General features: G+C 50.4%; 2 protein-coding genes across 8 annotated transcripts; one reads left to right on the forward strand and one right to left on the reverse strand.

Moving 5' to 3' along the window:
- Positions 1-213: 213 nt before the first annotated feature.
- Positions 214-15,452, forward strand: CUNH2orf42 (chromosome unknown C2orf42 homolog). Of its 7 annotated transcripts, XM_088151914.1 has the most exons (10): positions 1,175-2,220; positions 3,084-3,174; positions 3,684-4,518; positions 4,838-4,954; positions 6,735-6,836; positions 7,887-7,991; positions 9,928-10,035; positions 11,620-11,720; positions 12,033-12,195; positions 12,295-15,452. In XM_088151914.1, the coding sequence occupies exons 3-10, from the start codon at positions 3,696-3,698 to the stop codon at positions 12,501-12,503; spliced, it is 1,728 nt and encodes a 575-aa protein (XP_088008040.1). In that variant the 5' UTR covers positions 1,175-2,220; positions 3,084-3,174; positions 3,684-3,695; the 3' UTR covers positions 12,504-15,452. The 7 variants fall into 7 exon arrangements, with proteins under 7 accessions (XP_088008041.1, XP_088008040.1, XP_025024872.1 ...); XM_088151915.1 differs by lacking the exons at positions 1,175-2,220; positions 3,084-3,174 and adding an exon at positions 214-363; XM_025169104.2 differs by having other exon boundaries at positions 1,175-3,174.
- An 8,274-nt stretch (positions 15,453-23,726) lies between these two features.
- On the reverse strand, positions 23,727-38,313 carry LOC103056004 (low molecular weight neuronal intermediate filament-like). Its single transcript, XM_088151971.1, has 4 exons — positions 37,514-38,313; positions 31,137-31,454; positions 29,047-29,171; positions 23,727-28,387 (listed from the first exon to the last, which is right to left on the reverse strand). Exons 1-4 carry the CDS (start codon positions 38,228-38,230, stop codon positions 28,147-28,149), a joined length of 1,401 nt encoding a protein of 466 aa, XP_088008097.1. The 5' UTR covers positions 38,231-38,313; the 3' UTR covers positions 23,727-28,146.
- Between the last annotated feature and the right edge of the window lie 26,347 nt (positions 38,314-64,660).

The raw sequence follows: 64,660 nt of genomic DNA on the forward strand, positions 1-64,660 counted from the left end.
GTCCCTAGTCTAGATCCGTCGGAATATTGGGAAGAAGAGATGCCCCGCATGGCCCTTCCCCGGATACGAGGCTGCCCGGGCGTGGAGAGCCTTGGCCCCCGTGGCTGCGGCCAGCGCCGAGCACCCGCGGGCCACAGGTAGCTGCCGGAACGCCACGTGCCTCTTCCGGACGAGTGGCGGGCCCGGACTCGGTCTCCCGTGGTGCTTCGCGCGCCCGCGCCACGTGCTTCGATCGGCGAATAAGAGCCTTCGTTACAGACGGCTTTCGCGAGCCGTTTGTAAGGAGCCATCGCGGAGGCCGCTCGCCGCCTTTCCTCGCCGGGCCGGGCCGGGCCGGGCCGCGGGGCGGGGGGGGCCCGCCAGGTAAAGGCGCCGCGAAGGGGCGGGGAGGGGTCAGGAAATGGCGCACAGCCTACAGGCCCCCTGGTTGCCTGGGCGACGGGGAGGGCGAGCGGCGGCGGCGCGTGACATCAGAGGCGATGGGGCAGCGCGGGGGCGTCCGAGCACGTCTCCGCCTGAGCAACTTCCGGGTGTGTGGACTCCGCCTCCCAGAATTCTCAGCAGGGGCGATGCCGGCTAGGGGATTCTGGGAGTTGAAGTCCACCCGTCTCAAAATAGCCGAGCGTGAGATTCAGCCGGGGAGGCGCTTTGGCCTGCCCCGACGCGGAGCCTTGAGCTCGTCGCCCCGGGCCCCTCTCCGTCAGCCCAGTGGAGGCCAGGCGGCCCGAGGGCGCCTCCGGGCGGGGGGCTTCGCCTCCCAGCGTCCTCGCCGGCTGCGGCCTTGTGGGAGTCGGCCGTGGCCGTGGCCGTGGCCGTGGCCGGCCCGGGCGCCCGGCATCCCCCGGGAGGCGCGCGTGGGACGGAGGCCCCGGCGCCATTTGCCGGCGAGTGGGCTGGCGGTCAGAGACGCGCAGTGGCGGGCTCTCGCTGCGCCTGCCCTCCGTTGCGCGTTCCCTTTGTTCCCTTCCTCATAACCGCGCGCACCGCACCTTTTCGCTTTCTGCCGCGCTGATGCACGGAGCAGAAGGAAACGCCGCCGGGCGTGAGATGCGAGGGGCCTCGAGTTACGCGGCCTCGTTCCGACGCCACTCCCCAGCCGGCGTGACGTCACCCGGCCAAAGTGGGGAGCAGGAGCGCCGCAGCGAAGTCTCGTGTACAGCAAAGCGACGTAAGCCGCTGGCACGAGCGGGCGCGGGCGCGCTGCAGCAGCCGCAGCCCTGCCCTGCCCTGCCGCGGAGGAGCGGGGGGTCGAGCGCGGAGGCCCGGCCGCGAAGCCCCCCGAAGTCGCCGCGCCGCCCGCCGCCGCGCTCCGGCAGCCGGCCTGCGCGGGGCTGCGCGCGGGCAGCGGGGTCGTGGGCGAGGCGGCGCGTGCGGACGCGCGCCCCTCCCTCCGCGGCGGTCCGTCGCGCAGCCTCGGAAGGGGGTCCGGGCACGTGCAGGCGGCGCGCGGAGCGCCTCTTTCGCGATGGTCGGAGCAGCCGCCGGGCAGCCGCTTGGCTCGGCCGCAGGAGAACGGGGGGGGCGGCTGCTCGTGCCTTGCGCGTCTGCGGAGGGCAGGGCGCCCCGGAGCTCCCGCAGTAGCTGCCCGAGCGCAGGAAGAGGGGCGGCCGGCTTGGCGGTCTGAAAAGAAGCCCCTCGTGCGTGGTCCTGCGGGCTCCAGGTTCCCAGGCCGAGGAAGGGGTAGAGTGAACCCTTGATTTATCAGCTTTGGCTGCAGTGGACAACATTTCCATCTGCGCCTCCCCTCCCCCCTCCCCTCCCCAGCTGATGGGCAAGTCATCATGCACGTGACGCCCCTGCGAACAACAGGCACTCCCTTACCCCAGCTAGACCTTAAACTGAGGCTCTACTGTACTCGGAACCAGCTGAAACCAAGCCGGACCAAACCACGGCTCGGTGTTTTGTGCCTGTGGCTTACGTACATCCTCTTCTCAGCACCCTATTCGACCCCCAGCACCCTTTTAGACCTCGAAGTTAAGGCATCCATCAGCGGTCTCCGTGGAGGATGTGAGGGTAAAGAAATCACAAGGGTGGCTATGGCCATGTGATCAAAGCCCTGTCACTTTTTTACATGCATCATGTGTATGTTGCATGTACAAAGGATCCCACGGCCACCATTGTGGCCACCATTGTGACTTTTGACTCCCTCCACAGCCATGTCTGGCACCTATTTTTCCTTTTTAACCCCAAACTTTCTGCAAGGCTTTAATGGGCAAAACGGTAAGTCCAAGGCATCAGGCACCCTATTGCACTTTAAAACTCCCTGAAGCCACCGCAAAGGGCTGAAAGGATTAGTCCAGTTGCATGATGCCATCTCTGCCCCCCCCCCCCCGCCCCGCTATGCCCTCTTTGGAAAGACAGAGCTAGAGAGTTGCACACTTGCAGGTTCCTGCAACATGGGGATCAGCCCTCTCCCCCCACCCCAAGATAGCCCTAGTCTTGCTCTAAAACTGGCAGAGGTTTTGATCCTTCCCTTTAAAAAAGCATTTGCTCCAGCTTTCGGCCCAAGATGCCTCTTTATTGCTGCTCTAAAGAAGAAGAGGTCTGCTCCTTCTAGTGGCAGGGAGTGGATCACTCTGGTCTGAGAATTGGGATTCCTCCAAAGTCCAGAGAGTTGAGGGGCGCCTTTTACTGGCTCTTGCCCACCCCGTGGCCTGCCTGAGGCTTCAGAGCAGCAGCGGCTTCATTGTGACACCACCATGCCGGTGGTCTGTATTCTCACCAGAACCCTGAGGAGGGTTCATGGCGTTCCGTCCCTTCCCATCACCTGCAGGTCTGGGACCGGCTCAGGCTGGCTGTCCACCAGCACCGTGCTCAGAGTTGGTGCCCACTGAGTGAACAACTAATCATCTTGGCAATGGTGGGCCATCAGATGCCGGGGAAGGCAGGGATGGGCATGTTTTCAGGTTCCCAGTGTTGCTTTAGGTGTTGGGGGTCTCCCTCTTCCTGCACCTCAGATTAGCTCAGCTAGTTCCTCTGAAGAATATCTGTGAAGAAGTTACTTTCTCCCCATTCTAGGAGATGGCAAACTAAGGATGTGATCAGTATTGTCCAACTAAACATTTTTTTCCTGACCTCCCTAGTTTTGTTCTTCCAACCTCAAGGTGGATGGAAGCAGGCTGAGATGAGTCGGCTTGGACCAATCTTGCTAACCCAGCTCTCCTGGCGAGAGAGGTCAGCTCTGCTCTGTGTGCTAGAAAACTCAGCCTCGGCAGCAAACAGGGATATGTTGAACTGGAGTCAAGGGGTTGGTTTGCATCTTGGAGGCAGACTTTCTGCTCTCCACTTAGAACCTCAGATGTCTCAGAAAAGGTATGCCATCTCAGGTGCTCGGACCTGGCTGATGGGTTATAACTGCCTTAGGAAATTCTCCTATGCAAGCCATGGTAAACTCGAGTAGTGGAAAAGGTCTCTTACAAAAGAAGGTCTACTCTTTCACCATCTTTAGGACAATTCCCCGGTTGCTTTTCATTTATTGGTTTATGGTCCTCGTTAGATGTCCCACCTTTGGCACCAGGGTTGCCCTCTGCATTTCTCCAGTCCGTTTCTGGGGCTTTGCACACGCAAGAATCGGAGATGGTGAATATTCCTAGGAAGCAGTCTAACTCATTCTAAAACCATCCCAGAAGCAACCACCAAGGGGGTTCTGTTGAACCAAACTTTCCCACTGCTCTTTGGCCCAGGTTCTCTGAAGGATGGAGTCCAGCTCCCTAAGGAGTAAAGTCCCGGCTTTCTTATCGGACCTGGGGAAAGCAACCTTGAGAGGCATTCGGAAATGCCCCCGATGTGGCACCTACAATGGCACCCGTGGGCTGAGCTGCAAAAACAAGACCTGTGGCACTGTCTTCCGATACGGTTCACGGAAGCAGGCGGGTGTCGACGCAGTCAAAATCATCACCGGCTCAGACCTCCAGGTCTACTCTGTGCGGCAGAGGGACAGAGGGCCCGAGTATCGGTGCTTTGTGGAGCTGGGCGTCTCGGAGACCACCATCCAGACAGTTGACGGAACCATCATCACGCAGCTCAGCTCTGGGCGCTGCTACCTCCCAGCGTGCTTGAAGGCCACTACGCAAGGGGTAGTCGAAAACCAGTGCCAGCACATGAAGCTGGCTGTGAGCTGCCAGACAGAGGCCACCCCTTTGACCCTGAAAAGCTCTGTCTTGAACTCCATGCAGGCCTCGCCCCAAACCAAGCAAACCCTCTGGGAGCTGGCCACTGAGCCCACGGGGCCCCTGGTCCAGAGGATTACCAAGAATGTCCTGGTGGTGAAGTGCAAGGCCAGCCCAAAGCATAGCTTGGGGTATCTCCATATCACCTTTGCTCACAGGGCTGGCCACAAGCACCCGCTGGGGCACCGCTTTTTCTGCCCCTGCCAGTCCTTGAAGTCCAGCAAGGCTACCTCAGCCACAGAAGAAGGGAGCCAGAAATGCATCCACTTCTTCGCCTGCCTCTGTGCCTTTGCCAGCGATGAGGCCTTGGCCCAGGAGTTTGCCGATTTCCTCAGCGACGATGCCAGTGGTAGGTATGCACAGGGTACCGGGTGGCCGCTGGGAGGAGAGAGGTGACCCCTTGGCCTCTCTCAGGCCTCCCGAGCTTCCGCATGGATTCATGGGCAGCAGAATTGTCCAGGCAGGCCTGACTTTGGAAAGTACAGCGGCGGCCATCAAGGAGGGGAGCTAAGAGCCTGGCTGGCTTTTGACAGGTGGCCGGGTTGGAAACAGCTGGCAGGCAGGCTGGGTCTTAGAAGTCAAGGCAAGGGCGCACTCTGGTTCTCGTGCTGCAGCCAGTTCATTCTGAGAAGCGCAGAGGCTTCTAAGCAGCCCCTTTTCTTCCACAGCTGCAGGTCTGAAATCAACGGCAGGAGCTCCGCTCGCTTGCCAGCCAGAATCCACTCTGCCCTCGGGAGACTCTGTTGCCTCCAAGGTGAAGCGGAAGAAGAAGGATGAAGGGTTGGGTGAGAACCTTCAATTTTGGCTTCATCTTCTGGGTGGATTCGTGTTCCATGTTGATACGCTCGAACAGTCGTTGCTCAATCCTAGCAACTTTAAGATGCATGGACTTCAACTCCCATGCTGGCTGGGGAATTCTGGGAGTTGAAGTCCATGCATCTTAAAGTTGCTAGGGTTGAGAAACACTGTGCTAGAAAATGGGAGTGCAAATCAGTGGCCAAGAGTTCCTTTTTTTTAATTTGTCCTCAATCTTTATTTCAGTCATAGACCAATATATAACTTATGAAATTACAATAATTCAAGGAATAAGTATTTAAGGTACAGACTGACAGAATAGTACCAAAGTTATAGGGATTGCTAACATAAAAATATAACACTGAGACCTGACTACAAGAATTGTTGATATTAAAACTATGAAGACAGTGATGTATTGATACTGTATTGAAGACAGTGATGTATTGATAAAACAGAGTAGCACCAGGACATTGCTTTCAATGTGTATTCCCCATTGTGTGCCTGCTTACTTTTTCATAATCCTTTCCAATCTTTCTGCTCTCCAAGGGGGGGGGGAGAAAAAAATGAGTCAGGCACAGAAGAATGTGTATCACATATCTGAGGGACGCTGCGAAGGTCGTAAATTCGGGCACTGGTTGCAAAGTTATTTTTTCAGCACCGTTGTAACTTCGAATGGTTGCTGAACAAGACAGTCGGTAAGCAAGGTCTACCTGTACTAGCATTAATCTGTAGGTTTGGATGTTTAGTTCAGCCCGTGATCAAAGATGTGAAAGAGAGAAAAATCATGTACCAGACAATCAGCAAGCACTGAAAAGGAGGAAGGAAAATCCCGAGTTGGAGTTGGAGTTGGAGCAGAGGTGATGGTGGCAAAGTTCAGTCAAACCCCATCTTTAACACCCCCCACGATACCATTTGTTTCCTAATAACGGAAGAGTCTGGGAGCCCCTTTTCCGACTAACCAATTTTATTAAAGGCATAAGCTTTTGTGAGTTGCAGCTCACTTCATCAGATGCATTCATGAATATTCATGACTCATGTAGATAGATTTTAATCTGGTCTTTTAATAAAATTAGTTAGTTGGAAAAAGGGCTACCAGAGTCCTGATTTTTTGCCATCATCTGCTCCTATATTTGTTCCCTAACAGCCTTAGTCCCAGAGATTAATTTTGCCTCCTCATAAATCATGTCTAGATTTAAATCTGATAAAAGAAGGTGGATGTAAAAGGTATTTGGTCTAGCTGGATCTACAGTGAATCACGGAGAAGCCATTATTGCTATGACCCTATTTTTTCACATAAATTGGTACCTGTGAGATCTTTACAAGAGTCTCTCTCTCTGGATGTCTCATAAAACTTAGCTCTGAAGAGACTTGATCTATGAACAAATCTGAATTAGAAAAGCTTAAATTTAGACATGCATTTGTTCTATTTTTTCAGGGTTCATCTTGCTCAGCGTCCCCTCACTGTCATTCTCGTTTGGTTTCTTGTTCTCATGAATGAATGCACCTTTGCCAGGTGAAATCAAAGCCCATGAAATCATCTCTCGACTTTTGGAGTCTGAGTTTCTTGCAGTCGTGTCTGAGTTTCAGTGAGGGGGTCACCTTCATTCTCATAAATGCAGAACAACGAGATCGTCTCACTATGCCATTCTGCAGAAAGAGGTCTCTTGGAACATCCTTTGTGCCATGACAAAGGTGTTCTGCAATCAGAAAGAGGCTGTGAGAACTTAAAATGTCCTGCCTGCTCTAAAGGTGTTAAATTTTGCCTTTTAGGCACGCAAGCAAGTAGCCCCCTCTTGTCTCAAGATGTGGCAAATCACCCTTTGCAGAAAAGCGGAGTGAAAAAGGCATCTGTTGCGTCACTGAAACGGCAAAGTGAGTCCTTTCCCATTGAGACCACGAGGCTGCAGAGCTCTCTTGCACAGAGAAGCCCAAACCCCCCACTCTCAGCTTGAGCAAGGATATTTGGAATGCAGTTCAGAGGCTTAACTTCTGACAAGTCAAAGCGGGGGACTGGTTGCGAAATGAAATCTGAGCTAGGAAAAAAACCTGATTTATTTAGCTTTTCAATATCCTTCTCCACATCAACACTGGCCAAAATTGACCAATGGGATAATTTAAAAAGAACAGTTAAAATGTCCATGGCAAACAACAGAAGCAAGAGTTAAGCATGCTTTTGGCAGCCTACCTGCACAATGTTTTTATTTTTTAGTAAAACAGACTCTGTGACCAATGTTTCTGCATGTTGGGTGGTATGTAGAATGTAATAGACTATAGCCTCCCATCTAAATTTGTGAAAAGAAGAGGGTAAGGGCTTGGTCAAACTCCCGTCATTTTCCACAGTAGTTTTTAGATACCTAAAAATGCAGTGGTCCAATTCCTGGCAGAGGGTTTGACCCCGTAGAATGAGATCTGGCCAAGTAAGTCTGACACGTCCCAATAAGGATGAATCTGACCATCTATTGCCTCTTGGCAGTCAGAAGACTTTTGAGAGCCAGTTTGGTCTGTTGGTTAAGGCACTGGGCTAGAAACCAAGAGACCCGAGTTCGAGTTCTGCCTTAGTCACAAAAGCCAGCTGGGTGACTTTGGGCCAGTCCCTCTCTCTCAGCCCAGCCCAACTCACAGGGTGGATGTTGTGGGGAAAATAAGAGGCAGGAGCATTAGTTATGCACACTGCCTTGAACTGAGCAAAAATAAAAGGCTGGAATAAAAATCCAATCAATCAATCAATAAAATACAGCCCCCTGGAAACATTCTATAAGAACATTTCAAACTCAGAACATAGCTGTTGGGGTAGGCTTTCTGCCTCCCATATAAGTGGCTGTTTCTTTGCAGCAGGATGCAGTCTGAGGGGCCAGAATGGGGAGGGGTCCATGGTTTGCCTGCCCTTGTTTTATTCACAAAGAAGCCTTTCCTTCTGCTCAGCTGGCGGTCAGGTGCTTGATGAGTCCCAGGTGGCCCTGTCCTTCCAGGAATGGCTGGCCAGCGTCACGGAGCGGATCCACCAAGCCATGCATTACCAGTTTGACGGTGAGTCTTTCCTGCTGGCCATTTCATTTCGCCCTTGAAGGGTTGCTTATGAGAGGAAGACAGTCAGGACAGGAGGAAACACCCCCCCCCCGCCCCCACGGCAGCTTCTTCATGCATTTGGCGAACTTAGTCCTTCTCCGGGAGCTGATTATGATATCAGCAGGGGCATTGCCTCGGCCACTGCCCATCTCTTTGGACACTGTTCAGAGGATCCCATTTGCATTACTGCAATTCTCTCTATGTGGGGCTGCCCTTGAAGACCACTTGGAAGTTGCAACTGGTCCAAAATGCAGCGGGGTGTGCAGTGATGGGTGCCCCTAGGTTCGCTCATTTTACACCCCTGATATGCGAGCTGCACCAGCTCCCAGTTTCCTTCCGGGTGCAATTCAAGATGCTGGCTCTTACCTTTAAAGCACTTCATGGCATGGGACCAGGTTATCGGCAGGATCGACCCTCCCTAGGGTCAGCTGCCCTTCCTATCAGGTCAGATAGGGCGGGCACACTCCTACCCCCTTCCCTTAAACATTGCCATCTTATGGGATCTAGGAAGGTGCCTTTTCCGTGGCAGCCCCTGCCCTATGGAACACCCTCCCCGCTGAGCTTCCACAGGCCCCACCCTTTTCACCTTCCAAAAAGCACTCAACGCCTGACTTTTCCCCAGGTGCCAGAATAGCATAAGAACTTTTTGTGAGCGCATGGGAAAGTTTAGCTGTGGTGCCAGGTCTTCTGGTCTTCATGTTTTTATTGTAGAGGGATTTTGTGAGATATGTTGTTTTGGGGTTGTGAGCCACCCAGAGCTGGGTTCAAGATGGGCAGCTATATAAATGTTTTAAATAAATTAAATAAATTTCCCAAGGTGCCCATATCTTAGTGGGAGAGCATGGGTGGGGAATCTTAGGGAAATCCCATGATTCAGAAGCCTCTTCTGGTGACTGAAAAGGCACTTTGGGGTGTCCCCGCGGCTCAGTGCAGTGAGCTTCCCCATTTACCCCCCTTTTGTCTCCCCATTCCAAACACACTGGCTACAATCGTACACTGTAGCATAAACCTTCTAAAGAAAAAGGCGAGGAAGAGTTCCACCTTGTCCCAATGTTTCAGTTTTACCATTTGCTCCCTATCTTGCATTGACCATTTTTTTTCTCCTTCAGAATAGAAGGAATCTTCCCCTAGGTAGGGATGGGGCGGGCACGCTCACTGTAGCTGCCCCTTGTTTCTGCGGGTCAGAAAGAGGTGCCCCCAACAATCGCTGGCATTCTGGCCAGGGGCACATAACTGTGGTTCTTGGTGGGGAAGTTTTTTACACAGCCTTTCCCAAGCTGATGCCCCACAGGTGTTTTGGGACTACAATGACCAGGCTGGCAGAGATTTGGGAAGTAGTACTCCCAAAACATCTGGAAGGTTTTATCAGCCCTTCCAGATAGACCAGATTAAGAAACCAGTGCCATGTAGATCAGTACTATTTTTATTGTAAAGCTATTGTAACAGAAACTAGCAAGTCTGAATGCACTTCCGCCCTCCCCTCCCTCCCTCTATGTTCATGTGAACTAGGGAGGGGCTCGTCTGAGATGTTTTCTCACGTTACTTTCTTGGCTGGGACTCAAGCCCCTCTTATCTGACCTTGATAGCAGCTCTTCTTCCCGTCCCTCAAGGCCATTTTCTCTTCCCTCTGCAGGTTTACATGTTAATCTGTTTTGGCCGTTTACCCTGTTTGTCAGTAACATTCTCAAAATACACAAGCTTTCAGCAGACAACCTCGGGCCTTCCTTTTGAGTCATCCAAGAGGTTGTTTCATCCCAGGCATCTCCCCTCTTGGGCTTGACTTTGTTGCCGCTGTTTCAGCGATGCTCGGTCCTGAGTCCTGGTGACTTTCCAGATCCAGTTTCTAAGATGCACATAATCGTCATCTGTTCCTCCTGGTTTTGCATGTTTCACTCAGGCAAGCCCGAGCCCCTCGTCTTTCACATCCCGCAGGCCTTCTTCGAGGCTCTCCAGCAGAGGATCTGCATTGGGAGCGTCAAGATGCGACTTCCCAATTCAACGACAGGTACTGACCTTTGGAGCATTTTTCCCCTCAGTGTCCCTCTGCATTGGTCTTGTTCCCACAGCTCAGTTAAAGTGCCCTCCACCTCTCGTGGAGCTGGACAGAAAGCAAACCAGCATAAGTTCTCTGTCTCCGCTTTGTCCTGTCTCTGTGGCTGCTGGTGTGCTTTGCTGCCGGGCAGCAATGTCCTGATTGCAGTTGTACAGAGAGGTGAAGCAAAGCTTGAACCCTCTGGCTTTGCTTCCTTCCCCCTCGCCAAGTGTCACCACCAGGCAGGGAGCCATCCACCAGCCAGAGCACGGCTGCGGTGGGTGGGCACTCAGGGCAGTTGGCTGAATCCACAGGTCTGGGCGTCGGGCTGCTGTGAGATGAAGCAGCCTTCCTTGCTTGACTGGGCACACAGCAGCTGATCTGCCTGACAACTGATGGGACATGTGCAGCAAAGCTGCCTTTTGTGGGCAGCCCCCCGTCCCCCCAGCAGCTCTCAGTACTTGATGTGAAGCAGATTATAGCGCTCTTTTGAACCCGTGTTCTCCAGTGGCTGGTTTTAAGACCAGCTGTGAGGTGCTGAACTCCACTAGGGTGTGGTTTTCTCACCTGAGGGGCTGATGGAGGAGGCTCCTCTGCGCCTGCTTCTGCAGAGACATCAAGGTGCCCTTGCCAACAGCAGACGACTTGCAGAGAGAATGTTGCTGGTGTGTGTGTTGGCAGCAGCGGCTGAAAGGGCCCAGGCCTTGGCTGCAAATGGCAGGGTGTGGGGGCTCTCTTCCAAGGCCTCTCTTGGTGATGACAGGAGGATGAGCACTGGTGTTCCCCCAGTGGGCCCAGGCTTCCCCCTCTCCCTTGCTTCCTATCATGTGAACCAGCCAGGTGCAAGCAGAGTCAGTTCCTGGTTACTGGGGCTTCTGACTGGAGTCCTCCTGGACTCACAGCTCTTGCTGGGACAGCAGATGGAAGCTGTGGCCAGGGGGACCTTGGCCCAGCTTCAGCCACGGTAACTGACAGTTACTGCTGTGGTGAGCTTCACATGGGCTGCCCAGAAATTGCAGTGGCTGCAAAATGTAGCATCCAGGAAGTTAGCAGGCGGGAACCGCTGCTGTCCTAGGCCACCGATGCTCCAGCCGTTGTGCTGATTTCCAGGAGGTTTCTGCTCCCAGCGCTCGTCTCCACCGAGAACCTCTCGGGCTCCGCCTCGGGGTCTCTTGGGGCCTGCCTCCTCCGGTGGAGCCTGCCTGGCCAACATGACCAGGCTAGAGAGGGCGCCTGGGTCTCTTCCCAGTGAGACGTGGACCCAACGGCGGCCCTTTGCAGCCATGGCCCCCACCTGCTGAAAGCACCTGGCACCTCCTTTTTTATTTTTGGCAAAGCAGCAGTCCGTGTGGCTTACACTGGCATTTGGTGGGTCCTGTCTGATTTGGACGAAACTTTATGAGGTGTTTTTATTTGGGTTGTTTTTTTATGCCTTTGCACTGACTGCTTTTACTTATTATGTAATACTATTATTAATTATGTTTTTAATCTTACTAGTGCAAACTGCCCAGAATCTTACGTATCATTATATGTAAATAAATAATTCTTTGTTTCCAGCTTTTGTCCGCAAAGATGCCTTACCGCTGGGTACCTTTTCTAAATATACGTGGCACATTACCAACATCTTGCAGGTCAAGCAGATCTTTGATACCGTTGAGGTAAGGCCCATTTCTCCCTCTGTCTTCTGCCTTGCAAGCAGCATTTCTGAGCAGAGGAAGGAGGAATCTGGCATGTTTGTTCAGAGATGAACAATGGAAGTGAGTCTCTCTGCTGAACTCCAGCTGGTTTAGACAAGGAAATCTAAAAGGCTTCATTTTCTCCTCTGGGACTTGCTTTAAACTTTCTCGATTTCATCTTCCGAGACAAATGTTTCCTTCTGCAGTGAGGTGACGATGGGCTTGGTGGGGCTGGTGCTGGGAGACCCCTCCCAAGGGGGTCTCTGCTCTCCTGCTCATCCCTTCTCTTTCCAGATGCCTCTGGAAATAACACGCAGCTTTATCCAGAACCGGGACGGTACCTACGAGCCCTTCAAGTGTCCCAAAGTTGAGGTGGAGAGCATCGCGGAGACCTACGGACGCCTGGAGAAGCAGCCCATTCTTCGGCCCCTGGAGCTGAAAACTTTCTTGAAAGTTGGTCAGTTTGCGGTGTGCAAAGAGGGGGCAAGAAGGGCTCATTTTTCCTCTTGCGATCTGGGAAGCGGCTCCTCTCATCTTTCGGGTTTCCTCCTCCCAGGTAACACATCCCCCGACCAAAAGGAGCCAACGCCTTTCGTCATTGAGTGGATCCCAGACATCCTCCCCCAGTCCAAAATCGGTGAACTGAGGATCAAGTTTGAGTATGGCCACTACAGGAACGGCCACCCCGCTGAATACCAGGAGCAGCGCCCCTCCCTGGAACAAGCCCTGGAGCTCATGCCGCTCACCACCATCACCTTCCCTTGACTCCGGGCTGTTGCTTGGCACGGCTCAGCTTGCCCAAGCCCGTGTCAGAGCTGGCCGATCTCTTCCGCTCCCTACAAGCCACTGGCCAGAAGAGCTGCAGTTCAGCGTGACTTTGCTATAAACGACCACTTTCTGTTCTCGAGCCCTGGTCGGAGCTTGCTTCTCGCTCAGGCCTGCCTTGTAAACAGCATCTCCCAGCCTTGCCAGCTAGTTGAATTCACCCCCCCACCCCACCCCACCCCAGTTTCCCACCCTGGCTGAGGACCCCAGCACATCTGGCCAGCACCAGGCTGGGGAAACCATCATCTTCTGCCGCAACGTATGAACCTCCTTTCTACCTGAGACTGCTGGGTTCCAGCCACCCATTCCAGCGGCTAGATTGCCAGATGCTGCGATCCCTTTACTGGCATATTTTACAGTATATTTTTAAAATAAATTAAATTAAAGCCATGCCAGTGTTTTGAGACTAGCCATGCATATAAAAGAGAGTGAATCTCTCCTCTAATTCAATCCTGAATGTGCTCTTTAAAAAGAAAAGGCAAGGGGAGGTACTGGGTGTTCATAAACCTGCACTCTGTCAGCCACTGCTAGAAGTTCAACAGGTAATGCTGCAACTATGTTTACTCTCCACCAGTGGTGTGACTGTGTGTCAGAATCCAGCGCCCGGTGTAACTGAAGAGAGTAGCAATAGATGGCTCTTGACCTTTCAGTGCCTGGGATCTTCTCACAGAGCAAATCACGCCCACAGTCCCTCGGTTCAGTTCAAGCCTCCTCAGAGCCAGCTCCTGGCTTTGTCCTGCTGTTGGCCAACAGGGAACTTCCTTTTCCCATGCGTCCTACCTATCCTCCCCTGACGTCATTAAAATCTGCTTTCTTGCAGATTCCTGCTACTTCCGTTTCTGCACTAGTGACTTAAAGGATCTTCATAGCTTCATGCAGCCCTCACTGAAGTTATATAAAGCCTGCCCACATGACATATTTTGACACAACGGTGGTTGGATGACTCTAGAAGACACTATGAACTGCTAGTGTGGAAATGATCTAAGTCTTTGCTGTTGGTTAAGGTCACTTCCAAAATCCCAGAAAAGATACCAAGCAATGAGTTTGTACATATGGAAGAACATGGTGATTAGGAGCCAGCATGGATTTGTTAATTGCAGGTTATGTCAGACAAATCTTATATATATATATATAGAGAGAGAGAGAAGACCAAGGGACTGCTGTGGACATACTTAGGCTTCAGTAAGGCCTTTAATAACTATATGTGGGACAGATGATCCTATTATCAGATGAATTTGCAGTTGGTTGAAGGACTGTACCCAACACATCGTCCTTAATGGATCTATGCCTACATGGAGAGGTGGGTTACTGTTCTGTCCTGGGTCCACAGCTCTTCAAAGTTTTTATAAATGACCTAGACAAAGCATAGAAGGAGTACCCACCGAATTTGCAGGCCACACACAGCTGGAGGGGACTGCCAATGCCTTAGAAGGCAGGCTCGAGATTGAAAAGGATCTTGACAGACTTGAACGTTGGGACCCATCCAGTAAAATGCTGCTCAGTAGTGAGAAATGGAGGGTTCTGCACGTAGGAAAAATCAGATGCATGAGGACAAGACAGAGGCTCGGCTCAAGCAGTTGTGCTTGTAGGAAGGATCTGGATGCCCTGATAGACCACAGATCTGGCACGAGCCAGCAGCGTCCTGCAGCTTTAGGGGCGTCCCCGGGGAGGTGGATGCCTGCAGAAGCGCCATAATGGATGTGCCTTTGCTTTTTGCCCAGCCAGGATGGATCCTGCTCTTTGAACCGCAGGCTTTCTTTACCAAAATGCGGGAGAGCCTCTCAGGATCCCACAACAATGTCCAACAGCCCAGAGCGTTCCCACCTCCTATAATCAAAGGTGTGACTGCATCTGGAATATTGTGTGCAGTTCTGGTTGTCGCACTCAGAAAGAACATAGTGGAGCTAGAGAAGGTTCGGAGGAGGGCAAGAAAGGTGATCAAAGGACTGGAGGGAGCTTTCCTATGAAGAAAAGTTGCCATATTTGGGGCTTTTTAGTCTAGAAAAGAGGTGAGTGAGAGAGGACATGATTGAGGTGTCCTCAAAATTATATCAATAAAGTGGACAATAAGCTATTTTTCCCCTCCCAAAATACTAGAACCAGGGGTCACCCAATGAAATGGAATCCTGGAAGAATCAGGAAATCTTTTTTGACACAATACGTAATTCAACTTTGGAATTCACTACCATGAGATGTGGTGCTGACTATCAGCTTGACTGGCTTCAAAAAAGGGTCGAACCAATTCCTGGAAGTCCCGGGGAGCCGTGGCTCTTAGCTTTGATGGCGTTGGGCTGCCTCTGAAGGCCGCGGTGTTTGGCTGGCCACTGTGAGAACAGCCTGCTGGACGAGATGGGCCGGGGATCTGATCCATCAGGGCGCTGCTTCTGTTCTTATGCAAATCCAACCTTTATAAAGAATTCAGTACAAAACAGAAAACAAATGACATGGAAACAAGTAACAGGACTTGCATTCTGATATTCTTGTAATGTTTTTTTTTAATTTATTTTTCTCCTCTAGATAATTTCCAAAGAGCACTTACTGTTCTTCCCCACCTGAAATATACCATGTCAGAAAGCAGTGTGGTGGGGATGGCGAGTGAAGCAAGAAAAAGCTTAGCATGAATATAAAAACTCTAGTTTAGAATGAAACATCCTTCCTGCATGTACATATCTGCCATGGTTTGCCCAGGCACACCTCGTTGTTCATCGGTTGAACAGTTCATAGGTAAGAAGGTCTGCAGGAGATTGGAGGTGGCTAGGGCTGTTTTTCTATTGGGACATCCAGACCGCAGGACAAGGAAACTTGGCTGGTGTGAACCATCCCGTCCGAAACTCCCTGCCGTGCAGTCTGGACAGGCTGTGGTGAACAGTGTATTGCATGGATGGTGAACATTTGACTTTCTTCCAACTTTTCTGTAGTCAACATGTGTCACTGGCGGTGTCTCGAGCTGCTTTCGTAAACTTTCCAACTTGCTCAGAAGATGCACATTCGCCTTGGGCTAGTAAAATTGCTTCAATTTGCTTAGAATAAATGGAAAAGCTGGTTCTGTATTTTCATGGCTTCACAATTGGGAGGGAGAAGCACAATCACTTGCAGTCACCGATCTCTGCCGAAAGAGATCAGTGGTGATCAGCCACCCTGGAAGGAAAACAACACTTCACTATTCTCTTCCAGTGCTTTTTAACCAAGATCCATACATTCCTTTATGTGTGTGCGTGTGTGCACGCTGTTTATGCTAACAAGGAGGTGGGAAACATTTAGAAAAATGCCACATCTTTTGCAAACAAAAACAAAAAAAATCATGGTGCTAAAAATGGGGTTGCCCTTTCACTTCAATGACACAATTCAGGGCTGTTTTGGAGGCTGCAAAATCCAATTTGGGGATGGCCTGTGGACTCAGCCACCACCACTAGCAGACTCCACAGCCCAGGGCTGCATTCACATAAAAAGCTCAAGGTTATGGGTAGTTTGTGGTACGGTGTCCTGGGAACCCAACCTTTTTTTTTTTTTTTTTTTTTTTTTGCTGATGGAAAAAACGGTCCCTGGCTACACTCCCCCCCTCAAAAAAAGGTTAAACTAAAGAAATTGTACAGCTGAAGGAGCCACTCCAAGAGCATTCCCCAGCCAGCATGTGTGGACTTCAACTCCCAGAATTCCCCAGCCAGCATGTTGAAGTCCACACATGCTGGCTGGGGAATTCTGGGAGCTGAAGTCCACACAACGTAAAGTTGCCAAGGCTGAAAAACACGGCTATAATCCCACACAGCATAGCGGAACAGCCACTCACTGTTGCTGAAAAGGCTCCATGTCCTGTGACGGAGCAGGCAGAGTTAGAACTACCCGCAGCCCCGCCGACACCCCTTCCACCAGGCTGTGCTGCTGCTAAATGCTGGGGAACAGAGGGAATCGGTGTGGGTGTGAGTGTGAGTGTGTGCAAAGGAGCTGCATGAAGCACCACAAGGCTTGACATCCTGAGGACTTCGCTTGCACTTCTGGCCCCCGAAAGAGCCAAAGCTGGAGCGCCGGGCTGGGACCCTGCCAATGCAGCTGCTCTCTGGGGAAAACGCTTGCCCGATGTGCCCACACACAATCGGTGCCTGCTGTAACAGCATTTATGATGGCTCAGATGGGCCTGGTTCCACCGAGTTGGACTTGGCAGGGGGAGGGCTTCCCTGCTGTTGGCCCCCATTCCAGCCCCTGCTCCACCACCTTGCAAGGTTGCGTGGAGGGAAGCCTGGACGGGAGAGAACAGGCTGAAGCTGAACCTTAGGAACCCCAAGCTGCTGTGCACACCTCGGGGCTCCCTCCCTGTCCCGCCAGAGTTGCCCCTTGACGAGCAAGCAGGAGCAAGACTGCACGCGGATCCTTCTGGACTCACAGCTCCTGCTGAAGCAGCAGGTAGAAGCCTCGGCCGGAGGGACCCGCACCCAGCTTCGGCTAGTGGTGCAGCTGTGACCGTACCTGGAGTAGGAGGGCTTACCAGACCCAGCTGGGCCACTGTAACACGCTGTGCTGGGGCTACCCTTAAAGTCTACTTGGAAAGTACAACTGGCCCCAAACGCTGCGGCTGTGTACTTTTTGTCATTGGGAACATATAACATTCCCAATGGTTTGCTCCCAACTGGTTCCCAGGTATGGTTTCAGCTGCTGGTTTTAACCTACAAAGCCCTTCATGGCTTGGCGCTTGGATATCTGCAGGACCACCTGCTCCAGAGCAGTGCCGGCCCGGCCAATTTGACCAGACTGATGGAAACTGCGACTGGTCCCCCATTTTCGGGAGGTCCAGGGAGTTGAAGCGAGGAGCCGCTGCTCTTCCGTGGCTGCGCTGTGGGGCAGCCTCCTGGCTGAGATCAGGCCAGCCCTTCCTCGCTACCGTTTGCAAGCCTTTAAGGACAGAGTTCTTCCGGAGGGTCTCCTGATTCTATCAGACATCTTTGTTTACCATTTATATTGCTCGTGGTTTAGGTGTTGTTGCTTTACTGTTTCACAGTTGTATAACCGTGAATAGTTTATTCAGTTTCGTATTTTATGTAAGCTTCTAAGAGAATCTGGATTTAGATGCCATTGAAAATCAGTGCTTTCCCCAATTCTTAAAAAAATGTATGCTAGGAAAAGCCTGTTCTAGAATGTACATATTTCTGAAAATATTGTACAAAACATATTAGGGAAAATAATTGACAAGAACTATGAACTATAGAAATAGGCAAATTCCCAAGAAAAACGTATATATATTTGGAGAAATATGGCACAAAGATTTACAAACATTAGGACAAATTTGAAAAACAAACGACCAGAATTTCATGCACCGATTTAGAAGAGGAGAGACCAAGAGAAGCTGAAACGTCACATTCACCCAGCTGAGCAGTAGCTACTGTGATGCATTAAAGAGATGCCACATCACTGGAGCGCAGATCACAGACTCAGGAATGTCCTCATGGAATTGTGCTAGCTGGCTGTGCAACCTGGATGGCATAGTGAGATTCTGGACAAACTAGCAAGTGGGCAGAACCTGTGGGCCCAAGGGTGAAGGATCCAGGTCCCTAAGAACCCGTTTCAAATGGGAGGTTATACCCCAGAAGGACAGCCAAGAGCATATGGGCAGGACACCGTAAATCACAGCAGCCAGGAGGAATCATCCAGATGCCTGAAAGCAGCCTTCCCTAATCTGGAACCCTGAGACGTGATGGGTCTGCAACTATTGTCTATGCAATTTGATCTGCAAGCCATGCCTTGGTCCTGTGGCCATCAAGTGATGACTATCCAGAATTAGCCACCTAGCAGGAATATGGGGATGATGAAGGAAAACTAAGAACAGCTAAAAGAAGCATCTTGTTTCCCCCTGCTTGGACTCTGGGCCCGAAACCTTTACAGCAAGGAGTGTAATGGTGTTTCTTACCTTCCAAGTGTTCACGTAATCCACATCTGAGAAGAGAACCTTCCCCTCTTTCTGGGGCAAGAGATTCCCCTTGATGTTCTACAGGAGACAGGATATGTGACAGGATGTAGAAAGTGGTCCCTCCCTGTGGAAAGAGGTGGCATGTCCAGGAACTTGGTCCTGAGTAATTCTCAATCTTGAGCATTCAGCCTGATTTTCTAGAGACGAGCTAAAAGAAGTAGTGACTGCCCCAGCATGGTTGAACATTCTCCTGACTAATTCCTTCCATACAGTTGTATGTACAGGAAGTCTCCACATTTTCCTAACAGGTAACACTGATTCTGAGCCAGACCTTCCTGCGTTCCCCCAAGATGACACTGCCAAACCCTCCCTTGGGCAAAGGGAGCCCTCACAGGCTGCATCCCGTGCCCTCCGAGCTTGGCTTTCACCTGGATGCCCATTCGGAGAGTGCATGAGGTACAGATCCAGATAGGCAAGCTCTAGAGCCTCAGGGCTTCCAAGAAAGCAGGCTTCACATCTTGAGGGCACAGAAGCTATTCCACAGCTGCCAAAGAAAGAGAATTGGTCAGCCTTAGAAGAGCCCACCAAGGGCTGCCATCCTGTTTCTCAGCTAGATGCTTCCGGAAGGCCTCAAGCCAAGAGGCCTCTCCCACTGCTGCTCCTCAGGTTGCTGGCCTTGACTCGAGGCTACAGAAAGGCTTCATGGATTTTTCTAACCCCCTTTTAAAGCCATCTGAGCTGATGGATGCCACCAGTACATCTTATGACAGTGAATGCCAGAAGTTTAAGTATAGTGTCAGAGTCTGCAAGGCTCAATTCCCAATCCCAGTAAATCCTCTGGAGACCGATTCATTCCAGTAAAGGTTTCTTTATTGAGAAGAACCATACAGTGGTCCACAGATTGCTGAAACTGAAAACCCCGCGCTCGGAGGCTCCCTTTTAACCCCCCTCTCTGCTTTCAAGTTTCAGTCCTTTTCGCGCCTTTCCTCGGATCTCTTCTTGGTCTCACCCTGCATGGCCTTGTAAATTCCCCAGAACCTGAGAACATCCCATCTGTCTCCGCTGTCTACCTAACTCTCCCCGCCCCCTCCTCTCCGCCTTGTTTTATGGCAGGAATGAGCAAGCAGCTTGTATAAACTAACAGTCCTAATAAAAGAACACTTCTACTTTACGGCCGGAATAAGCAAACATTCTAACTAGGTTAACAGCTCTAATAACTCTACTAGTTGGCTCCAACTGACAATTGGTTGATTGTGAGGATCCTGACATAGAGTCTCAAGAAGGACATAACGTGTGTCTGTCCCAAATGACTTGCCAATGGATTAATCTGAATTCTAGTGTTATGTGGGAAGGGAATTGAATTTTACTGTAGATCGCTTACATGGCACATGTAGTGGGGTGAATGGACTGAATCCATTATGTGCCAGAAAATATTTCCCTCAATAATTTTTTTATATGCTAGTTAGGGTTAGGGTTAAGGTGACTGCACTCAGTGCATCTCTGCTTGTTCAGATTTGTTACAGAAGAGTGAAATTTCCTGCCCACCCAGCTGGACTTTGTTAATGTCAAGCTTGGCCCAAGTGAGAGGACTGTTTATAAGTCTGGTGATCAGTCCAAAGATTTCTTAACTGTGACTGCAATTTCATTTGGAACCAAGTCATATGGCAGCCATCTCAAAAAACTGAATTATGCCACAGGGCAGTTTTTTGGGAAATGGGACAGTTTGGGGCACCATTATTTAAAAGGTTGCTGCTTGTTCTCAGATTTTCTAAAGTCACAAAGAATATGACTGGAAATTCAAATGTTTTTGAATCAAATGAAAGCTGCTTTCAGGATCTATGCTATTCTGAGGGCGCCTTAGAAGGCAACATGAATATGATACCAGCCATGCTGGACTCTAGAAAACACAGAGGCAAACTGCAGTACTTAGTGCAATGGAAACACCTCCCCAAAACACACCACGAATGGGTAGACAGCCACCACGTCAAGCCCCCAAACTCATTAAGGATTTTTACAGTAAATATCCACAAAAACCTAGATAAACAATAACAATCTACATTGTATATATTAATTATTTCTTCCACAGTATATCGTACACATGCATTCTTTGTATTGTTGGGTTTTAGTGTTGCATTCAGTATATGGCATGTATGCATTCTTTCTTCCAGATTTTATTTCTAATGTGATGACATTCGTCTTGTTGGAGGGCAGCACGTCAGGATGTACGCAAGCAACTATTGAAAGGCTATTAGAAAGTCATTAGAAATTTACAATGTAGACAAATGTAGTAGGTTCAAATGTTAGTTTAGACAAGAACCATAACTTGTATCTCTGCTTGCTTGTTCCTGCCATAAAAGTCAAGAGGGAGGGTGGGCAATAAACAGCAGAGGCCTGGTGCACCGTTATCTCGCCGAGAGGCGCCAGGAAGGCCTGACGGCCGTGAGACCCAGGAAGAGGCGCGAAGAATTCAAGCAGGAAAAGTAGAATAGAGGGGTGTTAAAAGGAGAGCTCCGGCCAGGGAGGGTCAGTCTCAGCAATCTATGGAATGCCTTATGCTGCTTCTCAATAAAGAAGTCTTTACTGGAAACAAAATAGGCTCCAGAGGATTTACTGGACTTGGGAACTGAGTGTGCAGACTCTGACATCTGCACTGATGAGGGCTGTCTCATCTTTGGTTCTTTTCAGCTTTTTAGGACATTCTAGTAACATGGTATAGTAACAGTATGGAGAATAACAATCTAATTTGATGCATTTATATGTAATTCAATTAATCTTATGTCAAAGTAAGTGAGCAAAGTCTTTACAACTCATGCACTAAACCTTCCTTCCTTCCTTCCTTCCTTCCTTCTGCTCCCTCTTGCTTTCTGTCCCTTTTCTTTCCCGGGGCAACTAACTCTTCCATTCACTTCCTCCCTCCTGCCTCTCGTTCTCCTTTTTCAGTTTCTGCTGGGAAGGGATGTGGGTCATTTGTACCTTTCTGCATGAAGCATGTGCAGCAGGTGAGAGATTGGTTGGCATGTGCAGGCGGGGAATCGATTTTATAATGAGAGCATCTTTTTTTATGAGCCATTCAGTTAACATTACCCATCTTCATTCTGCCTCTGCCCCTTTTTGGAGTGTGGCTTCTGGCATTGATGCACTCTTGTGTGACACACACACACAATTCTTGGTGAAGGGAAAACTTCCAGAGTACATGAGAAGGACAACCAGGGGGAACTGGGCATAGTACAGCATTCTTCCTGCGTGTGTGTGCGTGCGCGCGTGCATGCGTGAAAGTTCGAGTGGAATCACCTCCTCTGCATGGATGACATCAAGCTGTATGCCAAGAGTGAATGAGACATCGACTCACTGATCCGCCTGACACGGATCTACAGTGAGGGCATTGGGATGTCATTCGGACTGGAGAAGTGTGGCTGGATGGTAGTAAAGAGAGGGAAGGTGGTAAGACTGATGGGGTGGAACTACCAGTGGGCAACACAGACCAGCTACAAATACCTTGGTATCCCCAGTCACATGGGAACCACAAAGAGGAGGCAAGGAAGACAGCACTTCCAAGTACCAGCAAAGGATAAGACAGGTCCTGAAGAGCCAGCTCAATGGGAAGAACAAGATCCATGCCATCAACACGTACATCCTGCCATCAGAATCCCTGGGACCCAAGGTGCAGGTTGTGCAGAGAGGCCTCAGAGACAGCCCAACACATAGTGGCAGGGTGTAAGATGCAGGCAGGAACAGCATACACTGAACGGCACAACCAAGTAGCTGGCATTGTGTACAGGAACATCTGCACAGCGTATGGGCTAGACCCCCCCAAGTCCAGATGGGAGATTCCGCAGAAGGTTGTGGAGAATAGCAGGGCTAAGATCCTGTGGGACTTCCAGATCCAGATGGACAGGCAGGGACTGGCCAGTCAACCAGACATCATGGTAGCAGACAAGGACCAGAAGACAGCAGTGGTGATAGATGTAGCAGTGTCAAGTGACAGCAACATCAGGAGGGAGGAGTATGAGAAGCGGGAGAAGGACCAGGGCCTGAAGGAGGAACTAGAGAGGATGTGGCAAGGAAAGGCCAAAGGGGTCCCAGTGGTGGTAGGAGCCACTGGGGCTGGGGCTCCTAAGCTGGGCAAGGGACTCCCACAGATCCCAGGAGCAACATCCAAGCTCTGTCCAGAAGAGCGCAGGGCTAGGAGCAGCCCAGATCCTGCGCAGGACCCTCCAACTCCCAGGCCTCTGGCAGAGGACCCGAGACTGACAGACCACCCACAGGGGTGGGAAGGAAATTTATGTTTGTCTGCTCTTTCATTTAGGGGAGGGGCATCTTAAATTCAGTTAAATAGAGTAGTAAGTATACAATGGGTTGCACATCAATATCACATCCCCCGTTTGTTTGCATCCCCTTCACCCAAGACCTGTGCCAAGCTCTCTTTGGGGGGCTGTTTCCCCTCTGCAATCCACCTACCCCCCCAGCGGCTGGGGCATGTGCAGCTTCCAAGCATCGTTGAATGTGGAGTCAGGCACTCTTTCACGCTCTCCGTCCAGTTATGGGTGCTGAGGGGACACGGCACTTGCCACTTACATAAATGGGGAAAGCGAGCAAGGCATTTCTTTTCTGGCATTGTCCCACCGATTAAAAGGGATTAATTTGGGGCTGTGATAACTTTGGTGGCTTTAGGATGTGTGGACTTCAACTCCCAGAATTCCCCAGATGCCAAGGTTGAAAAACACTGAGCTAGAGTACATTTACGCCCACAGCAACAATTGCCCTCCTGCTCAATACTCTGCAAGCAACAAGAGGTGCCATCCTGGGCCTGCCTCCATCCACATGCCTGGAAAAAGCTGTGCCAGAAGTGTCAGGATCTGTGCAAGCTAGCAATCAAAGCATAACTAAAATATAGAATAGTGATGCATAGTTGACAAGGTTAAATGTTAGAATGGTTAATTGGAGGCCCGCTTGCTTGTTCCTGCCATAAAAGTCAGGAGAGAAGAGGGAGGAAAACCTTCAGAACCAGGTGGAACCGTTATCTTGGCTAGAGGCGCCAACAAGGTCAAGCAGTCGTGAGACCAGGAGAAAGGCACAAAGAATTTCAAGAAATTCTACTTCGAGAAAGTAGAATGGGGGGGGGGTAGAAGGGGGTTAAAAGGAAAGCTTTTGGCTGGGGAAAGTTAGACTCAACAAAACGTCAGTCTGCACACTCAGATCCCAAGTTCAGTAAATCCTCTGGTCTCTATTCGGTCCCATCAAAGATTTGAGAAGTAGCATACAGCATCTATAGATGGTTGAGTCTAACTTTCCAAGAAGCAACTTACCATGATGTTTGCTGTTAGTCATGCAGCTGCTTGATTCTCCATGACCCAAAGGACATTATCTCACCAGCACGGTCACTCTCTTTCAGTTCTTAAAAGCACCTGTGTTGCCAGTGAGAGGATCTCATCATCTTGTCTTTCAACCACCTCTTTTTTGATTGCCCTTAATTTTTCTAAGCACCAGAATATCTTCTGGGGCTCTTGCCTTCGTATTAAAAGTCCATTATGGACTCTAATTTTTTTGCTTCATTCTTAATGCTTCCAGAGAGAAGTCTGTTCCTCCTTCACTTAGGATGGCATTATTTTTTTGTTTTGCCTCCAAAGGCCTTCTCAGCACTGTCAGAATTCACGGAATTCATCAAGCTGGTCCAACTTTTACAGCCGTGTTACCATACGAAGCCATGGCCTTGGCAATATGGGCTCCAGTTGTCTGTGCGATGTCTCTGCACTTTAACATTCTGCCTATTTGTGTCACGGCCCTTTCCCACTAGCAAGCGCAAGACCATGACCATGACTCAGGGATGCAGACATTGTCCCTGTGAGTGCCGGGGTCTAGGAAGATAAATTCAGTTGCTACTTCACTTTACTGGTTTGTTTTTCAAATTTCTAGGCCACCCAGCTCCAGCAAGTCTTGGTGGCTTAACGTATTAAAAACAAAAAATTGACAGTATCAGTAAGACAGCATCATTCAGAGGGAGCCACAGCAAACTTTCCCCCCAGCCAGAGAGATAAAAACGAAGGCCCCAAGGCCTGGGGAAAGAGCCATGTTTTGGTGCTCTTTTAAAAGCCACTACGGTGGGGGGCTTTTCAAGAACTCCTTCAGTACGAGGCCCTCTTCACCAGTGGGCGGTGCAGAGCATAACAGGCAAGCCTGCCCCACTTGCTCCTCTCCCCCCAAAGAGCACAAGCCTCTTCACTGGGGGTTTCCCTTCCATTTTATTTGCCACTGAAATTAAAAAAAAAAAAAAATCTAAACGTATGAAAAGAAAGGGAGTAAATAAATACATAAATACATATACAAATAAATAGCAATGACAGAATCGCTTGAAGTGGAACTTCATATACCGATCACATACATTATTAAACAGCATTTGAGGTTATAACATTACAACTCTTAATGTTTGTATCCTGCTACAAATGTACACCCACATTATCTGTACATGCATAACGTTCTCTAATATCACCTGACACTTCCAAGGGTCTGGAGCACCATCAGCCTGAGATTATCTGCTGTGAAAATTTAGGGGTGCCTTGGATTCACACCAGTGCCCTTTCTTGATTGCTTGAGCCCGGCTGCTGCTGGAGATTGCAGGTTATTAAATGCAATGTCCTCTTGCAGGAAATGCTGTCTTTCCATAGTACCAAGTACGACTTACCTTGTAGGTCGCGTTAAAAAACATCCAAGCTTTCCCACTGAATTGTCAGTCTTTGTATACGGATAACACTCAGCTCCACTTTATCTTTTCACGATTACCGGGTGTCTGCTTGGGCGCAGGATGGCAACACTGCCATCATCACGTTGCTGAACAAATCATGTGAATTATAAATTTGCCCAGTCACAATCACAACCTAATGCAAGTTACATAATTCATATCATTTGTACGTTGATGTCACAACACATATGACACCACTGTGGCTTTTACCAGATGTTTACCAGCAAATTATACTGCAGATACTCCAGAATAAGTAAGGCCATCCAGAGTCACTTGTTGAGATGGGCAACCATACAAATTGATCAATAAAAATAAAGTCTGAACTATGCATATAACATTGCTGCATTTGTCTCTAGGTAAGTCACTAAGAGTCATTTTAATGGTGGCGGCATAGACATGTTTGTTGAAATACATATAAAAATGCTATGCCATTTCCAGAGAGTTTTTTTTAAATTGTGCTTCCTAAGGAACAAGTTTTCATTGCCTCCTAATATTGCACAGTAAAATACTTTTGGAAGTGAGCAGACTTTGTAAAGTTGCTTTTGGTCTGCATCTGCGAGATGGGAGTGATTGCTGATCCAAGGAAACATCTGGAAAGAGCAACCAATGAACAAAGGTCACTTCATAATGATGCGTACTACATCAGAGTTTCCCAACCTTGGCAACTTTAAGATGTGTAGACTTCAACTCCCAGAATTCCCCAGCCAGCACGCATCTTAAAGTAGTCATGGTTGAGAAACACCGAGAATAACTAGAAAATCTAATAATCATAATTTTAATGCAATGCCACATTACTTGAGTTGTGGAAAGCTTTTCCCCGAAAAAGGATCAGAAAATCTCAGTTCAAGCATCTGAACTAGCTCCAGAATCGAGCCCTGCAGATCCTCTCGTGTCTCTCGTGGTGATTGCCACACGGGCTGTACTTTCAAATACTGAACTAAATCTTCCTACAAACTGCGCAATACACTTTCCTGCTCCAGTCAGGGAGCCAACTTACACATTCCATGCACAACTGGGGCTGCAAGGACACACACACACACTTCACAGATGGGGGGAAGGGCAGACACTGGAGAATACTGAAATTGTAGACTGAAAAAAGGCTGCATTTGCAGCCGTGGCAGCTGCGAAGCTACGGTGGTTGACTCCCAGAATCCTCCAGCTGGCAATTCTTTTTTTTGTTTTCTGCTGAGTTCTTAAAAGATGCCACAAGAGGGGGAAAGCAGAAGGTGGGGGGGGGGGGAACTGCCCAGAGTCGCTAGGAGTTGGGCAGCATATAAATTTAATAAATTATTACGATAACCGCTTGATCCACTGCAAGTACAAAAGTAGTGGGCCTTAGATAGCGATGCCAAGTCTACCATCTTGCAGATTTTGACCCCCCGCTTTCCTTGCTGTTTGAGTGGGCAAAAGGCAAGGGAAGAATAAAAGTGCTGCTACTTCCCACCCTGTCCTTATGCCCTGCTAAAAAAACCCCACTCCTATGGGTGTTTTTTCCCTTAAAAACAAAAACCTGCAGAATCGCTCAGCTGCAACTGTTGCGTCTGTCAGCCCTTAAGGCCAAGGGGCACAAATCTGAAAGAACAAACAAGACGTTGAAAGCAGAGAAGGGGCCTCGGAGGACAGAGGAAGAGCAGCTACCAAGACAGTGGCCAGATAAGGGGGGCTTGAGCCTGGCCAAGAAAGTAACGTGGAAAACGCCTCAGACAAGCCCCTCCCTAGTTCACATGAAGGTAAAGGGAGGGAGGGGGAAACCCATCCAGGTTTGCGAGATCCTGTTACTACAGCTTTACAATGAAAGCAGTGCTGACCTACATGGCCTTGGTCTCTTAGTCTGGTCTACCTTGCTGGGCTGGCACACCATTAGGTAAAGACCCAAGGAAAAGTTAAAAGGAATGCCTCTGAAATCTTGACCGCTTTACAATTTTTGAGGACGGGGATTGAGTCTAAGGAGAAAAATTGAATGGAGAAGGGCTCAGGGGAGAAGCAGAAGCAGGAGCAGAGAACCAATGTTGACAATGGCCAAACATTTCAGGCTCCCAGGCTGCCCTACACAATCCAGGTATCTTTCTCCGGACAAAAGCGTCCTGAGCCACAATTCAGGGTCCGACTCTGATTCTGACCGCGTTGCTCCAGCTGAGCCTGTGGAATGTCAGCCTCAGGAACCATTAAGCCAGGATGCATCTGAGGCTGATCGGCCACAGGCCTCTCCCGATCAGCTGGAGCCGTCGGATGACGAGGCGCGACCCCCAAGCCCCAGATCCAGAGGGGTGCAGAGTGGCGTCAACCCTTGCCGGACAAAGGGGGAGGCCTGAATCACGGCAGCCAGCTGCTGGCGGAGAGACCGACGTCGCTCGCTCTGCCTTCGGTCTTGGCTGGAAAACCAGAGTTTGAAAACCGAGCTTGGGTCTTGTGTGTATCCTTATTTATCCTTTATTGAATTCCTGACTTCTGGACTGGGTGACCACCCGATTTGGCGTCGTGGCTTTTGGAACTGTAACTGGACTACGCTTTTGCTTCTCAGATTACAGACGGTGCTTTACTTGCTCAGTCTTCGTTTGCAACTTGTCTGCTGTTACCTGCTTCTGCTCCTTGGCAACTTGAAACGGAACAAAAAGTGAGTTAAGAGCCCCTCTGATTTGCTCAAGAGCCTTTCAATGGGACAGGGGCGTCCTCAAAAAGTCTAGAGGGCGGCCAAGATGGCGCGATCAAAGCTTCCCATTCATACGTGTTGCACATAAAAAAGGCAGAGCTTTAATAGGGCCGTCCTCTTGACCTTTTGACCACACTGTGTGGACCCCCGTGATGGGGAGCCTCAAAGTCTCTTCCCTTCATGAACTGCCTGGCAGCCAAACATCAGGGATCTGCAAAACTGAGTGGCCTGCCAAGAGCCCCCTTACCCGAAAGGGCCAACCCACCCCCTGCAATAAAATCGGCGGCAACTCCTGCGCAACTTAGGCTCGGGCCAGAGCTGATCCCTCGTCCTCAGAATCCCCCTCGCTGGTTGCTTTCAGCTCCCTGGAGTCTTCAGGGTCCTGGCAGGTGCCAGAGTGCCCCTTCCGAACAGCCGCTGTGCCCGTCGAGAAGCCCCTGAAGGCTGAGAGGGGGCTGGAGGAGAAGGGGCAGCTGAGGCTGAACATGCTGCTGCTGCTGCTGCCGGTACTCAGGCGGGTCTCTTCTCCTTCCAGGAGTTTCCTGGGGAGGAAGCAGCAGAGGGAGCGCCCAGGTAAGACACACGTGTGCTCAGAACCCTTCCATGACCCTTCTCCCTGGGGGAGTTGTGCTGCAGCACCGCCCTCGGGGAAGCAGGGCTTGCAACAACGCCAGAAGCATCCACGGAAGGACCTGCGGTGGTCAGGAAGGAGCATCTGCCCGATCCCCCAGCAAGTCTGTACTTCCACAGAGGCCTCCTTGACCCCCAGCTGGGGAGAGTGACAAGGGGGAAGTGGACTACAGGGGGAAACTGGGGGCCCTCCCACCAGCCAAGAATCTTTTGCCCGTGATTCCCTTCTTCCAGCTATTCTGCCACTGTTTAATGTTGCAGCTGGAATCCAGAGGCTCCCTTTATGGAGAAACAGCTGGCACATGGAGGCTGGGTCCACAAGACCCAACTGGTTTGGGGATGGGGAGGCTCACTGATTTTGGAATTCATCCCCCCAGGGCAGGATTCTATCTTCTAATTCACACCATTGGAGATAATCATTTCAGCACCAATATATTATGGGCTGGCCTTGCCCAAACCCAGTCCCTATGTCCCCCAACTCAACACCTGCAGGAGCCTGCGTGCAAGCTTTGCAAACAACTGCTGCGAAAGCCACCCCCCCCAAAGAGGCAGCTGCTGTGTGGGATCCTACCTGTAAGCCGCTATCTCAATATCCAGAGCCATCTTCACATTCAGCAGGTCTTGGTACTCCTGGAGGTGGCGTGCCATCTCCCCCTTGGTCGTCCGCAAGGCAGTTTCCAGCTGGTCAACGGTCTCCTGAAATAAAGTATTTCTGTCCTTTTACAACTTTTACTACTCTGTCCTTTAAAGAGCTGGTCAGCCCAACGAACTGCCCATCTCCAAGAGGTTATGCTCTACGTCTTCTTAAGAGGAGGTGGAAAAGTCAAGGATTGAACATGGTTGTCATTAGGAGGTACCCTGAGGTAAGTGCCATCTCCAAACCATTCAAGAAAGGAAGTGTACAAAGGCCAAGGAGAGAAGGCAACAGACCTAAACAGACCTCTTCTCATTGCACACCTTGATAAGGAGGGACCAACACTAGATAAACAGGAACCATCAAGGAAGGGACCGTACCCCAGCCAAGGAGAGGACAAGTCCCCATATATAAAAAGCCAGAAAACTTCCCTCCCCACTGCATGGGCGATGCCACCTAGCTGGGCAATGAAACGTCTTCTGGAAGAGAAGCTCAGGGAACGTCAAGGAACTGGAGGGAGCGCCTGGAGGTGAGCCTGGGTCACCTGGCGTCTTAAGAACTGAATCAAGAGCAGGAACTAGCCCCTCCCCTCAGAAGGGGAGTCAAAAAAGCCACACCTGCCTCGATAAACCCCCATCTCTTTTTTTACGTGCATCACACATTTTAGAGAGTAAGGAAGACCCTGACGGACACGGGCAAGAGCCACTACCTAGGCAAAGGGGCTGAAATATTTTGTAAGCTCTGGAAAACAGGACGATATTCAGAATATAAATATTCGCGTATAAAAAGACGTGGGGGGGGCGGGAGAATTCGGCACATCAGACTTGCACAATTCTGTCATTACAGCCAATCTCAGTAAAGGGTTTTAGCTTTCCTGTGGAGCCGATTTCCTGGTGCGGTCTACCCAGTGGGGCTGACATGCATGCAACATAAATAAAAATGGGGCAGAACTCTGTGTGTCCACCAACTTGACTTGTTTTACCTCTCCCCATAGATGTCCCTGGAGAAAAGCTTTTGTAGTTTGTATTATTCTAGCACTGGGGGGGGGGGGGGTGCTGGTTATAACAATCATACAAATCACATATCGCGCACAACAGTTGAAGAAGTCCCGGAGTTCCTTCAAATGCTCCTTTTCTACAAAAGACGTATGGCAAGCTTCATAGCTCAGAAAGGCCACTATTTTTGCAGATTCTGTCCTCAAAATTAATCTATTTGGCATCTGCCCTGCCTAACACCCTCCAAATGGGTTAGGATGGCAGTTCTCATCTCCTGCAACCAGCAGATGCAATACGAGGGGTCGCTGGGCCGCCCTTGCCGCCCTCTTTGAGCATCGCAAGGTGTGGTGCTGCAGCTGCTCCCGGGCCGGCTCGGCATCCGGGACTGCGGATCTGGGCCGGCAGAGCAGATTCCGGCTGATCTGTCGGTTCCCAGCTCGAAGAAACATGAGGACTATGAAGCTGGCACTTATCATGCCTTAACACAACCCAGAGGTTCCCTCCAATCTCTGTGATCCCATGGCCATGCGGGTTTCTTGGGACCGTTATGAAAGTAACTGAAACTGAGTTTATTGTCGGCCACCGGCCAGCAAAGTGGCAGCAACAATAAAAAGCAGCGCATAAAAGCAGGCTCAAATACAGCAGGAGCAGTAAAACCACCACACGGATCAAATTTACAAGGATAACAAAACAACGAAAGAGAACAGAACAAGGCAAAATAAAACAGATAAGATAAAAATAAAATGAAGAAAGGAGGACTTCCTGGCGACATCTTTCCAAGATTCTCAGCCCGCTACAGAAGTAGTTTGCTGCCGCCACTTTGGGCCATTTCTTTCCAGCTCCCCACTCCAGCCTACAGCTGTGGCTTCCCACTCAAATACAAAACTAGGCTGACCCCGCTTAGCTTGCAAGATCAGCCAAGCCGAGCTAGACCTGCCACCTGCCCAGGTCAACGCGCTTCCCAGCAGGCCCTCGGAGGCCCCGGGTGGCTTTCGCCGCCGGGCTCGGCCGCCTCGCTGCCCTCGGCCTCACCCGCAGCTGCCCGATCTCCTGGCCGCTCCTCTCCTCCGCCTCCTGCAGCTGCCGCTCGAGAGACTCGCTGGCGCTGCGCAGGGACTCGATCTCGATGTTCTGGGCTTGCAGCTGGCGGCGATACTCGGAGATCTCCTCTTTCGCCTGCCGGATGCTGTCGCTGCTGCGGGCCGCCTCCTCGGTGAAATTGGCAAATTTGGATTTGTACCACTCCTCTGCGGACTGCTGGTTTCTGGCCGAGAGAACTTCGTACTGGGTGCGAATCTCCTTCAGGGCAGATGTGAGGTCTGGCTTGCTTGTGTCAATCTCAACAGAGACCTGCAGGGGAAGAGCCAGGAGACACGCCGGTTTCCCTCTGGGCCTCCCTTCTGCCAGAAGAGCCCAAAAATTCAGGGCCGGGCAAGCCAGATGACCGCCGAGCCAGTTTCCACTGCGTGCGCCCAGGCACTACGGGGCTGCCAGAAAAAGCAAGCACAGGCAACTGGCAGCCAGGGGCCCCCCACACAAAGGAAATATGCCTAAATGTGTGTAAACCCACAAGAATTAAAAAAGCAAACCCTCAGGTCAGGGCCATTCCAGTAGTTAAGAACTGCCTGCTAAACAAACAGGTCAGCCAGACATATTCACGGCCCTCACCCAAAAATCAAAAACCTGAGCATCTTCCTTGCCATCTTCTCTCCAGCCCTCACCCAAAAATGATCTGAGAGAGATCTCCGGGGCCGGGAAAGCAGTAGGAATATCTCAGGAAAAGGTCAGTTGGCCCTTCCGACTCGCCTTCTGGGAAAAAGAGGTCCAAACAGCCCTCAGAAACAGAAGGGAATCTCTGGAGCTCAGGGTTGACCTGCGGAGTCCTTGGGGCTCTCTGAGGTTGGCTCTTTTCTTGCAGACGTTTCATTACCCGGCTAGGTAACGTCAGTGATGGTGAGTGTGGGGTTGGCTCCCTGTTAACATACAGTAGCTTGCCCTGCCAGTGTTGGTGGGGGTGTTTTCTCCTTGGCAGGTCCTTGATTAGGGCGTTGTTTTCTGCTTGATTGTTCGTCTGGTGTTAATCCCTGCTTATCTGGGTGTTGGCTGCTGGAGGGGTGTGTTCTGGTCTTTGTTGCCTCTTTTGAATGGTGTGTAAAGGTGGGGTATCCATAAGCTACTATTTATAAGCAAGCAGCAAACCCCACCCTCCCTCACACTGACGATGCTACCTAGTGGGTCACAAAATGTCTGCAAGCAAACCTCCGAGCTCAGAGAGCCCCAGGAACTCCACAGCCCCAGAAACCCTGCCTAATGAATTCACTAAGCAAGGAGTGCCAGAGTTTGGGCTTACTCCTCTTCCAAGATTCTGTTCATCAGCCCCTTACCTTCTTGACCATAAACCCAGCCAATGAGACTCAAGGGCATCTGGAGCAGTTGAAAAAGTGAAGATGGCAGTCGTGACTATATGGCCATTGGCCACCATCTCGACCTTTTGGACCCCCCCCCCCCCCATGGATGCTCCTATTCATCGTGACTCTTTCTTGCTGGGGTTGGAAGCTTGACAAAAATCCCCAGAGGACCACCAACCCCTGGCCTTTTGTAGCAGCTTGCTCTACACACAATTTATATGACACTGGTTACAGCCAAGGTGCAAGACGTTATTTCACCATCTAAGAACACCTCAGCAATATCTAGACCAAGGATGGACAACCCAGAAGCCTGGGGCTGCAATGCCCCTGGAGGGGATGGGGCATTATTTTCACCCTTTGCTGGTGATTTGGGGCAGGGTTGAGAGGCAGGATGGATGCCTTAGGACTTGTGTGGGGGGGAGCAAGTTAACTATTTAATTGGTCAATATGAGAAACTTGGGGTGTGGTGGGTTTTTAAGGGGTGCAGTGGCTACAAGGCTTTGCTTTCTTCCCCTGGCCTCCAAAGGACAGGGCCGGAGGTTGTCCAAAGCTGTCAGAGGGAGAGGTCTGGAACCAGGCCACAGGCGTAAGATGGGCTCTCTCCGAAGGGCCGATGAAAATGAGCTTGACCCAGGTTTGATAAGCAGGATTAGGTGGGGTTTAAGCTGAATCCTGTGGGGATGGAAACAAAACCCTGAGGTCAGGATCTCAGATAAGGACTTGCCAAAACTGTGAGTGTTGCTGAAATGGGGCTTTTTAAAACCCACATGGAAAAGTCAGAGGGAGACTCAAAACATTCCCTGTCTTCCGCCTGTCCCTTTGTGCTTGGAGCATGGAAATACGCCAGAAGACCTGGAGCTCTTTGTTCAAAAAAGCGGGTCTAATTCAATAGGAGGCCTGGTGGGATCACTTCCCAGACTGGACTATAACAAGAAAGGATACTGAAGAAGAACTGGGGGGTGGGGGGAAGGGGATCCAAGCTAAAAGCCCCTAACCCAAATACATCTTCCCAGAGTAAATAAATGAATTTATAGCTCAGCTATAAATCAATTAGACACAAGGAACACACAAGGAGAGAATGGTGCTAGGGTAGGCATGAAAATCCCCCCTTCCCCAAAGGCATTCACCCCTCCCCACATGCCCTTTTGCAAAGGAAAATAAACCAGCAGCCCATCCATAAAACAGAGGCAAGGAACGTTGATGCGGACGTGCTAAAAGGCAGGGACCTTCGGAAAAGAGGCAACTGACATTCTGAAGTCCCTCCGCGAGACTCAAGGAAGGTCCTGCACTGCCAGGACCCAAATTGTTTGCTACCCTGATTAAATGTGTATTGTAATTTGCACAAGTCTTTAAAGAGGGTCTGACACACACCCCCAGACTCATCTTGCCTCCAACACTGATCAATAAATCCACTTATGGTCCAAGGAAGGTGTGCTGGTCTCGGGTTTAAGTAATTCTAACATTATCCTACAACTGAATCTATTCCAAAAGAACTTTTGGCCTCCCAGCTAGGCCAAAGCAGTGGACTGTGATTTCCAAAAGCAAAGTGCACACTTCCTCATAGGGTTGCGCAACTGCAGCAATGGGAAGCTTGAAATACTGTGACATCTCTTGAAAGAGAAACTCTGCTAGACGTGGCCAAGAAAGGGGGAAGTTCTTAAGCTTGAAGGAACCTAAAACTGAGCATAGTCAAACATTTAACCTGGATTTTAAAAAATGGGTTTTAGTACAGCTGGAGCAATGCTAAATACAATCCCATGATGGGAAAAGCAAATGGAAAAAGGAACTAAAAATGAGTGGGAATTCCTAAAAAGGCACACGCTAAAAGGACAGCTGCAAACAATTCCAATGGGAAAAAAGCAGAGGAGGGCAGAAGCCAACGTGGCTACCCAGAAAGTTTAGCAGGGCCCTGAAAACAAACAAGGGGCATAAAATGCAAAGAGGCACAGGGCCTGGTCGCCTGGAGTTGTGGAACTGGTGCCATGAAAGCAGGAGCTCGGAAGCTGAGGCAGTGAAGGAAGCCAAGAATAAGAGAAGGGGGCTTCTCTTGATACATTCAAAAGGAAAAGAAAATAATCAGTATAGCAGCTGATGAATGCCACCAACATACCACCATCAACCAATATGGCAAAAGAATAACAGGTAACAAACTTCACAACTTCTTCAGTTTTTGCTTCCTCCCGCAAAAACTATATCAGGAAATTATGATGCACCAGATGAAGCACCACTGAAGCTGGGAACAGAAGAAACATTGTCATGAATACCTCTTTACTGTGAATTAGCTTCCATCTCCAGAACCAGATGAAATGCATCCCAGGAGACTGAAGGAACTATCTGATGATCTGGCTGAGTCCTTATGAATTATCTCTGAGAGATCCTGGAGAACTGATGAGATGTCAGACAAGTGGAGGAGAGCAGCTGCCGTCCCATTTTCAAAAATAGGGAAAAAGGAGATGCAGCAAATTACAGACAAGTCTGACTTTGATATGTGTGAAGATTCTAGAACAAATCATAAAGAGATCCAGCCATAAGCACTTTGAAAGCAATGTGATAATCGCCAGAAGCTGGTATGGAAGAACAAATCTCAACAAACTTTCTCATTTTTTAAATCAAACGACGTTTTTAATAGTGTGGGTATGCTATAGAATAATATATCTTGCTTTCAGCTAAGCATTTGTCAAGTTGATTAGCAAGCTACTTAAGCATGGGCTAGATGGTTTGACAAATAAAAGAATTTATGTATGCATGGCCCAAAAACTATATTCAGAGGGCTCATCAAATAGGAGAGAGGTATGAAGCTGGACGCTACAAGGATCAGTCCTACTTCTTCAATATTTGCATTAATGACTTGGATGAAAAGGGGGAGGAAATGTGTATCTTTATGTACAGCTGACATAAAGTTGGGTGGAATAACTAATATCCCTGAAAAGAATAATATTCAAAACTATCTTGATAAGGAAATAGCTAAAAGTAACAGAATGAAATTCTGTTCTCTCTCATTTCAGAGTGCAAGACACGAGTCGTGAAATTAAGTTACAGGAAGGAAGATTCCACTTGAGTTTGGGGGAAAAAATCCTCTCAACAGTAAAACACTTTGGTGGTGGGACCAATTCCCAGAGAAATGGTGGGCTTTTCAAGTGGGGGGTAGGCAGCCATTCGTCAGTCTTGATTTAATTGGGCTTCTGGTTCTTAGCACGGTTGGGACTCAATGGCCCCTCCAAACCTAGAATTCTATAGACCTGACCTCCATCTTTCTTCTTATCTCATAATTCTAGATCCCAAAAGGGTCGCCCAAGGAAGCCAAATGGTGGGCCCTTCAGAAACAAGCAATTTATGCAGGGCCAACTTTGCCAGCTTCAAGGTGGATGAAACGGCTCCACCACCCTGGCTGAAGACCACCTCCAGCAACCGAGGGAACTCAGTGTGCCGGCTGGAGAACACAAGTGGGGACAGGGGGACAGAGGCACGTTTCCCAGTCCTGTTCAGGGGCTTCTCCAGGCATCTTGTGGACTACGGCCTGCTCCAATAGGCAGGTTCTTCTTATCTTATTAATGAGAAATAAAACTAAGCCAAAGATTTACACAAATGGTCTGTTAGGAAAGGAAGAAAAGCCGTCCATTGGAAAGTTTCACACACTGCTGTCCTTGTCCCTCCACCTGCCTTCCTTTGGGCGCCCAAGAAGAAGAGAAGAGGAGCCCAAGACAGCCCACAACTGCCTGTGCAGGCATGGGAGACCCGTGGCTGTGCACAGACACTCATCTGGTAAGGTCAGGCAGGCAGCGCGGAACCAGGGAAAAGGAAGGCTGCCCGCTTCCCCAAGCGAACCTCTTCAGAGCAGAAGGACCAACCGTGCAAAGCATCTCGTGGGGGTTCTGCACATGTCGGTGGAGGCCTCGACGATGCAGCTGAAGAGCAGAAGCCCAGCCCAGCCTCTTTGCAACAGCCCTCTCAGGCAGCAGTTCCTCAAGAGCAAATCCTGCTGTTGCTAAGAGCCACGCCAAAGTCCGTAGCTAGCTTTAAAAAGAGAACTGCGCACACACCTTCTTTGTGTCTCACACTGCAGACGGAGCGCCATTGTAAAAAAGGAGCGCAATCTTTTGACCCAGCCAGCTGCTTATTTCCTTTCTCTGATTCCGCATTTCTCATCCAGTAGGACAGGCAGCACCTCTGTGCCCCCCACCAAAAGCAGGCAACCCCAGAATGTTTAACGGGAAGGAATTCTACTCAGCTTCTACACTTCGGCCATACCTGCATGGGGGCGGGGGGGGGGAGGCTGGCCAAATGAGATTTTATCCTGAATCCTGCTTATCCCAAGCACCAAGTGCAGCTGAAAACCCAAACCAGCCACGACTCTGCGGGTGATTTCCAGCTGCTGCAAGAGCGATTTTGCTACTTCCAGCAGGCGCAGTGCAGAGACTCACTTTCACCAGAACACACCACAACAGCCCAACACACTTACCCACTTCACTCTGGGGTATGCACACGAGTGCACAGTGGATGACACTGACGGAGTTTGCACATTACACTGTGCAACTGGGTGGTTGGCATGTATCATGAAGCACACTCAAAAACTGCAGGGGAGGCCTGTAAGTATTGCAGCCCCAAGTATCTGTGAGGGCTTTACGTGACACTCTCGGGTGCCTCCTGCATCCTTTCGGACCCCAAAGCACCCCCCTTCCTCCATCCAAACGTGGAGCAGGGCAGGAGGTGGGAACAGCCCCCAACCTCGGTAGCATCAGAACTGGGGGGCAGCAACCCGCACCCCCGGCTCGGAGACGGCTGCCGCGACCCCCCAGGCCAGCACGGACCGGCGGCGCTCGGCTGCGGCTGGGAATCGCGGAGCTGCGGGCAGCCGCCCCCCCCCCCGACCGCCGGGGCTGCCGCAGCCCCGCTCCTCCGCCGGAGTCCGCGCGCTTCTGCAGCCTGATGGGGGAGGACCCCGCCCCCGCGCCCCTCCGCGCGACCCGCCCCGCCCCGCCCCGCGCCGCGCCCGGCGCCCACCTGGCGCGCCTGGCGCAGCTCGGCCTGCAGCTCGGCCACCTCCTGCTCGTGCAGGCGGCGCAGGAAGGCCAGCTCGTCCAGCAGCGCCTCCGCCTTCTTCTCCAGGGCCAGGCGGGCCAGGGCGGCGCGGTCCGCCTCCTGGCGCGCCTGGCGCAGGGTCCGCTCGGCCTCCTCGCGCCGCTGCGCCTCCCGGGCCGCCCGGTCGCGCAGGGGCTGGAGGGCGCGGTCCAGCTGCTGGCTCTCCAGGGCCGCCCGGTCGCCCTCGCGGCGCAGCGCCTCCGCCCGGGCGCGCAGCTCGCGCAGCTCCCGCTCGTACAGCTGCCGCAGCCGCGACGGCTCGCCCTGCCGCTGCCGCAGCGCCGCCGCCTCGGCCTCCAGCAGCCGGTTGTGCTGCTCCAGCTGGCGCACCGTCTCGATGTAGGAGACGAAGCGGTCGTTCAGGCCCTGCAGCTGCTCCTTCTCGTTGGTGCGCACGATCTTCAGCTCGTTGCTCAGCGCGCTCGACGGCCCCGCCGGCGCCCCGGCCAGCAGCCGCGCCTCCAGCGGGTCCAGCGAGCGCCCGGGGCCCGGCGCCGGCCGGGACCGCCAGCGGGCCGAGGACCCCCCCAGCGGCGGCGCCCCCGCCCGGCCCGCGGGGGAGCCGGGCAGGAGGCTGCGCCCGCCGGCGGAGAGCCCGGCCAGCGCCTCCCCGCGCGGCAGCTCGCGGTTGCGGCTCATGGCGGGAGCGGGGGGAGCGCTGCGGCGCCGGCGCCTTTATAGCCCGGGAGGCGGCCGAGGCAGCCAATCGCCAAGTCGGGGGAGGGGGCTGCGGCAGGCAGAGGAGTGCGGGGCCGGGCAGGCGGGCTCGCGGGGCAGGAGCCGCCGCCGCCGCGAAGCCACGGCACCGCGAGGGGCTCAGCCGCCAGCAAAGGGCGGGCGGGCGGGGGGGGAGAATGGGGGGCTGCCGAAAGCGCCGCGGGGCCGACGAACAAAGCGCCTCGTCGACGCCGCTGCAGGTGGAGGGGCGCGGCCAGGGACGGGGCCGTCGAGCTCCCCGCGACGGGGCGGGGTCTTCCGGGGCTCTCTGGCCGGTCGCGCCAGGAGGTGCCCTCGCCGCGGAGCTGCCTGAGCGGAGAGGCTCCCCTGGCGCTGCCTCCGCCAAGCCGACCTGGAGGCTCGCAGGAGTCGCCCGGGGGGGTTCAGAGGGGGCGGGGGAGCCGTAGGTCGCCGGCGCGGGATGCGGGCCGTCGGGGGAGCCCTAGGAGGGTTTGCCGGGGGCGGCGTGTTCGTGCGGGCGCCGCAGTTGCGTTGCGATTCAACAGGGCAAAGGAAGGCGGGCAAAGCGTTGCGCGGACGGAGGGTGACACCGCGGAAGCGCCCCGCTGAGGAGGGAAGCCCGTCGGGCGTCGTGGAGCTCCGTCTGGACTCACTTTGGCCGGGAGGCGCCTGCGGAAGATGCCCTCGACCCTGCCCGCTTGAGCGTTTCTTGGCAGGCGGAGGCGGAGGCGCAGCAGCGGCCCCTCCCGTCTAGTCCGCCTTTTCGTCGCCTTGACTCTCCTTTGGTAGACAATCGCCGAGGCCGCGAGACCGAACAACGGCCGGGCATCGCTGGGGGCGCCGGGGAGGCGCTCGCAGCGCGCATCTGTGCGGAGTCTGCCCCGGAACAAAAGGACTATAATTGTGGTGGCCGAAATTCTGTGTGAATAAAGACCCCCCTCCCCCCCGCCAGAAAACCAGTATCGTTTCGAAATGTGAAGGAGGAGCCGGATGTGCGTTTTGGTGCTGAGGGCTCCCCTCCCTGGGCCTGGCAAAGCTGCTTTGCGGTGAATTTCTGCCCTTGTTCAATTAATCGGCGCTTCATGCTGGAAGGAACCTAGTACGGGCGGGGGGGGGCGGGGGGGGGAAGCGGGACTAACGCTGAACCAGACCCCAGACGTGCCCGTTGCACCAGCTCCCTCCTGCCTCCCCGCTGGGAAACGCCTTTGATATTTAGGGAGCATAAAATGAACACAAGGCAGCCCTACTATGGGGCGTTAGGGGGACCAGTTGGGCAGATGCTGAAGTTGCACAGTGGGCACTGGGCAGATCTGTTCAGCAGGGTCTGGAGGGCAGAGGTTTTTCTGGACTAAACATGCCCCACTGCAAGCATCAATGAAAACATTTTGTCTTAGTGTCAGAATGCAACATACATCCGTGTCACATAGGAAACTCCCCACAGATGTTTGTTGGAATTCTGGTCGGTTAAGGCTAATAAGGGCCTGGATACTCCTTCAAGAAATGTAGGTTTAAAAATCAAAATTAAACAGCCATCCCGAGTCCCTGGGCAAGTTGACTAATTCCCAGATTGCGCCTTTAGCTCTCACTCAGGATGTGGCCCCTGACGGGACCCTTGGGCTGCAGAAAGAGGAGCTCAAGAAAGATGTCAAGGGAAAGCCTTCCATGTCACTGGAAGGGGGGACACTTGTGATAACGTCCCTTCACGTAATGCCTGGAGTCGCTCCAAAGGGAGGCCAGCCTTCTCTGCCAGCTTCTGAGTTGCCCCTTTCCTTCCACCCTGGGCACAGAAAATGCCTCCTGGCTCCAAGCACCAAAACTCCGGTTGCAAAAGGGAGGATAACAAACCATGGCTAGAGAGACGCAGGTGAGTGGGGATGAATGATGGTAAAAAACATGGGATGAGAACATTGCTGGGAAGAAATAAATGACCTGCTTTTATGATCTCCAAGGCAAGGCTCGGCCATCTTATTTATGCACTGGCCATCCAGATGCCTCTGAAAAGCTCACACGCAAGTCACTAAGCCATGGGCCTCTGCATTCTGGGCCTGTGGGTGTGTTTGGCTTGTGGGATGGGGCCAGTGTGATTTCATGCAAGGGGGGAGAAAGGGAAATGAGAGGAGAGGGGGCTCCTCTGGCAAGTGGAGACCTCTGGCAAGAGTGATCTGCTCCTTGGGACCCTGCTGGGTTGGGGGAGGGAGGGCCAGAGAGAGAGAGAGGCCAGGAGATCTGACTGCTTTTGGGTGCTCTCCAAATGGAGCTCTTAACAGAAAAGGCCTTTTCTCCCTACCACTATGAATGGATTCTCTGCAATCCAGCGTTCTCCAACCTGGTGCCACCAGATGCAGGGATCTCAAATCCATTATCCTCAACTACCACACTATGGATGGTGGAAGTAGTAATATTACGGACCTAAGGAGAAGAAGGTTGGCTGAAGCTGCTCTAGGCTGTTCATCCGCCAGCTGCCTCTCAGCAGAGCGCTAAGGGGTTCCTCTCAGAGAATGGCTTTGCTTAACAAGCCATCATCCATGCAGGTTTGACATACATCTGGCAGCATGAACAACTGGGAAGGTCTCACCTCCCGCTTTCAGAGCAGTTCTGAAAGACATGGGCATGGCTTGTTGGGTCTCTGAAGAAGGAATGAGGAGATAATATTGTTGAAGGAAGGCTGTTAAGGGAAGGGAAATGATAGCTTGCTCCTAGGAAAGAGGACGGTTTAAGAAAGATACTCAGAATAGCCCTACCTTCATTCTGCTGGTATAAGAGAGGGCAGAGAGAAACGGGCAGCCTTTCAAATTTCTGTTGTTATACCCTGAAACAATAACGTAGCATTCCTGTGATCTTTGTACTGCTTCCTGGTCTGGCCTACCTCGAAAGATCCGTTATTCTGCCCCCAAAAGAGCCAGGCCCTCAGGGGTTAACACAGAAAAGAGCCAACAGCTGTTTCTCATTAGTATCCTTACTAATAGGCGGTGCAATAGCAGTGATGATGTCATGCATGCCATGATACGCGTGATGTCCCTTGTCCCCTTGTCCCACTTCCATGGATGTCCAAGCATAAAGGTGGCTTGATTTAGTTGCTCAATTGAACAACTGTTGATAAAGTTGTCCTAAAATGGAATTGTTTTGAAAGGCTGGCGGCCATCACCTCATCTGGTATAATTCGTGGACTTGGCTTGCTATGGCTTGTTTCATCATGGATTATTGATTCAACCGTAGCTGGTAATTCAGTTTCACAGAAAGCCAAAACCACACTAATCCTGTGGTTCAGTACCAGGCTGCGTGAACAAGCCATAGAGGTGGGAAAGGGTGCAGAAGGCCGGCTGGGTCTGCTGCCAGGGCCCCCTTGAGCTCCCCTGAGCATTTCTCTGCTCGCTCCCCCAGCTTGGCTGGTTAATGTTGTGAAGCACAGAGGATGCTCTTTCTCACCAGAAATGGGAGAGAAATTGTGAAACAAAGATGCCTGCCCTTTGGATGGATGAAAATACCTGTAAACTGCTTTAATTATTTATAGCAGCCTTTTGTTTAGCAGCCACCCCCACGATCTTCATTGCCTGCCAAGCAGGGCCATTCATGGCACGTGGGCAGAAATGAAATGCATTTTGTGGTTTAGGAAGGACCTCTGGCTACCTTTTTCCTTTGTCCTCCGCTTCTGAATCAGACTTGCAAATGTTCCCCAACGTGGACAGCTGGAGGCCAGAAGACATTTACGTGCCCCCCCCCCCGCCCCGCTTCTGTAGGAGAATTGCCCTGGGAAGCCTTCCCAGCTAAATGCAAATGGCACTTCTCTCTATATCATTTGGCACCAAAGAATTAATTTATATCCCAGGGCTTCAAGCCCTTCCTGGTGGAGAACCCCTGATTGCTTTCAGCAGCTTTGGAAACAGGGACTGCAATTGTGCACACACACACAACCCTTGGGAGAAGACCCCGTGAGCACGGCGTGTTGTGCTGAGTGCAGATGGGAACGGTTGTGCCAGAAGGCTCTTTGTTGTTTTTCCTACAACAGCAGCGAGGAGCATCTCCTGCCTAGCAAGGATCAGACAGCGGTTTGGTGGCATCTCAGTGAGATGTGCAATGAATGGGCGGGGGGGGGGGGAGACTCTCTGCGCACAACTGCTCTTTGCCAGGCCACAGCACTAACAGTGAGTTTGTTTCTTCCTTTTGCCAGAACAAAAACTCTTGTCTTTAAAATGCCCATTCAGACACTGACACTCCTGTGACGGGGCATCACAGCCAAGGTGGTGGCTACCACCACAGGCATGAAGCCGTGTCTCTTTTTAAGTGCGTCGTGGCCCTGCCTTATTTTCACACGTGTCACACGTGACAAACAAAAAGGGCAGGGTTTCGATCATGTGGCCATGGCTGCTATCTTGCCTTTTTGCCCCCTACCTTGCAAAAAATTAAACGTTTGTTATATTTATGAGCCAGAAAAGCCGTTCCTTTTTTTTCTTTTCTCTTTGGAATTTAGAAGAATGCAGCTGGCTCTTTAGAATGATTTTATTATTGTTAGCCGCCCAGAGTCACCCGTTGGGGGAGATGGGCAGCATACAAGTTTGATAATAAATAAATAAATAAATAAATAAATAAATAAATAAAATTTTGAATGCTAGAAACAAAACCCCTTTGCCCTTTGCCTGCAACAAACTTGCAGAGTTGAAACCGAAGTATAATCTTGGGGAGTTTCCAGTACAACCGGGTCTAGTGTTACTCAGAAACAGAACTTGCCAAAGTGTTGGGCAGACAAATTCTCCTACATTTTCACTTCCAGCTCTCCTTCTGTTTGGAGGGATTTTGCTTTAGAAATTGTTGCAAAGGAGGGGGGAATCCGGGAGAACGCTGGTGGGGCTCTCGCTTAGGTCCAGATCTGAGGGCCACTTGGCTGCAACATCTGTTGCCCACTGACTGCCCGGTTGAGTTGGCTGATCTGGCTGGCTAGGTGGGTGCCCCTCCCTCCCTCAGTGCTCCATATGCCCCCTCCCAAAGCTGCGTGCCCAGGGGAAGAGGACACCATCCCAGACTGGAGTGGATCATTCTTTGGTCAGGGTGCATTTATTTGTTTATTTTATCGTATTTATATAGCCGCCCATCTCACATAGAGTGTGGGTGTACAGTAGCTTCACTTCCAAACAAGCCCTTATTTAGTTCCAGGTGGCCCAGGTGTCCTCTCCTTCATGGTACAGTCCTCCTTCATGGTAAAGCCCTCTTTCAAGCCTGCCTGGCCTCTCATCCCATCGAATCTCAAGGAAATCTTCCCAGGAGGCATTTTCAGGTAGAGTGCTCCAATTGTTGGAGAATTTCTCTTTCCCTGGAGAAATTTGAATAAATTATCCATCTAATTTCTCCGCCCATGAACTGGATGGAGAATGTTGAAAGGATGTCTGTGTCTGTACCAAGGCAGGGAAACCCAACGTGGGTGATTCTAAGGCTATCGATGCCGTGAAATAAGAAGCAGATTTTATTGCACGTAAAATTTTTGCCCCTTTTGACTCTTGAGTTGTTTGCCAAAGTCTGCCTGGGCTTGGCACCAAACACTTGATGGGTGAATCTCAACGCCTGCGCTTTGATGAGGACTTGATAGGTTAAATGCAACTAAGGCTACCTGGCCCAGCTCCCTGCTTACAATCACGATTCCTCGTCTTACACACGCACATTCTCGCTGACCGCTCATTGTTTGTGCCAGTATCCCACTAGCCCCCTTCCCTCCACTCCAGGATCCAGCCATTTCCCCCTCCCTGGGAAAGGGGGCAGGTTGGTTGCCAGCTGCTCTTGGGACCCTAAAGGGCACGATCGAGACCGCTGCCCGATCCAGCGGCCCTCATTTCCCTTCCGCGTTTGGGGAACTTTCCCGCACTTCTTTTATGTCTGTAATCTGCATTCTTCCACTTCACACTAACCGTGAGACAAAAGGCACCTGTTTTTAGCTGTTCATAATATCTGGAAGTAGAAGCATTCAGGTTTTTGAACGCTCCTTCAGGACCAATGTAGAGATATCACCCGCCCAACCCCCCAAAAAAGAAAAGACCAAGAGGAGGGAGGGCGAAAAGGGGACTGAGATGGAAGAGCCTTGAAGTTGGCAGTTGTAGCATTTTCTAAAATACTGTACCAAAAGTGCCAACACGGCTGGTCTCTGCGTGTTGGAGTTCAGCGCCTTCTGCTGGCTGCTGGAAAGAATTATTTTTTATTTTGCAAACGTTTTGTTCCTGGAGGAAAAGAGGCTGTTTTAAACATTGGAGGAGCCGCCAAATGCCCTGTGTCTGCAACACTCCAGCTCACCCTTCAGAGGCTCTCAAGCATTGCGCTGGGCCTGCAGAGTGAGGAAAATATCCAGGAAGAACCACTTGCCACGAGGCCCGAGGGAGACGCTGCCTTCTCCTGCTGTTCTGTTCCCACGGGGTTTCCTATCTTCCCACCTCTGCACTATCCATTTCTCTTGCCCTGAGAAAGAAATGGGTGTCCTCTTCACGCCCATCGCTCACCACGCCAGCAGCCCCCTCTTCCTCACACTTCTTTTGTGACAGCCACATGGCAAATCTCTTTTAGACCCGCTTTTCTTCTGGGCCTTCAGCCACCCCCAGGCACTCACACTGGAATACACGAATCAAGCGCTCCAGAGCAATACAAATGGCAGCACCCATTCTGCAGTCAAAGGCACCCCAAAATAGACCATTTTTCTAGAAACGTATCTGGCCACGCACTTGCTGAGTGTGCTCTGGCTGTTGTTGGTCTTTCTCATCAGCCTGCGTATTGCTAGTCCCACTTCTGAAAAATTGCAGGCAAATAAAGGAGTGTGGGGTCCGTGGGGTTCTCTGAGCTTGGTTGTTTCCTTGCAGACGTTTCGTTACCCGGCTAGGTCACATCCTCGGTGCTAGAAGGGAGTGGGTTTGCTCTCTCTTTATATATAGTGGCTTGCCCTGTCAGTGTGGGTGGGGGTGTCGTTTTCTCCTTGGTAGTCCCTTGATTAGGCTGTTGTTTACGGTTTGATTGTCTGTCTGGTGTTAATCCTGGTGTTAATCTCTGGGTGTTGATTGCTGGTGAGGAGGTGTTCTGTCTTTTTATTGTCGTTTTTGAATAGTGTGTAGATGTTGTTTATGTGCCGGTTGATGGCTGCCTGACTGCTAGTTGGTGTTCATGGATGCGCTCTGCTACCCTTCTGTCCTACATAGTGGCTGTTACAGTCCTTACACTGTCTGTTGTAGATGACTCCTGCTTTTTCTTCTTGGGCTACTGGGTCTTTTGGTTTGCTTAAGATGTTTGGAGGGCTTTAGTTGGTTTGTGGGCTACGGAGATGCCATGTGGTTGTAATAGTCTGTTGGTAGTTTCTTTCTGATGTATGGCAGTGCGATCCTTCTCATAGCTTGTGTTGGTTGTGTTGTAGTAGGTTGAGTGGCCAGGCACTTTTTGATAAAGTTGCGTGGATATCCATTTTGTCGGAAGATGATGTATAGGTGGTCTGTTTCCTTTTTCTGCTGTTCTGGGTTGCTGCAGTGCTTTTGCGCTCATTTGAGTAATGTTCTTATGCAGCTCCTCTTGTGGGAGGCTGGGTTGTTGCTTTGGTAATGGAGTCCTTGGTTGACGTGGGTTGTCTTCCGATAGACTTGGGTTTCTAATTTGCTGTTGTTTCCTCTGCTGACGAGGATATCCAGGAAGGGTAGCGTGTTGTCGTTTTCTTCCTCTCTGGAGAATTTTATTCCTTTGAAGATGTTGTTGATGGTTTCATGTGTCTTCTCTAGTTGTTCCTTTTTATTAAAATAAAGGTGTCATCTACATACCGGATCCATACTTTGGGTTGTATGCGTGGAAGTGCTATCGTTTCTAGACGCTGCATTACAGTCTCTGCCGTGAGTCCTGAGGGCAGGGATGAGTGTTCCTTTAACGGTCTTCCTCTGGAGGAGCAAAGGAGGAGCAAAGGAGTGGGATGCTGTCGCTGTGCATCCCACCTCTTCCTGGGTGATCGTCCCCTCCGCCCCCATCCCAAAGCCACCCTTGCGCTAGACCCAGCCTGGGAGATGTTGAGGGGACCCAGAAGGAATGGCAAGCAAAATAGAGGAGCAGAAACCTCTGCTGAAAAGCTGAGCTGTCCATTCTTTACCAGCTAAGCGTTGGCAACGCAGCCTGCCTAAAACCCGGACCGCCGTAACCCTTTGTGGTATGAGCTGAAAATAGAATGATATAAATTTGGGTCAGATTTTTTTCCCCCCAAAGGCTAAAAAAGAGGAGCAAACTTGTTGGTCCTAAAGGACTTTAAGGAAATGTACACTTGCTTCCAGAGGAATTCTTTCTTGGGAACTGCCATAATTATGGTGACCATATTTCTTGGAAAAAATCAAGGACAAACCTGAAAAGGGGCAAATCTGAAAGGGGTTCATAAGGATTAAAAAAAATGATTATGTTTATAACTTTGTTTTACAAAGGAAAATTCAAGAGCAAAACCAAGAAAAACTTTACAAAAATACATATTCTAATAAAAAATATCTAAAAAGCATAAAAAGCTCTGAAGTTATAAGAAGCAAGTATTAAAAAAGATTTCTGTAATCTGACTGTGCCTTAAGTGGTACCATATGTACGGCAAAAATGAAATGACCAAAATAAAGTGCAAAAATGAATTTTTGTAAAATAAACAAATCTAAAGGACAGCTTTCTGAAATAAAAAATTGTTCTTTATAATAAAGGACGTATGGTCACTGCAGCCATAATTGGAAAAAAAATCAATGGCAATTCAGTTTTCTTTTTATGGTCTTGTCAAATCATATTTTATATTCAAATGTCCAGGCTACATTGCGAATGGGAGAAATTCTATGAAGATTTTTAAATTTAATTACAGTAGAAATGTTAAATTAAATCAAAGTCTATGATTTCTGCCTTTTATTGTTTCCTGAGGTCAAAGCTGGAGAGGATGACACTGGCCCTAACCCTGACCCTCAAACAGCCTTTCTTTGTTGCCCCAATCTCCGTGTCAAGCACCCTGGAGCCACTCACAGTCAAGGAGGCTAGATTCTCACTGAGTCAGAATTCATCAGATTTACTGAAAGGGAAAAAGTGGTCTGGGTTACAGAAATCTTGGCAACTGGATAATTTACTTTGGCACCAATTTATCTGTCTGAAGATGGGGGTTCTGTGGTGCTTTTGCTAATGAGCTCTGGATGCAGTGGGGAGGTGGTGACCTGTTTTCCTGCAAGAGAAGGAACGTGCGGATCTTCCGGACTGGCATCCTGCTGCAAACCGCCATCTCCTTCTCAGGGTCTGAGAAGTCTGTTACAATCAATGGCTGCTTTAATTACTGATTTAATTCAATCATTTGATAGCAAAATCCCTTCCCCTTTTTAATCAAGGGCACCTTCATGTCTTTTCCTTCTGTTCTTTCCTAAACAACTTCTATCTAATTCATTTTCCAACTATTTCTTGAAGCTCAATGGGTATTCTTTCAGCATCAGTGCTGTGCTATTTAACCTGGTGAATGTTTCTTTCATGGTAGGCTTTGTGCAAATTCTGTGTTAAATCCATGCTGGATTTCTGTGATTTATTTATGCACATCTGGGATGTGGCAAAGTAGAAATTTAAATAGATTAATATAAGCCAAGACGTGGTTTATTTTGAGCAAGTGTTTTGAAATGTCTTGATGCACCAGTGGAACATTTTCAATATAAGGCACAAACAGCCCCTCACACAAAGGATTTTTCCCCAAAATCAGCTCTCTGTGTGCTAGATCTCTTAATTTCATCTTCCTTAAGACGAAGGGAGTCTCCAGAGTCCATGTGCCTCCAAATCTGCGGTGAGCAGCTGTCTGCAATTTTCTGAGATCCTGTCAACTCCCCAGCAAGTGGTGCTATAACCCATCATTTAGAACCAGTGTCAGCACAGGTTGCTTCAAAGCCCGTTGGACACTTGTGTCGCTGAAGCCAGGAAAGGATCACCTCTGGAGTCCTTAGGAGCCGGGAACGAGGACAAAAACACCAGGAGGACGCCAACTTGGCTCTATCCATTTTTCTGCCTTTTGAAAAAAATATGAAGAGACTCCTGAATGTTCTTCTAGGGGCCTATAAAGTAGAGGCTTAAAATGGCATAAGAGAAGGATTCTCACTGCCAAAACAATATCACCAGTTTGACATTTGTACAGTCAAGGTAACCATCCTAGAGAAAATTCTCGTCAAGTAACATCCCATAAATTTTATCCTTTCACAGCCAATTTTTCATAGACCTACAGTCTTTCAACCCCTGATGGGCAGTTAACGTTGTCCGTCACTCTTCACTAAGCATTTAAAACGAAAAACCAAAAAACTCTTGGGGCAAAACTGTCTCCAAAAATCCTTCATCATGGGATATTCCACCCCATCTTGCTGGAATATGAGAGGAAAATATTTCTAATAAAATCTGATGCAAAGAAATATCTGAGCATTTGGGTGAAAGAAGGATTAAGGGCAGAATTGTTGTTGGTGTTTGCGCCTCACCTTCTAACCAAGAGAAGATGTAGATGATGCTTTGCAAAAGAAAATTGCAGATCGTTCAAAGAGGCATGAAGTCATAGCGACAGAAGATTTTAATTACCCCAACATCTGTTGAGAGACAAGCTTCGCCAAGGATGGTCCTATCAGGAAATTATTGACTTGCTCTGCTGACAACTGTCCCCTTCAAAGGTAGAAGCACAAGGGGGTCTGCTTTCCTCAGGTGGATCCTAACCAATTGAGACAACTTGGTTGAGGAAGGGGAAGTTGTGGGAACATTGGAGGAAAGTCACCATGTAATACTGAATATTAAAGGAATTGGAAGGTGAATGTATTCAAATGCATATTTTAGGAATGTAAATTTTAATGAAGCTTAGTTAGAACAATGATAAATGAAATACCATGACAGGAAAAGCTAATAGGAAGCGGAGCCCAAGAGTTCCTAAAAAGGAGACTCCAAAAATGCAATTCCACAGAAATCAGAGAAGGGAAAAAAGGGGGGAAAGAGCTCAAGAGGTCAATGCGGCTGCACAGAAAGCTTTGTGAAAATCTAATATAGGAGGTGGAAAAAAGGAAACTGCTGATAGGATAGGAGCAACAGCAGTAATTTCCATCATGGGAAATAATATTTCTGTATTCTATCCTGGTTAGATCCACCTCATGTACCCAGTTCTGATGCAGAGAAGGGCAGTGCAGATGATCTGGGGCCATTTGAAAGGAAGGCACATGAGGAGAAGCTGAGGGAACTGGTCCCATCTGGCCTTGAAAGAAGACAACTGAGGATTGATATAAGAGCAGTTTCCAACAACCTGAAAAGATATCATACAAAAGAAGGCTGAGACCTTTTCTCCGTCCTTGCAAAATGTAGGAATCATGCATCTAGTTACAGGAAGGCAGATTCCAATGAAAGGTTAAGAGGAGAACTTGCTAAGAGTAACAGCAGCCGACGGTGAATGGGCCAGGGCGGTGGTGGATGTGTCCAAGCTGAGGCTAAGCAGCCATCTCTTTGGGGCGCTTTAATGGGATTGCTGCGCTGAGCAGAAGATGGACCCCGATGGACAAAACGGTCCCCTCCACCTCAGGATTCGATGACTAGTAAAACCTCTACACACCATGAGAAACCAGGAAAGGGCATGTTTTCTTACTTTTAAAGAGGATGTAGAAAAGGGGATTTCAGCAGGCAGAAATGGTCCTCCAGAGCTGGCAAGTGCTGGCGTGGCTGTTTCTGCCATGGCTGGAGGCCTGGGCCGCCCATTTCCTCCTTTGGGTGGGGCCACCTTAAAAGCTGTGGAAGTTTAGCATAAAGCCTAAAGTGGTTTTTTAAATCATTCCTTGCAAGCTCCAAGGGGACAAGCCCATCGTGGTGCTCTGCCCCAAACATTAAATGGGTCATTCTGACAAGGGGTGACCCCTTAGAGGGGATCCATCAACTGTGAGAGTCATCCAACTAAACTTGGAGATGAACAGGATAATGCACTCTGGTAATTGCTTCAATGTAGGTAATGCAAAAACTTTACCTGAACCTTCAGTAACAGATTTGTATACCTTTTCTTCCAGACCAACTTGGTCGCTTACCAAGTTCATCTTTCTATCTGTCATCTATCAACCTCTCTCTCTCTCTCATCTATCTATCACCATCTATGTATCTACTAAAGTGCTGCCTTTCTGCTCAGTTAATAAACTTTGATTAGACCCAGAGCTATAAATAAAAATGTATATTGAAGTGGAAGCTACGGGCTGATTAAATACACCACAATGGTAAATATATGTCACTTAATAATTGTTTTAAAGCCTGCCACCCAGGCTTGGTTGCAGAATTCCTTGGGAAAGCGTGAGAAACGGCCCAACTTCAGGGGTGGCTTGCATCAGTTAAAAATATTACTCACTTTTTCCCTGAGCATCAGCTTGATGCAACAGATCTTATGGGCAAAAGGAAGGAAATGAGTTAAATAAAAGCAAAACATTTCTTGTAACAGCTGTGATGTCACAAGAAGGTTCCCAGGAGAGCTTCCTCCATCAATTACTGCTTCAATACGTCAAGGAGAGGGAAGCCCCCCAGGCTGAATGGCTCCATCATCAAATGTTCTCAACTGGAATCAGCTTTCCTGTAACTGCAATATATTTCTAGGTCCTTCTTTGGGCCATGCTGGTTTCAGTTGTGCAAAAGACCCAGAATTGATGCTGTCTACCCCATTTGCTAACCCATCACAAGAAAAAGTGTAAGTGTGCTTGGAGAAAGACCTTAAGAGGGAGGGGAAAATAAAATAAAAGGATGCATGAAGTAATTGAGACATTGCTTCAAGGGCATTTCACAGGTTAATGTGTATGAATGTTTTTGAATTGGGCCACAGGGAGAGATTTCATCCTTTGTTTATGGATGTACCTTTAAAGTTGTGCAAAACAGGTGGAATTGGCAAGAAGGATTAAAATCAGTCTTTGGATTAGCCAGTCTATTAAAGCCTGGAGAGCAATGCCAGGCCTTTGCCAGGAGGCTGTAAGCCAGTGTTGCTCAACCTTAGCAACTTTAAGATGTGTGGACTTCTGCTCCCAGAATTCCCCAGCCAGCAAGGGGAATGTGAAGTCCGCACATGTCCACACATTTAAGATGTGGTCCACACATCTTAAAGTTGCCAAAGTTGAGAAACATTGCTCTAAGCCAGTGTTTCTCAAACTTGGCAACTTTAAGACGTGTGGACTTCAACTCCCAGAATTCCCCAGCCAGCCATGCTGGCTGGGGAATTCTGGGAATTGAAGTCCACACGTCTTAAAGTTGCCAAGTTTGAGAAACACTGCTCTAAGCTATCATCCACCCTCCAGTTCTTTTTTCTCCCCCTCCTCAACAGGAAGTCAGCAGTCCACGGCTGTCTGGGGGGGGCAAGGAAGGAGGAAGTGATGTCATTTGTGCAATGATGTCACAATGCATGTGACATCATCATGCTTTTATTGAATGCCTGTGATTCTTCCTGCCAGCTTCCCTGGCCCATCCCTCCTCCACTTTCTCCATTCTTGTGTGACGGTTGCTCACATGGAGCTCCAAGTGTCATTCTCCGGCGTGGAGATACCTTTCTGGAGCACCCCAACGTCTCTTTTCATTTAAACTACCCTAAATTCTTTGGCATCACCAGCAAATGGGCCCACTTTATGCCCAGCTCCAGCTCACTTACCAGGAGGTGAAGAAGCCCCCTTTCCAATTTCCATCCTTTGAGGACCCTCAGCTTCCACCCCTCCGATGCAAGAAAGGCCCATCCGTTGCAGCTTTCTGCATTCGGCTGCAAACTGACCACCAGCCAGCCGCGTGATCGGTCGGGCTGCCAAGAAGCTTTGCAAATCTTCAGAGGAAGGCGCTGCAGCAGAAATGGTTGAGACCGTGATTTAACTGCAGAACTCGGAAGCCTGTTTTGTCCTGGAGGCAGTGGGGCTCTGGCAAAATGTGCTGTCTTCTACCCCAGCTGTCCCACTTGTGCTCTATGGACTTTCCCTGGCATCCTTTTCGACCTGCCGATCGTATTAGATGCATCCTGATGAAGAGGGTCCTGCGATAGACTCCAGAGGCAGCTGACCACTTGGTCTTCGTGGGGTTTGCTCCTGGGCACGTCCCATGCTGCTTCGGCTGCTGGCCCAGTCATTCTCCCCTTCTCCTGGAAAGCCCGATTAAAGACATACGTCCTGACTGAAAAGGAGACAGGCAAATTGTATCAACCACCCTGGGCAGGAGGTGAAAGCACCGTTTTCCTCTGGGAAAAGGGATTTCAGCTTTGGAGGCTGGGCCGGTTCAGTAGCCCGTTGAAATGCTGCAGTGCGGGTTTTGAGCCGCAAGAGAGCAAGAGACAAAAGATGCTCTCTGAGGTGCTTCTTTGCTGAACCTTCACGCTGGCAAGGTCCAACTCTCCCCACGATGGGACCGAGATGGCTTCCAGAGGTTCAGCAGCAGAAGGACCCAAATGTTCTCTGTGGGTGTTTTTTACAGCTTTGCTTTCCAAGATCTGATCTGCTCAGTTTCTCTGGGAAAGGAAATCTGATAAATTCAGGCTTCCAGTTTCATGGCCTAATTTGCACACTGGCCTGGGAAGATAAGTTGGAAGGGCATGGTTCCCTTTAAAACTCAAGCAAATTATATCACTAGATTATATTAGTCGCTGTTTCCTTGTAAATTTCCAGAGAAACCTTCTTCCTTTTAAGCATTGTTCAATACACACATTCTGCGTATTGGAAACTACAACAGTTTGTGTAGGGAGGAAAGATCACAGCTCTGGGGCCTTTTGAGTTTAGAGTGAAGGCAAGCAAAGATAGATGGGATAGAATCATACGCGGATTGAAAGATCTGCTCTAAGATGAGGTTTTCTCCCTTTCTTCCTTTGGAGATGTTGGGTATCTTCATCTTGGAGAAGAGATGGCAGGAAGTCATGAACACTGTCTTCAGTGCTATGTCAAAGATGGGGCAGAAGTGATCAGAGTTGTCCCAGAAGATAAGCAATAGAGCCTTAAATGACAAGGAAGTAGATTTCTGTTGGCCATCAGGAAGGGTTTCCTCACTCCGATAGGTGTTTATCAATGGAATTGATTGGAATACGTTGGCCTGAAGGTGGACTCTCCTTCACTGGAGGCTGGCGGGGGGGGGGGGCATCAGTCGGGGATCCTGTGGATTCCTGTCCTGGGAAGAGGGCTGATGATCTCCAAGGTCCCTTTCAACCCTTGTATTGTATGATCCTATGACTGTTTGCTTTGGGGGGGGGTGTCTAGCAAGGCCATGAGGTCCATCTGCGTGGCCTTAAGCCTTCATTGGGTGTCCATCCTAGATAAAGCCTACAGAAGGGAGAACCTTCTCTTAGTGCCAAGCAAACATCTGTTTCGAATGTTGGTAGTTTTTGAATAAGCTTATGACATTACTGTAAATCATATTTTGCTTTTTTTTTTTCATGCTGGGGGGAGAGAGAGGGAGAGGGAGAGACCTTTTATAACAAGGCAGCCCATGTGCAGAACAAACAAGCCGAACTGTGATCATCTGATTGGGACACACAGGGAGCATCGCTGAACGGCCCCAGTTGGGAACGGCTGGATTAGGGCGAGCTGATGAACTCAGATTGTACAAGGAGAGCAAAAAAACCAGAAGGAGTCTGCTAGCAACTTTTCCAACTAACAAACTACAGTATGTTCAAGCTTAATAAAATGTGTTAGCTGGAAAAGCTGTCCTTAGATTCCTCCTGATGTTCAGAGACGGAGAATGTTTTTCAGTTAGGAACTATCAGCTGATTTTTGGACCCATCTCAACCCTGAGATCACAGTTTGCTTGTGATCACAAAACTGTTGAGTCACCGTCTGGAATTCCCTTGAAACGTGACGCCCTGGCCGCCTGTGCTGGCCTCCTCCAGCTTCCTTTGAAGTCGGCTGACGGCTGGGGAAGATGGATCCCCTAGAGCAGGGTTTCTCAGCCTTGGCAACTTGGAGATGTGTGGGCTTCACCTCCGAGAATCCCCCAGCCAGCACGCCACTCTTAAAGTTGCCAAGGCTGAGACACGCACGGGTCGCTCTTCCATGCTGGTTAATACTACGGCTGGGCTCGGCGTAGGAGCCAGAGAGAAAAAGCGCTGTGAACGTGCCTGATGCTCCTCAGCATCAGATGAAGCTGCTGCATCTTCTCCTGAGGTGGGGCAGCACATTCCTGGGAAAAGTGGCGTTTGGCCGAAGAAGCCATTCTGGGCCCCTTTCCCCCCGATTTGGCATAGCCCTAATTAATCAATTAATCTGCGCTTGCTCACAGGCAGAGAGACCTAGCCCAACTCGGGGCTGATCAGAACTGTGTCAGCGAGAGGGTTTCGTGGGAGCCAAACAGCGCCTGTCGGTGTTCCTGGTCGGAATCTCAGAGGATCAGTTCCATGGTGGCTGGATTCACACAATACCTTAGACCAGTGTTTCCCAGCCCTGTTTCACCCGTGGCCCCCTTCTGACCTTGTTTTTCTCCTGTGGCCCCCCGTCCAGGTCCCATTATCGGATATGGACAGGGGACAGTAACTGGTGTGTTTTCTGGCATCAACAAGACAGTATTCGCAGCAGAATACGCTTTGCTTTTCTGGGGCCCCTTTGCTATGTGCCGTCCCCCCATGACACGTTTTCCACATGGCCCCTGTTTGAGAACCTCTGCCTTAGACATCCAAAAGAGGATGGGCACTTTCTTGTGGATCCAGCCTGCTGCCAGATGCCCTCGAAGGCCAACCAGCCTTGTGCCAGGAGAAGTTGTGGGCACAGCTCTTGCGCAGCCCTTTCTCATCGAGAAGTTTCAAAACCCTTCACCAGAGGTGGGCCGAGACGGGAAAGGATGTGTTGAAAGGGCCACAGCTGGCTTCCCACTTGAATACCTGCAAGGGGTGGGGTGGGGCTGGCTTGCAGGCCAAGGATTTCCTCCCTACCCCACCCAGAGGAGCAGAAGGGCAGGCGGGGCCCCAGGGAGGCTTGGCAGTGGCCCCGGGGTGAAGGCCCTGAGGAGCAGAACAGCTTTCGAGGGAAGCCGGTCCAGATCCTAAAAGCTTTGGAGGCGAGCGGACAGAGAAGCCCCCTCTCCACTTGTGGGCACAGTGTCTGAAAGAAGCGGAAAGGGGGTGGGGGCCGAGGGGTGCACGCGGCAGTCCCCAGAATACCTCCCACTCAGTGGCATGATTCTCCCAGGGGCTTTTAGAGCAGAAGCAGTGTTGAAGCTCTGCAAAGTTTCAGGGGCTGACGTGGCCCTTTAACTTGGCCTCCCCCAGGGGGAAAAACACTCCAGATATTTGGCCCTGCGTCCAGGGAGATGGCTTTATACTGTCCTTTGGAGGTCAAGAAAACAGTATAAGAAACAAAATGGGGCCAGACACCCCCTGCCCAGGTGCGGTAGACCCGTCCTTGCAACTCCTGGGTGAAGCACCCTGAAATCAGGTTGGGGGGGGCTGGACGTGACCAAATATTCTCACCAGCCACAAAGCTAGCATGGCAGGCAGAGAAGCAGGGAAGTCTGCTGGGTATGGTCAAAAAAGTCAAGATGGCCACCCCAAAAGTGCAGTCAAAGCCCTGCCCATTTTTGGTGTGACATGCATAAAAAACAAGCAGAGCTTCAGTGGCGCTGTTGTGGTTGCTGCCTTGACGTTTTGACCATGCCCGGCAGAGAAGTCCAGACCAGCTCCCCTGCGGCAGCTTCTCCACCGTCCGTGGGGAGAACATGCATGGCGGGAAGGAAGAGGAGGAGGGGCTCCAGGGCAGCCCCAGCCCTCCACCCCCCAGAAAGGACCAAAACCTGGATTCACAGCTGCAGAAAAGGACGTCACTTCCTGTTGCTCTCGGATGGTTATCTCTGGGAACACTTCAAGTTTGCTGTTTCTTAGATTCTTTTTAGCAAATTTCTCTTAACTCATTAAACTTGAAATTGCCGGGGGGAGGGGAGAAGTATTTTGATACAGATTCCTCGTAACTTATTTTGCCCAAGTTTTTGCAAACAATCTCCTTCACATGTAATGCTTTATGCACATTCTTTTCATGAATAACTTTATATAGACTTTCCCCTAATATCCTTTGGTTATTGTTTGCAACCCACACTGCAAATTTTGGAGACCTTTTGAGTGATTGCAAAGTTTCATTTTGTATATTCAGTGGAAGTGTAAACTTGGACAAGTTGCGTTCAAACGGCAGGACTCCGCTCTGTCGCCTGCCTGCGCTTCCCCACCGCCGGGACCCCCCTCTTGCCGCAGCCTCCTTCGCCCTTCCAGAGGCCAGCGAGAGGCTTGGATCCCAGCCCATCTTGCACAAGGCCCCTCCTGGCTCATCCCTGAGGCCTGGCACGTACGAGGGGGGCCCTGCCCACTGAGATCCGGTGGCCACAAACAACGTCAGGCAGACGTGGCTGCGAGAGACCTGCCCCTTTCAGGGAAGAGCTGTGGCTGCCCGTGACGGTCAAAGGGAAAGCGAACGTGCGTGCCCGGGAGGGCGGAGGCTCGGCCCAGGGGACGTGCCAGTTCCTGGTGCCAGTTCCTGGTGCCAGCTGGGTGCTCTGCCAACCCCTTGAGAGCGAAACTTGGCACTGAAACTTGGCAGAAAAGCATGTGATGACTTTGGATGCAGGGCAGGGACTGGAAACACCCATCTTAGCTGGGGATGCCCCCCCCCCGTTCTTTTGCCACCAAAGGAGTGCTGCGCTCTTAGAGACCCCCATGGAAAATCGTGGAGGTGGGAGAAAACCTGCCCCTCTTCACCACCGATGCCTAGGGAGCCATGGGAGACGGTTGCTGACAAGCTGGTCCTTTGGACACTCGGTGCAGAAACTTTCTGTGGCCAGAAGCTGTCCTTTTTTTTTTTTTAATGGTCGTGGGGGGATCCCAGATTTTCAGCTTTTTCTTTCTGTTTTTTTCAGGGGATTGCAGAGAGCCTTGCAAAAGTAAAATGAGTGTATGGGACACACCTCTTTTACTAACTGGCTGGGTTTGCACAACATGCGAGACTAGGCTAAAATTAGATTGGGTCGTTGGTAGCTCAACCTGTTGTGGAAGGCAGCCATTAGTTCTGTGTGATGTGCTAATCTGGCCTATCTGGGCACTGCATGTTTCACGAACACAGGAACTGTGTTTTGTTAAGCCTAGTTTAGGGTTAGTGTGTTGTGTGAACCCAGCCCATTATTTCTTTTAAAAGCAAATAAACAAACAGGGAAACTCACAATGCTGGTTAGGGTGATGGGAGGTTTATTTCCACCTTCCTTTGTGGTTGAGGGAAAAGTGCAGAATAAAGACCTTCTATGGAGAAGGCTACCTCCAGGCTCTCTTGGCCTCTTCCTTCCTTCCTTCCTTCCTTCCTTCCTTCCTTCCTTCCTTCCTTCCTTCCTTCCTTCCTTCCTTCCTTCCTTCCTTCCTTCCTTCCTTCCTTTCTTTCTTTCTTTCTTTCTTTCTTTCCTGGTGTGTGTGATCCCTTCACTCTGCTAGCAAGGAGAGCTAACCCCCTTCTCCAAACTCACCTGTAGAGGTTCAGTGCCATTTTCTGGAATGGTTTGGGGGAGGGGGGAGGTAAATTTCCAGCAAATGCCCTGGCTGAAGTTTCAGACAGAAAAGAGGGTGAATTCAGGACAGGAGGGAGGGTGGGCAGATGGGGCCCCTGGGAACAAGGGAGGAGCCCAGCCAAAGCCCCGTCCCGCTGCCAGGGCACAGACCTCCTTGTCCCGCGTTTTCCTAGAGATCAGCGGGTGAGTCAGGCAGCTGCAATGATCAAAACACAAACACCCACAGCACAACGCAAGACAAGCTGAAGCAACACCCTCAACCCCCCCCCGACACAAGAGGGTGCAGGCTGGGACAGTAGCCCCGTGTCATCCCTGCAGAAAAAGCACAAACTTGTGGCCTTGAGTCAGAAGGAGGGTCAGGGAGGGACGCTGGGGTAGGCTGGGGCACCAAGGGAGATAACTGGAACTTGCTGGAACAAGGCCTTCCCGGGACAGGCGGGATGGGTGGGAGCCGGGGTGGTGGGGACTCTTTGAGCCGGTTCGCTCGCAGGACAAGTGTGCTTAACCTCCCTTCCCCTCCACGGCTGGGGGCCACGGTTTGAAAGACCAGAGCTGGGCTGCTGTTCTGGGGCAGGAGACGAGAAGCACCTGCAGCCGCTGAGGCCCACGAGGTAGGGATGTCTCTTGTCCAAGGGAGGCCCCTGAATGGAACAAGAGCCGTGCAAAAGGGGCCCACTGGGCCCCGGGTGCTCTTCTGCGGCATCCTTGTCTTCCATGAGCCATGGGTAAAGGATGGTACCGCCATCAGGGCTGGGTGGGCAACCGATCCCTTAATAATGGAGCATGTGGTTTTGGCGATACTGTGAAAACACATCTTCAAGTTGCCAAGGTTGAGAGACACTGCCCTAGAGTGTCCAAATACTGGCCAGGTTAATGTTAGAGTTAATCTTGCTTAGTTTTTCAAGATCAACCACAATGCTGCATCACGCTGCAGAAAGAATGTTCCACAGTATATTTGTTGGCCTCCAGACCAAACTGTACACTATAGAAGAGTCTAGAGAAATATCTCACTAAAGATGTTGTAGGCTTTGCCAAGCCAAGTTTCAATGCCTTCTCTTTTGAACTACCTGCCGTCACCCGCTGCAAACAGAGTAGGATCACTGGGCAAGGGCTAGCCTATGAAAAGCAGAGGCAGCGGGTTCAAGAGGGAACCAAAGCAACATTCATGTTCGCTGATGGAATTTTCTACTGCCAGGTGTGGCACCAGCCAAGGGTTCAGGTGGCTCCCCCAAAAGATTGGGCACAACCGCAGAAGATGCTTGGGGGCTCTCAGCTACAAGACCCTCACAGAGCTTCCACATCTCCCTCCAGTCCCAGATCCAGGGATGAACAGCAGATGGTGTCAGCTTCACACCTTGGGCTTGGTGTGCCAGGGAGATGTTGTAGGTTCCAACCCTGAGGCTGCTTTTGCCTAACCCTGGGGGCAGTGGCTGTTGCTTGACTCACTTGTGGCACAGCTGGCACTTCCTTTTCCAGCCTATTAAGACAGCGAGTGCACATGCAACAGAGGAGGAGAGAAACAGAGCCTGTGCTGCTAAAAGGGTGTGTGTTCCTCACCTTTGGCCATCCTTGCTGCGCAACGTGTTTGACCTCGTTATGCTGAGTTCCAGCCTCTGCCTCATTATAGTCTGGAGAGGAATGCGTGGCATTCCCAGAGCTCAGGGGAGGCTTTCTGGCCTCACATTGGCAGCAACGTCCTGTCTGAAAATGGCAGCCAGAGATTGGCTCTCTCAGCTGCAGCTGAAGTAGACATACTGCGATATTCCTTAGGAAGCAGTGTTGCTCCTAACAAGAAATGCATCAGTAAGAGAACTCCTCTCTTATTGTCAAGAGAGCTATGGTTGTCTAAGTGACTAGACCTTACGTGTGAGGAGATGGCTTCAGAGCCTATTTCTGTCAAGGGATTACTCAACAGTAACATTCATTGTAGCAGGAGTAATGTTGATAATCCTTGTAGTGTGAAGGATCATGTTAATTTCAGGGGATTGCAGAGGAAGACTTTGTAAAGGGAAGGCAACATTAATGGAGGATAATAGCGCTCGTATGGCTGCGATGAGCATGATTATCTTAGTAAGAGGGCTCAAGCCACTTGATGGAGCCTCCTGTCTTCAGGGAGAGGTGCTGGGGCCACGAGTTGGAGGTGGCTCTTCCTTTCGGAAAGTATCTGGCTGGCTGACACTCCCACCTAAGGCCCCCTTCTTGCCGGCTTTCACAGTGGCTCACCAGGGCAGGACAGCCACGTCATCAGTGGGCTGATCCAGTTGGAGGGATGTTGGTCAGGACTTATAAATAAATAAAGGCAGGAAACCAAAACCTGCTTATGTATCATTATCCCTTCAAGAGGAAACACCTTAGTGAATCACGGCTGGCTCAGTGCCTCACAGGTCCTTCTCTCAAAAAAGAAAGGGAAAACAGCCACACACCATGCAATGAAAAATAGGTGCAATCTTGCTCCTGATCACAACTGGCCAAACCAGCTGTCCCAGCCTCCCTCCCAGCTCTCATAAATATTGACACCTGCCTGACAGGTGAGAGAGAAACAGGATCTGTACAAAAAGTCTGAAGCTGGGAATTCCAACCCAAGGCAGGGCGTGCTGTCTCCCACGCCAGCGCCTCTCCCCACCACGCAGCCCCCTGCAAACCTCCTCTGAGATTAGCAACCCAGGGCCCTCCAGGAAGATGGACCAGTTGCATCCATCTCTTTTCCTGCCAAGGAACAGGCTCAGATCATTTAAGGAGCTGATGGTAGGTCATCACTAGCTTTGAAGGTTGCTATTGCCTGATCCCTGAGCCTGTGACATTTTAGGAGAGAAATTAAGGGTTTGGTTACATGTCATCTCCCCATTCCATTATCCTGATCTTTGGCCACAGTCGGGGGGGTGGGGGGACTTCTAAAGCAGCCATGGCTTGCTCAAAGCCTCTGCTCTCACCTGCTGTAGGTCACAGCTATAGAGACTTGTTGAAAAGTTGACCACTCTGATTGCAGCTATTTGCCTACCTCATTTTGGTGGCCTATATTGCACAGACTTCTGGAGCAGGGCATGGACTGTTGTGTGCTGAGGCTCTTTTTTGTTGATCATGTCACAAAGACAGCAGAATAAGAATCAGTCCTATCAGTCAAGGATCCCAACAGAGTCAACCACCATATAGTTCCTGCTCAGTTCCAGAGGGAGGGTTGGAAGCTGGGCCTTTCTAAGGAAGGCTGTGCCCTCCAGCTGGAGGAAAACCCACCCAAATAACTGAAATAGTCAAATGGATCTTCCAGGCACTAACATTATTTTGTGACCTACGCTCCTAAGAGTTATTTCAGACTTTTGGTTTTCCCAGACAATCCTGTTTCCTGGGCCCCTGACTTCAAGGGACAAAGGACTGTGGAAAAAAATGACATTGGGGTGGGACCTTCAAGAGGCTCACGGTGGGAGGCAGTTGGGGAGAGCAGCTCCTGCTTTAATGTTGGCTTTGCTAGATGTCTTCAAGCAGAGGATGGACAGACATTGGGGGAGATGCTTTAATTCCTTGCTTTAGGAGACTCGAGGATGCAGGACTTTGAAGTTGAGTTGTTGAAACCGAGTCCAGTGAGAGAATGAGGGAGTGGGAGGAAGAGAAGAAAGGAAGAGTCATGTTGGCAGGACAAGGAACCAGTGCAGAGATGTCAGGGTGCCAACCAGCCAAGCCACATGCCATCTGCAAACCAATATCAGGGTCTTTAAAAGCCACATTCCGTCACTGGCCTAACGTTTGGGGCCTTGCCTACTGACCCCACCCAAAGCGGGGGAATAGGCAGAGTTCGCGGTTGGGAGTGGGATCCCCAGCAGTAGCAAGCAGGCATGGAGGGACAGAGTCACACGGGGGCTGCCGGCATAGACGAAGGGAGACGGGAGATGTCTCTGAGCAGACCAGAAGCAACCGATGGGGTGTGGGGGCTCTTCTGTGACCTTCAGCATCAACTCACAGGGCAGGTACGCGCAGGTAGGATCACCTGGCTTCACTTTCTGCCTGAGATGAAAATCTCACCTCCCTTGAGGCCATCCCAGCTATTTGATTTTGAAACGTGACACTTGGTTGCTGCACAAACAGGCATCACGATGGTGCAACTCACTTCCGGGACACCTCTTGCTGGAAGACTTCATGGCCTCTCAGCCCGAGAGCTGCTGACTGTTCCCCTCCTTAGGTGTAATACAGCTGCAGAGCACGCTCAAATATTTCCACTTAATCTCACCCAGTCTCCTTTCTTTCTCTTCACAGTCTGGTAGGATTATTCCTTTACTGAAGGTGAGCTGAGGCTGATGATTCACCCGAAGGTGAGGAAAGAACTAGGGCCTTAGCGCTCAGCATTCTTGTGGAAAGGCACACACGCCCCAGTTAGAGGTTAGAGGGCTCCTTAAGGTTAGACCAAGATGGACCTGTTCTTGTCAGCCCCACTAGGCAGACCAGACCAGGAAATCAATGCCACAGGAAGGCTAAAACTACTTTTATTGAGATGGGCTGTAAGAACAGACGCTTGCAAGTCTGATTGTGCTGGATCTCCTCCCCCTGGTAGGTGTCTGTCTGAGCTGCTTCCAAATATTACCTCGTTTCTCTGGACTTAAAATATGTTTTGGCAACAGATCCTGCATATCTCCATCAGGATCATCTTCCTTACTCTCTACGATTTTCTGTTGTAACAGAAAGCGGGACAAGGATCACCTGGTTGGAATTAAAGGAAAGGAGGTTCAGGCTGAATATTAGGGGAATTTCCTGATGGCACAAGCAGAGGAGCAGTTCCCAGAGGACAGAGGTGGTCTTCTCCTTCCTGCAGGTTTCCAGATTGGGTGAGGGGCTGGACACTTGTCAGGGATAGGTTAGTGCTTTGCACTTCCGTCAGAAGGACGAAAGCAGCACGAGGGCACCGTGCCATAAGCTCCGCCCTTTTAGGCACGTGTCTGAAGGGACACACGTAGAAAAGGGGCGTGGGTGTTTGCATCAGTCTGACCCCATTGTCTCCCCTCCCCAGACACCACTGGTTCAGTGGATTTTGGCATGATGTTGAATTAAATGACTTCCAACCCACGTAGTCTGTGATTCTGTGATTCCATGCTTATAGGAGGAAACAGTGCCTCTGAACATGGGCCGAATGTCCTTCTTCTCATCACAGCTAGCAATCACAGCTAGTCGGTACCTCTAGGGAATTAAGTAACAGAGTTAACACAACTCCAGCCATTGGAAGTTCCTCCAGCAACCTGCTGGATAGTCACTTGTCTTTGGCATCACTGGGCTTTGTGAATCCTGGAAGCAGGTGCTTCATCGAAGTCCCCACTCTGCCCCACACACGTGCGCACCCTTTTTTCTCCTATGTGGTCACTCGCTCTTTTGTCCAGCGAGGTCCAAGAAGTAAGGGTGTGAGGGGAGAGAAAACCCCCAATGGTCCCTCTGAGCCAATTCCCCAAAAGGCCCTGGGAACGGCTTCTCCCGTGGCTTTAAGAACCAAGGCCGTGGAGGGGAATCTGCTCATTTATTAGCACCCCAACCTGTAGAAAAGCAAAGCTTATGAAACCCACATGGGGTCCCGAGACAGTCTGGAAAACGAGCATCATGCTGGAATGAGGGTTTGGCTGTAGAGCAACCCGGCTTCGGCTTAGTTAAATTGTGAATTAAAAGGAGCTAATTAAAAACAAGGAGGGGAGCTTGGCAAGTCACCAGGTGGCCCTGGATGAGGAAAGGGGGTTCCTGGGCTAAGATCCCGAACTGGCTCGCCACACAGCACACCGTTTCTACCACATGCCGGTCGAGGGGGCCGTTGTGTGCTTCTAACTCCTCCCCCTCCCACATAGGCTACCACCTGGGTGTGGCACCCCTGGCTGGAGCCCCTGACCACTGGGCTGATTTCCAGCAACCAAGCCACCCGCTGGAGCTGCCAACTTGCAGGAAAGCTAAATCCAGGCTCCTGCCACTGTCGTCGCCTCTCATTCAACCAGTTTTCTAGAAAGGAAACCGAAAGCGAACGGCCCTTAGATAGGTTCGTGTGCCTCCATGTGCGTGCATCGGTGCACGTGGGTGGCTGCTTGAAACAGAGAGCGTCTCCAGCTGCCATCTCTCCCTAGGAAAGGGCAGACGGCCTCCCCAACCTGGCCATGCTGGCTGGGGATGACAGGAATTGTGGTCTCACATATACGGAAAGTGGAAATGGATAAGACAAAATATTACAAAGTTCAGCTCAAGCAGTAGCAGCAGGGGAGGAGTAGGGGAACTTACTATGTGTGTAAATTATTTATTGGTGTGTAAAAATAGATGAATGCTTTTCCTAACAGTAAAATAATGAATGCTGCCCCCACCTCCAATTGGATGAAGCTAATTCAGAGGGTGGGCTTTTTCCACTTAGCAGCAAAATTATTCTAGGGACTTTTGCCATAAACTCTAGGGAAGTCACTGGCCTGAACGAGGTTTCTAAAAGGAAGGGAGACATTCCCAGAGGATCTCTCTCAGGGTCTCCTAGCCACAGTGGCAGACGAGCCCCCATATTTAGTGTAACTCTGAGGGTGCAGCTCAACAAGTGGGCTGAAGGGCCAGAACGCCCAGCAGGGCTGGCACGATAACCACCCACGATTGCCTGGTGGCCCCAGTTTTGTAAACAGGGCACGTGAAGATACAGCATTATCCTGAGTTGCAGAGGGGGCATCAAAGTCAAGAAGGCGGCCAGGTCTGCGTGCAAAAAAGGAACGGGGCTTCAATCACACGGGCAGGGCTGCTATTTTGACTTTTTAAACCTCCCCCCAACACAGATGCCCCTGTCAGTTGGTATTATATCAAATGTAGGAGATCCACGGACTGAGATTTCCAGCTATGCAGAGAGGAAGGAAGGAAAGAAGAAGGACCCCATGGAAGGCCGTGGCCTGTGACCTGATGTTGACTGGACACAGTCATCCCAAATGTTTGATTTGCTGGCAGCAAAGCACTATGAGGATCTCC

Source organism: Python bivittatus, unplaced genomic scaffold (assembly GCF_059951505.1).
Source record: "Python bivittatus isolate LINGU-HERP-01145 unplaced genomic scaffold, Pbiv_v1 ctg000680_np1212, whole genome shotgun sequence".
Lineage (NCBI taxonomy): Eukaryota > Metazoa > Chordata > Lepidosauria > Squamata > Pythonidae > Python > Python bivittatus.

Coding starts and splice junctions, on each gene's coding strand:
- CUNH2orf42 (XM_088151915.1), top strand. CDS start 3,696: ATGGAGTCCAGCTCCCTAAGGAGTAAAGTCCCGGCTTTCTTATCGGAC. Junction 4,955..6,734: donor GAAGAAGGATGAAGGGTTGG/GTGAGAACCTTC, acceptor TTTGCCTTTTAG/GCACGCAAGCAAGTAGCCCC. Junction 11,721..12,032: donor AGATCTTTGATACCGTTGAG/GTAAGGCCCATT, acceptor TTCTCTTTCCAG/ATGCCTCTGGAAATAACACG.
- LOC103056004 (XM_088151971.1), bottom strand. CDS start 38,230: ATGAGCCGCAACCGCGAGCTGCCGCGCGGGGAGGCGCTGGCCGGGCTC. Junction 31,455..37,513: donor AGCTGCGCCAGGCGCGCCAG/GTGGGCGCCGGG, acceptor CTTCCCCTGCAG/GTCTCTGTTGAGATTGACAC. Junction 29,172..31,136: donor AGGAGATCGGGCAGCTGCGG/GTGAGGCCGAGG, acceptor ACTTTATTTCAG/GAGACCGTTGACCAGCTGGA.